General features: G+C 46.1%; 1 protein-coding gene across 1 annotated transcript; it reads left to right on the top strand.

The window, feature by feature from the left end:
• The first annotated feature begins 36,715 nt into the window (after positions 1–36,715).
• Positions 36,716–53,858, top strand: LOC121166848 (epithelial membrane protein 1-like). The gene is made up of 5 exons (XM_040996151.1): positions 36,716–36,895; positions 48,533–48,646; positions 50,519–50,615; positions 50,722–50,862; positions 51,581–53,858. Exons 2-5 carry the CDS (start codon positions 48,569–48,571, stop codon positions 51,751–51,753), a joined length of 489 nt encoding a protein of 162 aa, XP_040852085.1. The 5' UTR covers positions 36,716–36,895; positions 48,533–48,568; the 3' UTR covers positions 51,754–53,858.
• The last annotated feature ends 17,568 nt before the right edge of the window (positions 53,859–71,426 follow it).

Raw genomic sequence — 71,426 nt, 5'->3', positions numbered from 1 at the left:
GAAAGGAGACAGCATAGAGATGATGCAAAATCAGCTCCCAGGATTTTTTAGACAGAGCCCTTTATGGTAAGAGGTACAGAAATCAAATCACTGGAGTGGCCACACAAAGCTTGCTGTGGTATGCATGCTCTCAGACTCTTTGAGAATTCAAGGTTGGCCACCTACTCAAAAGTGACCATATGAAATGTGTGGCTCTGAATGAGCAAGGAGGAAACCTCGAGCAGCAGAATGAACGTCAACCAAGTACGTTCCAATAACTTAAAGCATCCTCTAGGGAGTATTTATATTTTTTTCCCTGAGAAAGAAGCCCAAGGGAACCATTTGCTCTGAAAGAAAACAATGTGGTTCTAATTACATTAGAGAAACTGATCTTGAACCATGAGAGTAGAGAAGGTTGGAAAGACGTTAACTTGGCAAGGCTAATAGTTTGCTTTGAAATGATCTCAGAAGTGGAACATTTGCCAGGTTCAGTGAAAACAATCGGAAAAATGAAAATAGTTTGTTGAAAAACCCAGAAAAGCCAATGTCCAAAATGAAATGCAGCTAGCACAGGGCATAAAAAGATGATATATTAGTGTCATTTAAATATGTTAGATGTAGAGAAACATGCCCCTTCATAAATGAAGAAAGAAAAGTAAGGGGCAGCACTGCAGCCCAGTGGATCACGCTGGCTGTCATGAGCTCATTCGAGTCCCGGCAGCTGCACTTCCCATTCAGCTCCCTGCTGGTCTACCTGGGAAAGCAACAAAAGGTGATCCAATTGTGTAGGGGCCCCTGCTCCCATGTGGGAGACGACCCCAAATAACCTCCTGGCTCTTCATGCAGGCATCTTAGGTATTAGGGTGAATGCCAGTTCGTCTTAAATCTTTAATATTTAGATCATTTCTGTGGAATAGCCTGTCTTGTCATCCTCCTTATTGATACGCTCTGATTTTTCTAACTGATCTAGTTCTCCAGCTCCTTATTTGCTGGTGGCTTTGTATATGATGTGCAGGACCCTTTACTATTATATACTTATTTTTGGTGCAGATAGATAGGCGGATATATAGTTCACTACAGGGTAAAAAGCTGTGGACATTTGAATACAAACTGCCAAAGAGTTTTCCTGAATGTTGCTAGCAACGGATACTCTTCTTAGCAGTGATGTATGTCCTAGGGAATTGTACCTTTGCCAGCACTGAATATTACAGAGAAAGGCATGTTTACTAATCTATGAAAATCCACTCATTTTCACCTTGAATTTCTTTAATGCTAGGCTAAATATTAAATACTTACACTCACTTTTTTCTGTGAATTGTTCACATTTTTTCAGTTATTTATGCTGATTTTTTTGCAGTTTTTCAAAAAGAAACTTTATACAGTAGTATTAACCCTTTATTTAGTATCTTTGTAAAAACAACAAAAAAAGTTTAGCTGTTCTTTTATTTTCTACAACACGTAAGAAAATTGTTTGAGAAGCAGAGAAACGAGGAGAGATACGTCCTGTCTGCTGGTTTACTCCCCAGCTGTCTGCAGCTGCTGAGGCTGGCAGGGGCTGGCAGGGGCTGGCAGGGGCTGGCAGGGGCTGGCTAGGGCTGCTGGGGCTGGCAGGGATGGCAGGGGCTGACTGAAAACAAGATCTGGGACTTGATCTGTGTATCCCACATGGATAGTAGGGACTCAAGCACTTGAGCCTGCTGCTTCCCAGCTGGAACTGGAAATGGATCCCATCCTTGAACTCATGCACTCTGATATGGGATGAGAGCATCCCAAGCAATGGGAAGTGCTGTGTTAGACATTTTAATTTTCTGGGATTGTGCTCACAGCTGGCCTCAGCCGTGAACTGCCCCAGCTGTGTCCCCTTCCCCCCTGAGGGCTGTGGGAAGAGGCACTTTCCTGTGTACACAGGTGGAGGAGACCACATTTCCAATCTGCAGCTCTGCTGCTGGCCCAGCCTGGCCGCTAACACCCTTCCTGTGGGCTGTGAACTCAACAACGTGGTCAGGCCCGGGGCAGCCTGAAGCCAGTGATGAAAATCCCTTCCAGTTCTTCTCGTGAGAGCTTCCAAAGGGCTTTCCCCAAAGATGATCTCATTATGTTCTGGCATCATGGCATTCTCATCCCTAATGTAAAGCTGCCAACACTGAGTGATGCCATGCCCTTGCAATGCTGTGTAGGCCTGTTGGTGTGAAAGCCCAGGCTCTTTCAGCCTTCCTACACCCTGCTGAACCACTTTGGGGGTGAGAAGTTGAGCTCTAGGATTTGGGAGGTGAGAATGGAAAGAATAAAAAGAAAAACAACCTGCCATCCAGGTTGAACTTGCCAGGAGCAGCCACTCCTTTCTGTAGGCCAGCCAACCACCCAATTTCTGCTGGGAGAAACTGATGGTGCCTGTGAGTTAAACATCTTCTCATGGAGACAGAAGCAGAGCTGGCAAAGTGTGTGGTGGTGGTAAAATCTCTATAATGATACTTTCCCATCTTAAGAAAACCTCATTGCTTGAAACACAAAGAAATGGCTTACTTCCTCCTCCTTCACTCTTGATGTGTGTGTTGGTACGCAGGTGAATGACACTGACCAAGTGTGTACCCAAGGGCCAGTTGCTCCCATTCTGTAGGCTGGGGCTTCCTTTCCTGGAAAACAATGAGGTTCTTCCCAGATGCTTATTAAGGTCTGACTAATTTGGAGAGTCTGATTCCAGGAGTTGTAGGAAAATGGAAATTGTTAGAATGGAAGAAAGTAGTTTCCTTGTGGGAACTTCCTGTTCAAGGTCTATTCTGTTTTCTTACAGGGGTAGAAAAATTATTAATAGGCCTATGAAATAGCATCTTTTTACTTTTCTATGCTTATTCAATTTACTTGAGAGAGAGGGAAAGTGAGAGCAAGAGACTCTGTAATCTGCTGGTAATGCATAGCCAGAAATGCCTGCAATAGCCAAGACAGGGTTGGGCCAAAGCCAGAAACCAGGAACTCAGTTTGCATCTCTCATATGGGTGGCAAGGACCCAATTGTGGACCATCTGCACTCCCCTCCTGGAGTGTACATCAGCAGGAAGCTGGAATTGTAGGGCTAGAACTCAAACCCAGGCATTCTGATATGTGCTAGAAGATTCCAAGTGGCAGACTTATGTCTACCCTAATATCTTTTTGTGGTTTCTGAAACTAACAATCCTACTGGCTCACTCATCAGCTAGTTAACTAATCAACCAGCCATCTAATCAACTAGCTCACAACCAACGAGGAGTCAGAGCCCAGGGACGCAGCCATCTCAGAATCCTTTTCTTCTTCATGGAAAGCAGAGGAAGGCAGTGGGGCTGGCACATGGGAGTCCCAGTGCTGTAGGATCCTGCAGACCCGAGCTATGAGTAACAGTGGCCCACATGGCCAGCTGAAATGGTCTTCAGCCAGCCCACTCACTGCCCCTTGCATAATATCGTTTCCAAGTCCGAGTTTTCTGTCCAGCGTTGACAGCTGGATGGCAGCCCCGGAATGTTTCCTGCTGTAAACTTATAGCTGCCTTGGTGCTCCTGAGTGCACAGGGCACAGTGATGTGGTTTCATGTGGTTGTGCCAAGTGTGGAGGGAGGCCCCATGTGCACTTTCAGTCATGTGACCCCATGACTCAGGCCTGTGCTGGTTCCTGCTTGTCAGAGTATGGGAACCAGGGAGGAAAGGTGAGGGATGACTCTACAGTGACACTTGGGAGGGGTCCGGGGTTGAGCAATACTTTGTTGTTATATGGACTGTGCTGAGCCTTGTTTATGTGTCTATAATAAAGTTACAGCCGCGGGATTGCCATCCTCAGGTGATGTGCTCACAGCCCCCGTGTTTCGTCTCCTGCAGTGAGCCAGCATTAGGGGAAGGGGGAGAGAAGCCGACGTGTCACCACTTCCTTTCAGGAAAGTTTGGTATTTAGCTACCTCATCATCAGAACTATTTTTTTTTTTTTTGTGCTGTCTAGCTTGACTCCATCCTGCCATGATTCCTCTTACTCTGGTAGGCAGAGGGGAAAATTCATCCTGCAGCTGTAAGAATGTCTTAGTAAGATGAGGAGAGATGCTAACTGCAGCTTTATTTTTTCTCCTCTGCCAATCTATGGCCTGCTGTTTCTTTCAAACCAGATTTTTTTTAGGAGTGACTTTCTTTAGGGTTCTTTAAGCTCTTCAACCCTTCTTCCTACAGAAGATGTGAGAACACACAGCTTGGAGGTTTTTACACATGTTTGTTTCTATTTGGTGCACTATTTAGAATACCTTGACACTACTTGAAGGTGTAAAGTTTGGTAGGAGTGTACTTTGAAAAGTTCATGGAAAATGAAGTCCAAAGATAAGATTATTTGGGAGCCAAAACATTTGAAATCTGTGCATGGGTTTTCCATAATCCGCACTTTCCATGTACTTTTTTTTTTTTTAAAGATTTATTCATTTTGATTACAAAGTCAGATATACAGAGAGGAGGGGAGACAGAGAGAAAGATCATCCGTCTGATGATTCACTCCCCAAGTGAGCCGCAATAGCTGATGCTGCACTGATCTGAAGCTGGGAACCAGGAACCGCTTCTGGGCCTCCCACACGGGTGCAGGGTCCCAAAGCTTTGGGCCGTCCTTGACTGCTTTCCCAGGGCACAAACAGGGAGCTCAATGGGAAGCGGGGCTGCCGGGATTAGAACCGGCACCCATATGGGATCCTGGCGCGTTCAAGGCGAGGACTTTAGCTGCTAGGCCATGCTGCTTGGGCCCTCCATGTACTTTTGGAAGAGCTCCACATAGGCATGGATTTCAAAAATGTCTTTGTATTAAAATAAGCTTATCATTGAATTCCACTTTCCATGAATTTCCTGAAGTACTCTCCTGTTTCTGAGTGGAATGAATTGTCTCTAATGGAAATACAACGCAAAGTGTAACGCAAAGTGCCATGGATTTGGAGTTGGAAGTCCTGGGCTTTTACTTAGATTCCTCGTTCACCTCTAAGAAGTTAGGTTTCTTCTGAAAAAGAACAAGACTGGGACCTCAACTGCTGGTGATGAAGGCCAGCCAGGGAACGTGTGTGGGAAGTGCCGAGGACAGTGGTTTGCCCTGTGGGTGACCTGTGGACACCTGTTCACACATTTGCAGGGCAGGATCTCCATGCCCACTTGATAAGGCCTCAGTGCCCAGCGTAAGCTTAATGAGTACTGCAGGCTGATGATAAGCAAGTTGGATAGGGTTTAGGGTCATTTTGTGGTCTTGATGAAGTCCCGAGACATGAAGGAGTGAGTAGGTTGAATGGGACAGGGAAGGTGGTTGGGTATGTGTCTTGGAACCAGGAAATCAGGCGAGCACAGACCCCTGCCATGGAAATCCAGGGCTGATAGCAGGATTCGGCTCTAGGAAGACAGGTCCCTGCTTAAAAAAACAAAACAAAACAAAACCTTCTGCTGTCTGTGTTCATACTTGCTCTGAGGTTTCACCTTTGCTCTCTCTGCTCTGTATTCCTGCATCACTACAACCATCCCCCGGTTTCAGGTCTTATCTGTAGGAGGTGGGGTTTTCTTATCCACTTTGATTACCTAGGAAGGTCTGATGTTCCTGCTGCTGAAATCACTTTTTTTCTCTGGAAAGCACAGTTCTTGCTCTTCCTGGCTCCTCAGCTGTGCCTCCACACCAGTGGCTGTGACAGGGTTGCACATGTTAGCAGGATCCATTAGGAATCTGGGGTGAAGTGGGCAGGGATGGAACAAGGGGTGTGGAACCAGCTCCATGGCAGTTCTGTGGAGGGAATTGATGGTGGAGTGAGAAATGGGCTCACAGCTCTGGCATATACTCAGTCTGGAGATTACTGAAGGCCAGGGAAGGGTTTATTTAGAGAGGGTGAGGCTTCCTGTTTTCCAAATGAGCCAGGTGAATGAAGAGGGGAGAGAGAGAGACTGAACAGGGCCCTCTGCTTCCTGGCTCACCTCATGGGTCAGAGCAAGTGGGGCAGAAGCTCCAGATGCCCTGACCCAGGTTGTAAACACACCCCTTGGTGTGGCAAATTTCATGTCACGGATCGTGGGATACAGAGCCAAAGAAGACACCCCAGGCTCATGACACACATCCCAGGCAGTGTGCACAGTCACATTCTGGTTTTATTTCCCTTCTTTGCTGCTTCCCTTTCCTTCCTTATCTTTGCTTCCCTTCCTTTTCTGTCTCCTTTTCCTGTTCCCCATCCTCTAGTTCTGCCATTCTGATGATGGGATGATGTATGTATGTCCTTGGCAAGAATTGCTCTGGGCATATACTCAGGATGGAGGTTGCTGGACCAAGAGGAAGGTGGGTCCCTAACCTCAGTAAGTTCTACCTGTTTGCTCTCACAATGGCTGTATCAGTATAGTATTGCTTTAGTGTTGACTGGATGGGCCAACACTTAGGAGACTGGATAAGTCTCCTAAGACATTTGGTATTATGTTTATTGTTTTAGAAATTTTTAAAGATGAATTTTCTAATTTGGGAGTGTGAGAGCATTCCCATCTAATGGCGTTCTTTCCAAAAGGCTCGCAAAAATGAAGGCTTGCCAGACTGAATTCAATTGCTGGGAACTCAGTTCACGTCTCCCACCTTGACAGCAGGTAGTTGCACAACACCTACATCAGCAGAAAGTTGGGATCAGGACTGAAGCTATGGGGTACAGGTGCCCCAACTGGTGGCTTAACTGCCACGCTAAACACCTGTTCCTGACTTTTTATCTTGCATATGGATCTTGATATGATAGCAAAGGAATAAAACCTGGTAGAAATGGGCAGTAATTTAGAGAAGGTACTGAGAGGGTATATTGTTGTATGACTTGTGGCTTGTAGGAGGAGGAGGAGCACTGGGGACTGATGGCATGGGGGGGCCCAGCAAGGGACAGGATGTGCACTGTGACAGGATGTGCACTGTGAAGGTGGCCATCAGAGCCAGTGCATTCTAAGATCCCTGGAAAGGCCTGAAACTACAAACCTCAGATTAATTTAGAGGACCCAAAAATTGTGGCTTTGATAGAGGATAAAAGTGAGAGAGGTTGAGGGAAATCTGACATGTTCCCACTCTGGGACCACTGGCATGGATTCCTGATCTCTGAGGAAACTGAGCAAACTGTTCTTTGCAAGCTGCTGCCACATCCAGGCTCATGCTGTCTGCCTCCGTGCGCCACAAGGTCTGCTCCTGTGTCTGGGTTCATGTTGGCTTTGCTCATGCTACACATCTGTGGGTGTTGGAGGAAACAGTGATATATGACAAAACAAGCTAGAGAAGTAAACTGACTTGATAGTGAAATGAGAGGGAACACAGGGTTCACAAGGAGCTTTCGACAAAGTCTCATTTGCATCCTCAGAGATATTGATGAGGATGTCATTTCAGCTGAACAAGAAGGGGTTGTTGATCTGTTGTGCATCAATTTGGTGTTGAGCCCTAGGGTTAAGCTATGAGCTATTGGTTTTGTTTATGTTTTACTCTCTTCCTGTTTTATCCTACAACTTAACATATGTATATTTATTATATATGCAATTATATGTAATATATATTTAATAAATGTCCTTTTTGCTTTTCTTGGAAACCTGTCTCCACGCTATTAAAAGTTTCTATTAGGAAGGTGAAATAGTGGCATGTTCCCTAAAGCCTGAATATTCACTTATCAGAGGTACAACACACAAGAAAGTGTCACCATCAGGAAAGAAATTCAGAAGGAGTGGAAGATAATTTGTTACAGGGAGTGGGGAGATAAGGGAGATGGGAGAAGAAAGACTGTTGATTGCCTTTCAAATCTGCCGCACTTAAATCATGTATGCATTATTGTTTTAAAAACTGTAAATTTGTATATTTAAAAGAATTTTATTTGATTTATTTGAAAGGCCAAGTCACAGAGAGTGAGAGGGAGAAAAGGAGGGGAGAGAGAATGGGAGGAAGAGATAGATAGATAGATAGATAGATAGATAGATAGATAAAGAGAGAGAGAAGAGATTGATTCATTTTCCTTCTCTTGATTTTCCCTCAAATGCTATAACAGCCAGGAATGGGCAAGTCCATAGCCAGGACACCAGAACTTCTTCCAGGTCTCTTGCATGGGTAGCAGGGACCCAAAGATTTGGACTATTACTTGCTACTTTTCCAGACGTATTAGCAGCGAACTGGATAGGAAGCAGAGCAGGTGGGCGGTGAACTGATGCTTATATGGGATGCTGGCATTGACGGCAATAGCTTAACACATTGCACCATTAATAGTGGCTCCTAAATTTTCATATTAAAAATATTTACTTATTTATTTACTTGAAAGGTAGAACAGCAGAGAGAAGGAGAGGAGCATCTTTCTGACTGCAAAAGCCAGCTGTGAATCAGATCAAAGCCACAAGTCAGCAATACCAGCCTAGTCTCCCACATTGGTGAGAGGCCCAAGTGCATGCGAGCTTTTGCAGGAGGCTGGTTTGGAAGCAGAGCAGCTAGGACTTAAATGGAAACTTTGATAAGGATGCTAGCATTGATAAGCAGTAGTTTAACCAGCAATGTCAGACTGGCCTGAAAATGCGTGTGTGCATGTATTTGTGTTAAAGATTTGTTTATTTTTACTTGAAAGAGTGACAGGGGATGAGGGGGAAGACAGGGCGAGATTTTCTGTCCGCTGGTTCTTTCCCCGAATGGCTGCAGTGGTGAGAACTGGGCTGGTCTGAAGCCAGGATCCAGGAGCTTCTTTCATGTCTCCCATGTGTGTATAGGAGCCCAAGGTTTTCCTCTAGTGCTTTCCCAGGCCATAAGCAGGCAGCTGGATCAGAACTAAAGCAACCAGGGCTAGAAACTGGTGCTCATATGGGATGTCAGGGCTGCAGGAAAATTCTGCATGACTGTGCTGCAGCAAAATTTGTATGTTTTTAGAAGGCTAATCAGGGTTAATTTAGAAGAAAAACCAAATGGGCAGTAAGGGCGATGTGCAAGGGAATGAAAGAGTTAAAATTCATGGTTTGGTGGGGTGGCTGGGTTATGGTGAGGTTGGTGGAGGGAGACATTGCTGAGAAAGCATCCTATGTGCTAAAAGTCTGGCATTTTCTTAGCTGGTAAATGGTAGATATGAGGAATTTTGGGCAGGTGGTTCCCTCCACGTTTTTTTTTTTTTTTTTTAAAGATTTATTTATTTATTGGAAAGTCAGATATACAGAGAGGAGGAGACACAGAGAGGAAGATCTTCCGTCTGATGATTCACTCCCCAAGTGAGCACAACGGCTGATGCTATGCCGATCCGAAGCCAGGAGCCAGGAACTTCTTCCAGGCCTCCCACACAGGTGCAGGGTCTCAAAGCTTTGGGCCGTCCTCAACTGCTTTCCCAGGGCCACAGGCAGGGAGCTGGAAGGGATTAAAACTGGCGCCCATATAGTAGGATCCTGGTGCGTTCAAGGCGAGGACTTTAGCTGCTAGGCCACGGCGTTGGGCCCATCCCTCCACGTTTTAGAAGGATCATCTTCATGGCTCTGTAGTATAGGGCTGACATGGAGGATGGGAACAGCAGGGAGCCGACTTACCTGATCACAGGCAATTTTGATACTCTTTGGAGAACCTTTTGGAAAAGCTTTAACAAAGACTGATGCCCTCTGTGAAGTGATTCCCGCCTTAGCTGCTACCTTAGCACCTCCACATGGCCCTGCTGTGCTGTCTGGGCCTTCCTGTTGGTTAGGATGGCCCCTGCCCAGGAGTAGGGCCGGTGGTGGCAGGCCACATGGACAGCCCACACTTCCTTATTCAGAATCCTCTGCCTGGGTTGCCTCTTAGTTCTGCTCTTTAGGCCACTTTTCAAGACACAGCTTTTAGCTCAGGATCTTTTGCCAACTTCTCCCCACCCTCTCCACACCCCATAACAACTCCCTTGGTTTTTTAAAGTCGTTTTCCTGTTTTTTCCTTCCAGCCTCTGCCAACCTATCTAAGAAGGAAGATTTTTCTCTCCTTTTATCATTAGTATTTAAAGATGATAATATGGAAAAAATGATCACTTTCATGCTTCTAGCCTCCTCCTGCTTTCTAGGTTCACACCCAGAGGCACCCTGCCTGGGAGGCTTATTACCATCCCATCCCACTGGGTGTGTAGGGGATGGCTTCAGCACAGGCTCTCCCACCACCTCCCTTGACTTCCTGCCTTCTTGATATCTCCCACTCCCAGGTTGCCAGGCAACACAGCTCAGGGGCACGGGCACCTGACTGGTGGTGCTTGGCTGAAAGTGCTTCTCCCAGCAGCCAGCCTGGGAGTTGGGAAACTTGCTGATGGTCAAAGGCAGCCAGCCATGTAGGTTAAAACTGGCTTCAGAGGGGCAATTCTGGAAGGTGGGGAAGCAGGTGAGGCAAAAACAGTTAGTGTCCCCTGCACGAGAGGCCACATGACTCCTGCCTTAAGGCAGGAAAACAAAAAGGTGGGGTTTTGGCGTTTCAGGAATGTGAATTCCATTTCATTTCATGCCTTCCCTGGTGCCTGAGAATTAGGCGTGGTCCCGCAAACTGACATGTCCACTTCCTGAGACAGTGAGTTTGGTGTTGGGGTCCATTTCCCTAGTCACAGGTTAGTCAAACAGGATCTGGCACTAGTGCTGTAGAACAGTCCAGGGGCTTGTTAGAAGTGTAGAGCTTAGCCCCATGCCAAATCACGGGGCAGAAGCTGCGTTCCTGTGCTGTGGCTGGCTAATACGCATGCAGATTGCATCTGAGAACTGCTGATTGGATAGTTTACCCTGGATTTGGTCAGAAAGAGAGCACGTGGCTGTCAGCGGGGCACATGTATTCCAGACATTTCTGCCTTACCCGGCTCAGTGGTCTGTCACTGAGCCGTAACCTTGGAGTCCCACATGGGTTTATGGGTGTGTGTGTGTGTGCGCGTGTGTGCACAAATGCAGAAGCTGTGCACCCTGACACAACCCTTCCACCTTCCTCTAAAGCGCCCTTGTGGGTACACAGGTGTGAGACAGGGTACATGAGCAATGTCACTTCACTTTATCTTTCCACACTCCTGTGGAGTCATAAAACAGGGATTGTTTGCCCAATTTTAAATAGTCTCAATTTTATTGATAAGGAAATGACTCATCATGTTCAAGGCCATGGAGCTGATCTGTGGACTCATGCTTGCCATTACTGAGCATCTCACTTTCTACCTTCCTTCTGCATGTGACCAAGGCTGGAACTTCCAGTCCTTGTAAACCAAGTTCAAGAAGGTAACATTATTTATTTATTTGAAGCTGTCAGCAGCATACTGTTGGGTTGGTTGGAGTCACGTCTTCCACCCTGGAGGGTTAAAACAAAGATTCTTTCCTGAGTCTCTGCAAATGATTCCAGTGGTTCAGACGCCCTTTTGAACAAGAGGTTGCATGGATTGAGTTTCAAAGCAAAGAATGTCGAAAGAAGGAAGCCAGATGGGAATGGCTTCCAGATGTGGACATGGTTCTTCCAGATGTGTGGACGAGTGGGGTGGGAGAGATGGGGGAGTGCGAGGCCTCACATGTCTGCACAAGGAAATGGAAAAACCTCGCTCAGCTGCAAGGGAAAGTAGGACAAGAGGAAGAAAAATGGGATCCAAACTAAACTCTTGAGTGTGGGTTGGACTAGGGAAAAGCAATCACTTCCATGCGGGCTGATACTTTAAATATGCAGTGTGCACAAAGGCCATTCCTCAAATTGTGCTGCCTGAGGGTTCATTGCTGCAGAAACTCACTCTCCTTGGCCCGTGTGCTGCGACTAGGTCCCTGAGAGGAGCCCCTCTCAGAGTGCTGTCAGGCCCTGCAGCAGGCAGGTCAGGCCACCAGACTTACTTTGGGGAGAGGCCAGCTGGGCCCAGAACAGGGAGGGACAGCAGCCAGGACTTGTGTAGTCCCTCCCTTCTTCAGCTTCTGCATCTACAATCCATTCTCTTGGGTATCACTGGGCTGTTGCTGTACAATGGCTAGAAGGGCCCATGTTTTTTAGATGAGTAAATCTGGAACTACAGGAAACTGAGTCTTCATGGCCACGTTAGCTTGTTTGGTCACATATCTGAACATGTGAGACACTCTCCAACTCTGGGCTACTTGGAATCAAACCCTTGTTTTTCTCTGCCTGCCTACTCGCTTGATTCAGGTAAAGCTGCCCGATGGAGTGTCTCAGGTGTGCATGTGCCTACCCATTGCCCTTTTGTTCCACCAGCCTTTCCTCTTCCGCTTCAAACCTACCCCAAGGTCCCACTTTCCAAGTCATTCTAAAAATATGATTTGATTCCTCCTAACCCATATATATGTATATATATTTATTGAATTTATTTTTGATGATGGTAACATAGTTGATCAAGATGGGAAGGATCAAGGGTCAGGGAAAAGTATTTGTGATCATTGCTTCCAAATTTTCTATTTTTTCTTTCTATTTTTGGGGAAAAGGAGGAGATAAGGAAAGAAGCCATACCCAGCTTCCCAACTGCCCCAGTACCTGGGGTGGGGGGTGGGGAGTGGGGAATTGCTACCTGATGTCAACCCAGGGTCTTGATGTGGTGTATGCTTCGAGGGTTCTACCCAGGTGGTTTCCATAGTTCTGAGATGCTGTCAATCTCATTGATTCAAGGATGAGGAAACCCTCCAGTGTCCATTGGCTGACACAGTTGACCTTATGTTTGCTGTCATCATTTGGCTGGGGTAGTTGTCCAATTTGTTCTGTTCTCCTTCCTCTGCTATGGTACCAGATGTCCTCTGCAGGCCCCAATGGGCTGCCATATCCTTCATGTTCATCATGGCCTGCCCTCCACTGCTCCATCTTTTCCACTGAGGAGGACCAGTTCTTGCAGGCAGGCCTAAGGATCTGGGCAAGTGACCTGGGCCCTGTTGGACTCCCTAGTGCCGGGGCTCACAGACCTGGCACCTACAGTGCAGATAGGCCCAAGGAACTAGGCTAACCCTTATATATATATATTTTTTTTAAAGATTTATTTTTATTATTTTGTATTAGAAAGGCGGATATACAGAGAGGAGAGACAGAGAGGAAGATCTTCCATTCAATGATTCACTCCCCAAGTGAGCGCAACAGGCTGATGCTATGCCAATCCGAAGCCAGGAGCCAGGAACTTCTTCCAGGCCTCCCACACAGGTGCAGGGTCCCAAAGCTTTGGGCCATCCTTGACTGCTTTCCCGGGCCACAGGCAGGGAGCTGGATGGGAAGCAGAGCTGCCGGGATAGAACTGGCACCGGGCGTGCAAGGCGAGAACCTTAACCACTGCGCCAGGCCCGCAGATATACAGAGAGGAGGAGAGACAGAGAGGAAGATCTTCGTTTGATGGTTCACTCCCCAAGTGACTGCAACAGCTGGAGCTGAGCCAGTCCGAAGCCGGGAGCCAGGAGCTCTTCCGGGTCTCCCATGCGGGTGCAGAGTCCCAAGGCTTTGGGCCATCTTCAGCTGCTTTTCCCAGGCCACAAGCAGGGAGCTGGATGGGAAGCGGGGCCACTGGGATTAGAACTGGTGACCATACGGGATCCCAATACGTTCAAGGTGAGGACTTTAGCCGTTACGCTATTGCACTGAGCCCTAACCCTTATGTTTTTAAGCAACACAAATAAATCATTCTGCACCATTGGTCCAAATGATGGAGGTTCACATTTTTGTTTTCCTCTGAGATTTCAAGATCTAGGGAAAGCATTCCAACAAAATACGTTTAAGTTGCAAATGATTTATATGATTAAAACACGTGCAAATGTAATAGCACTTAGACACTGAAAACACACACACACAGACTAGCCTCATCCTTGGATAATTTGCTGATAATACAAGGAATAATTGCTAAGTTGTAAATGTGGTTAGTTATCTCTGTTCTTCTATGAGGGGAGCTAATTCTCCCCTGTGAGTTGTAACCCAGTGTAGTTCTCAAAGGCCCCACCCGTGTGCAGGTGGATTCTGCAGGATTAGGTATGGAGACCCTTGTAGAGAGGAGCCAGAGCCAGTTCATCCTGGGTAGAGAAATGTTTGTCCTGACTCTGGGGATCCAGTGCCAGGAAGTATAGTCTCTTCATTACCATCACCGCCACCTGCCATGTGTGTCCCTTATTTTCTGTTGTTGTTCATCTAATTGGGGTTGAATTCCCAATCTGTAATTTAGGTGTGATTTTCTGTGTATTTTAAAATCCTGATTAGCACTTAATTCTCAGTTTTATAAAATTGATTCTCTTCTGGCTTACGAGGTGGGTACGTCTTTAAGTATTTTTATACTTAAATCTACTTTGAATTGATTTAAGACTTAGGAAAGGAAATGCGGCTCAGTTCAGTATGTGATTTAGAGAGTACACTTTATCCTAGCTTTCAGCTGCAGTCTGGCTGCATTCCACACCTCTGAATGGCATAGCTATCTTTGCTTGGCAGGTGTCACGGCAAAAGTATCTTACTTGTTTTTGTAAGTTGATGTAGTTCATCTTTATTATTATTTTCTTTCAAATATTTATTTATTTACTTGAAATACAGAGTGTGAGTGAGAGAGATCTGTCAGCTGCTTATTCACTCCCCCGATAGCCATAGTGGCTAGGGTTGGGCCAGGTAGAAATGCAATCCCAATCTCCCACATGAGTGACAGGATCTCAAGTACTTGGACCACAATAGCAGGGAGCTGGGTTGGAAATGGAGCAACTAGGACTTGAATCAGAGCTCCAATGTGAGGTGTAGGCATTACAAGCAGCAGCTTAACCCACTGTGCTGTAACACCAACCCCTGGTTCACTGTCATCTTGAAAAGGTTTCAGAAAACCTAGTGCTGCAGTCAGCCTGCCTTGTCCCCAAGTGCTCAAGTGCTACACTCCAGGTTGTGTTTTGTTCAAGCATTAAGGGTCATGAATGTTCTGTGTCTCTAAGTCTAGGCTTTGGCTCTCAGTCTGCAATCAGGGGTGGAGTGGTGTCCTGGTTCACCTGATCCTGGCAGGAACAGGAATGTCCAAGCAGAAAGGAAACACTCCTCCCTTCCATGCCACATCTGCCTAGGACCCTAAGGGACACAGTTGCTGCCTTAGAGGGGAGCCCAGCTCATTCTTTCTCTGCAGCGACTCTTGCTCAAAGCCTCAGTCCTTGTGTGTGGATCCCAAAGCTGCAGTTTCATGTGGAATGCTTCCTTCTGTTGACTTGTTCACTACCTTGCCTTACACCTATTATGCTTACTCCTATTATCCTCCTGTACACGTTCCTTCCAATCAGTGGGTGATTCAAGCTAAAGAAAAGGCTTCAGAAATATGCTGTTTTTCTTGTTAGCTTGCCCCTTACTTCTCTAACAATATTAATAGATTAAATTTACCATTTCTTTGTTGTCTGTGTGCCAAGGAACTGACTTAACTGCATCATATTTATTAAGAACTCAACAGATTAGATGATGTTTCTATTTTTTTTCAGATGGAAAAACGGAGGCTGAAAGCTTTACTCAAAAGGCCTGTATCTTGGAGCTGGTATTGTGGCCAGGCAGGTTAAGCTGCTGTATGCATCCAATATAGGATCTCTGCTTCAAGTCCCAGCTGCTCTGCTTCCAGCCTGGCTTCCTGCTGATGTGCCTAGGAAGGTAATAGAAAATGGCTGAGTCCTCACACCCTCATGGGAAATCCGGGTGGAGTTTCTGGCTCCTTGCTTCTGCCTGGCCCATCCCTGGCCATTGTGGGCCTTTGGAGGATAAACCAGCAGAAGAAAAATCTCTCTGTCACTCTTCCTGATAGATATATAGATGAATCTATCTCTTTTAAAAGCTCTGTGCCTGGAAATCCAATTAAACCTGGTCTGCCTGGTTGCAAAGCCTCTGCTCTGAGGACTTTCTGCTCCGGTTCATGTTACCCTAGGAGGATTCCTGGAGTTTCAGCAAATTCTCAAATCCTCAGGCCAGTCTGTTTTAATTCATTTTGCTATCACGTGTCCACAGCTGTCTCACAGGTGGCGCATTGAGAGGGAAGAAAGAAGAGTGCCAGAGCTGAACAATTGGAAGGCATACACTCTGTGCCGGGGTACCTTAGGTACAGAGGTGAGTTTTCCTTCACAAGGAAACTGTTTAACTGTAGATGGATGAACCTGCCACCTCTCCTTTAATTTGGTGGATTTTGTTTAACCCTGCAGCTTAATCTGATGAGGAGATCCCTTCCTGGTTCATGACCCTGCTCTTGGAGGTACAGGATTTTTATCTGATTCGTAAGACCCAGAGTAGCAGAGTAAAGAGCTGGAGGCATCAGAGTGAGACACAGCAGGGTGGAGGACCTGGTGTTTTATGAGACAATTGAAAGTGTAGGTCTTCCTTCTACAACTATAACCAGAGAGTATTGTTGTTCAAAGACCGTACAAGCTATGTCCCTCCAAATTTGTGGCATAATGCTGTGTTCCTGACACCTCGAAGGACAATCTTGGCTGCCAGAAGACAAACCTGGGAGTTCCTGGAGAATGGAAGCAGGCTGGAGACTGTTCATACCCCCTCTTGACCTCCTCCTGCAAAGCACTTGAAGCAGTGCTGTTTGTTCCAGTGATCTTGCCCCATCCTTTTGCTGTGGTCCTGCAGCCCTGCAGAAGTGTCTCTGAAAGTAACCCTAATGTCCAAAGTCACAAATGCAGCTCTGTACATTGAGCAGAGAAATGGCACATAGCCCAGAAAAAACTGAGTCCTGGAAGAAGGTAGAGGAAGGGATTTAAATTCTTAGCCTGCAAAACAAAATTTGAGGAAAAGGCCTTCTCATTTGTTATTCCCTACAAATAAGGGAGGTAAGGCTGCACCCTTCCTGGAATTCTTAGGCTGTACTTCCTCCCTTTCTCCCTCCTTCTCTCTTTCCTCTCTTCCTTCCTCGCTCCCTCCTTCGCTTCCTCTTTTTCTCCTTCCTCCTTCTCTGCCTCCCTCCCTCTTTCTCTCTTTCCTCTCTTGCTCCCTCGTTCGATTCTTCTTTTTTCCTTCCTCCCTCTCTGCCTCCCTCCCTCCTTTCCTTCCTTTGGTTTGGTTTTGCTTGACTTACCTATGCGGGAGGTGTGCGAAGAGGGAGAGCAAAGCTGCTGCTTCTTTTGTGGTGTGTAATGCTTACTCAGGCAATATGAGCAAGCATCTCAGAATCTTTATCGTTATTTAGGAATGACCTTACTGGTGGACTCCACCTAGAGTATCATATTTACAAAACTAAAATGGCACCTCTGCAGAGAGAGTCTTTCATCATAGGATTACTGGACCATGTCATCTCACCCCTAATTTGCAGAGATGAGAATAAAAACCAAGAAAGGTCAGTAGTTGAAGAATAAGTCATCAGCAAGACAAGCTGAGTGCTTGGCCTCCTTCTTCCTGGCTTTTAGCCAAGCCATGGACTCAAGCCTGGTCTTTATTCCTAACCTTCAGTACCCACCTTCCTGCAATGGGCATATGTCATATGCGATAGAATGCGATGCAGCAAGTCCAGTCATTGTTGAATTTGTTGCAAATTGAAGGTCAGTTAGATCACTTCATTGTTAATGATCATGCTTTCAGTATCTGTATGCCACCGACTGCACATGAGGGCTATGCCATTTCAAGCTCTAACAGCTACAGAGAAAGAACAGGCAAAATCTTGTATTTTGCCCTAGAGGAGTCAATAAACAAGCATGAAGCCACTAAATGATGACATGTAGAATGTTGTCAAAATAAAAAATACTGTGAAAAGCGTTAAAGGGAATGAGTAGCCAGGTTGTATTTTAAAGGAGAAACATGCAGACAAGGGGAAGCCATATAGAGAGGTTATTGTAAAGGCCAGAGGGCAAACTAGAGTCCTAGGACCCTGTTGTATGATAACAGGGGACAGTGGGGTTGAAGGAGGGTGTGGGGTGGGAAAGGAAGCTGCCACATACAGGTTCTGAACCAGATAGGAAATGGCCATGAAGCTAACTGTTTTGAGCGGCTGCCAGTGGGATCACTTAGCATTTAAAAAAAAAAAAAGGAAAACAAAGAAATCCATAGGAAAACAACTCTAATAATGTAGCATTAGAAGCTTAAAAGTTGAACTACTATGGATACCTTTGGAAAACTGGAAGTGAGACCGATGAACAGTTAGTAGGGACCAGCAAATAAAAGCTTGGGGACTCTGAGAAGCTGTTTAGGAAATGTATTTTTTGGCATGTTCTGTGGAAAGTCAAGACCCAGTGAGAACAATGAGAAAGTTTTACTGGTAACATTCACATAGTTAATGAAGTTCAGTTAGGCCCACATTTTGTTTAGAAAACAAAAATATATACTCTAGGTTTCAGACACTTGACAGTATAGTGAGGAAAAATCAGAGGAAAGAGGAAACAATGGGCTTTGTTTATAAGCCAGAATGTCTGAGAGAGAGAGGTATATGTAGAGAAAGAGATCTTCCATCCACTAATTCACTCCCCAAATGGTTGTAATGGTGAAGGCGGGCCAGGCCGATGCCAGAAGCCTGGAACTCTATCTCCCTTCTTGGACCATCTTCCTTTGTCTTTTTAGGCACACTGGCAGGGACCTAGATTGGAAAAAGAATAGCCAGGACTCTTAACTAGTGCTCCAGTAAGGGATACTGGAGTTGCGGACAGTGGCTTAATGTACTGCACCAACCCTGGGCTTGGGCCTATGACCTCTGCATTCTGATTGGAGACAACTTGACCTCTGATAAGCCCTGGTCCTTGAAGAGCTTTTAGCAGAGAGTGAAAATCAGGCCATCCAAAAGCCAGTGGCAAACATTTTGAGCAGTGGGCTGATAGGATCTGAGGACTGCACTCTGCTGCCAGGGCTCCCAGATCTGGGCCAGTCAGGCTAGTGAGAGGGCCTGGCTCTTCTCAAGGCTGTCCCATTCCTGTCCAGGTCATCTGACTCCCACCCAGACATGCATCCACTTTGTACACTGTGATTATCCAGTGTACACTGGCATCTCTTCTCTATACCACATTATGTCAAAAAAAATTAAAAAATTAAGGCACTTTTCCCATGGACTGGAAATACATTTCACTTAGCTTCATTTAAAATACATTGTTAAAGTTGTGCTCTGCCAATCTGCCAAGCACTATAAATACGTATGAAAAGTCTCGCTGGCCTCCTACACCCATGAAGAGGCCAGTTTTTGGCTGGTTAATGGGCAGGGAAAATTTTAAGTATATCCTGTTCTCTCGCTTGCTCCTTTTGCTCACTCCTGGTTACCCCCTTCTCCCTCCTGTCCCAGCAGAAAAAATAATTGCTGAGAAAGCTAAGACTGGTCAAAGCTGAAGCTTTCTTCTCTCTTGAAGTATTGCAAAACCCTAAAACTCTGTGGGAAAAAGAGCCCTCCTGCAACACACTCATCTCTCTCTCTCTCTCTCTCTCTCTCTCTCTCTCTCTCTCTCTCTCTCTCTCTCTCCCTCTCCTCCTTTGGCAAACAGGAAGCTATCCCAGCGCTGTGGGCTCCTGAGCCAGGAAATTGGTCTTTGCTGCTTCTGGCTACCTTCCCCACAGGTTCTTCCTGGACATTCAACATAGTTAAAAATAGCAAGCACCAAAAACCAGAAGAGATGATTTCATTGTCTAACCACTGCAATGCGTGGCCTGACTTGGGAGAGGGCAGCTGGAATTCACTAATCCCCTGACTTGGCACCTAGAGTCCAGGCAGGCCCCTCCCACAGGATTTCGACACCCCTGCCCCTGTGAAGCCAGCCCATCTCAGGGGAGTGGTAAATCAGGCAGAGCCAGCTTGCTGCACATGTGTGTGCACTCCGATGTGTGCACATGTGCGTACCCGTTTGGACTCTGGGTGAGACAGCCATGGAGTCCCAGATGCCCCCGCAGCACACCTGTGTGCAGTGCAGGCACTGCACAGTTACCCTAGTTTGAACAGGCAAAGCTGCTGTGCCCTTCGAGCAGTTGCTCTTGCTGTAGTCTAGGGAATTCATATCCTCATGTGGTCCTGACAGGAACAATAATGTGTAGAACATACTCAAGTCCACTGAGTGTAGTGATCCGTCAAACAGAGTGACAGATGCAGAAGGGACCCAGTGAGCTCCCAAGGCTAGGGGAAGAGGAAAGTAACTGGACAAGGAATGTGGATGTCACAGACAGTTAATCTAGCAGAGTAACGGGAACCCTGTTTCTACCTGTGTACCCTCCACCCCCCAGTGCACTCCCTGCCATGCAGGGTGACATCCTCCAAAGCACAGAGACATTCACAGTGATGAAAAGATCCACACTCCTTAACATATGGCACCCAGTCTCAGTTTTGCTTCATTTGCTATGCAGCCAGGCACATGGGTTTTAAAATATCTTCTATATGCCTGGCACTCCCTATAGTATTGTGGACACACAGGAGATGCACTTGCCTAAGATTTCTTTACTGCCTCTGAGGACTTGCAATTTTAGAAGGACTGACTTGGAAACAAAGCACTTTGAGCATTCAACCAAGACTACCTCACACCAACCTTCCCTTGCTTTAGGGAATGTGGCAATGAAAACAAATCATAAATGCATGCCCATGGCCCAGGGTGCATACTCAACTGGGGGAGGCAGGTGACAGTCGCAGCGAGCACATGGGGGCAGACAGTGAATTGGAGGGTGTCAGAGTTAAGGAGAGGAATAAAGTAGTAAATAGGGAGATGGAGGTGTAGAAGTGCTGCAGTTTTAGAATTGGCTACCTATGAAGTTTGTAGTTGACATGAAGGAAAAAATGTGAGAGACATAATTCAGTTGTCTGAGAGTACCCCAGATGTTGGAGTCCTTTACATAAAACAACAAAACATGTGCATGGGACCCAGGTGCTTTAGGCCATCTCCAGATCACATGTAATTCTTAATGCAACATAAGTGTTGTGGACAGAGCTATTAGACTATGTTGTCTGGGGGAATGATGGCCGTGCCCACATCTGGACATGTTCAGTACAGACACAGTGTATTTTCCTCAGTAGTTTTGAGCTACAGTTGGTTGAATCCCTGAGTGCTGAACTCATGGATGTTGAGGGTTGACTGTGAAGTGGGAAGCACTTTATCTAGTTGGAAGAAGGAACTAGAGGGACAGTGGTGACGCCATCCCCCACGGAGTTCTGTGCACTGTAGTAGCTGTTCTCTGCAAATCATGTGTTACACATTTTTTTAAAGATTTATTTTTATTATTATTTTTTTTTATTGGAAAGGCGGATATACAGAGAGGAGAGACAGAGAGGAAGATCCTCCGTCCAATGATTCACTCCCCAAGTGAGCGCAATAGGCCGATACTATGCCGATCCGAAGCCAGGAGCCTCTTCCAGGCCTCCCACGCGGGTGCAGGTTCCCAAAGCTTTGGGCTGTCCCCGACTGCTTTCCTGGGCCACAGGCAAGGAGCTGGAAGGGAAGCGGGGCTGCCGGGATTAGAACCGGCGCCCATATGGGATCCCGGGCGTGCAAGGGGAGGACCTTTAACCACTTGCGCCACCGCGCCGGGCCCGTGTTACACATTTTAAAGTAACATGTTAGAATTGCTATTGGAGTGGTGAACATAGACACCAGAAACTTCCCAGGAGTGTCAAGCAGGTGGTCCCCATCACTGCATCTGGAACTAGTGGGCGGTACAGGTGTGGAGTGTTTCTCTGGAGGGATGTCCACTGTGGGGGTGGGGGTTGGCTAGAGAGCAGTGGCTCTGCCTCTGGCCATGGAGACCCAGATTCAAGTCCTGTTGCCACTTCCTAACCTTGTGACCTGATACTTACTTTTTGAGCCTTAATTTTCTCATCTCTAACTTGAGAGTATTCCCTTAAAAAAAAAAAGAGCTATAGTAACAGCACATATTAAGCACCCAGCAAGTCATACCCTTCATTATCATTATCATGATATCGTCTAACTACTTGTAAAAAGTGATGGATATTTCAAGGTTGGGAAATCCCGTCATGGGCTTGAGGGACTAGCATCAGTGAAATTCCTATTTCATGGTAGAACTCTCAGCCTGGGGCAAGTGACTAAATGGGGGATAAAGAGAGGTCAGATGATGCACCCTGTCCACTGACCCTGGAGATGTAGTTGGATCATACCTTCACACCTGGTGCCGCCAAGGCACAAAGCTTTGATGGCCTGGGGGTGATTTCTGGAGAGTGCCATCTGAAAGAGGTGGAAGAAGGTCAGGGAGGCTGGGTATCTGTCAGGCAGCCATGAGCCCTGCTACAGACCTTCCTACCTGAATGTGCTGCTCCAAAAGCATCACCAAATCTGTAGTTCATCCTTCCCCAGGCAGTGTGGCTCAGGGGCTCCCAGGAGTGATGGCATCGGGAGTTCCACCCTCCACATGAGCTGTCTCTACTCTTGTCTCATTAATCTCAGTGGTTCATTCATGTGGACGCTCAAAAGCCATACGATAAAAAAAATCTGATAAACCCAGCTGTGGAAGCTGTGGGAGGTTGCAGGCACTTAAAACTGGCCTGAATGAGGCCCGAGGGAGAACTATAGGTGTGAGTCAGAAGGGCCAGAAAGCACTTGGGAGGCGGGGAATTGAGGCATGGGCTGCAAGCAATGAATGTTCCAGAGTCTATTAAAAGTCCACTGAGTGTGAAAGATGCCAGCACTAAGGGTAGTGGGAAGACCAGCACCTGCAGCACGAACACCTTTGGTTTCCTGAGGGTTTACAGCCTCTTATTGGTGGGCTGCTCACCCGTGAGCCCTGCTCTCCCGCTTCTGCAGAGGGAGCATGCCCTAGCTGCCCAGGCCCAGACTAGAGTCTGGATAATCATGGTGATATTTGCCTTCCCACGGGCTTCATAGACGTTCAGTCACTGATTCATCGATCCACTAGGTGGTAATGAGGACTTTTTACCCCTTCATCTATTTGTAATGTTTATTAAATACTTGCTGCATGTCAGGCACTGTGCTGTGTGCGCATTATCTCTTCTCATAAAATTGTGTGCCTACCTTCATTATGTTTCACAGAAACATATGTAGTATGCCTGAATCCTGCAGATAGTAAGTGGTGGGGGCAAAATCCAACTCAGACTCTGCTAAGCACGAATGCGTGCTTCAAACAATGCTAACTGGCTTCACTGTCCACATTGTTTATTTTTTGATTTCTGTCTGTGAAAGTGGAATTCCCATAAGGAAGGAGATGAGTGATAGAATGGATTAATGTACTTACAGTATATTCACATTATAACCAACCCATCTTCACACATTCCTTTATAAATATATTTCTTTTAATAATAAAGTACTGGGGTGGGTGTTATGGTGCAGCCAGTTAAAGTGCCCCTTGGGATGCCCACATCCTGTTAGGAGTGCTTGGTTTAAGTCCCAGCTACTCTACTTTCAATCCAGCTTCCAGCTAATGCACACCCTGGGAGCAGCAAAAATCGGTTCAAGTACTTAAGTTCCTGCAACTCAGAGGAGAGATTTGGTGAAGCTCCTGGCTTCTGTGTAACACAGCCCTGGCTGTTGTGGATCTTTGGGGATATTTGGATTATCTCTCTTCTCTCCCCATCACTCTGCCTCTGTTTCAAATGTGAAAAATAAGCATTAAAAATAATAAAGCACTATGTTTAGACGTGGATGGTTATCGATGGAGGTTTGGGGAGACAGACCAAGCTTCCCCCTCTCGTCTCAGGGTCTTCCTATATAATAGAAATAGGGGACAGACAGGACATGCATCTTCTATGAATGGAAGGACAGGTTGTTCAGAGGATGCAGAAGTTCCCAGGGGGAATACCCAGGCCACACTGGGGCAGGCCGTGTCTTTCTAGGGAAGCTGATGTCCAAGCTGAGTCTTCAAGATCAGGACTGGCAAAGACAACTAGGCCAGGGCGAAGAGGGTTGAATCAGAGCCAGACATGGAGGTGTGCGGGTTTGAGCTCAGGCACAGAGTGTTCTCTGTGGTTAGGTGTGGACCAGGGCTTGAAGGGCTGGTGAGAGGAGAGGATGGAGAGGCAGGGAAGGTCAGACCAGAAAAGCCCTTGTATGTCGGCTGAGTAGTGGTTCATATCCTACAAACAATAAGGTATCATGGGGCAGCTTTCCACAGAAGGGAGCTGTGGTAGTTTTAGAACATCTGAAGGTGGTAGAGAAGAATCAGAACAGGAAGTTGGTGTAGGATGACCAGGCAAGAAAGGACCATGGAGATGCAAGGACAGCTGAGGAGAAGGGCTGTGGAGGGCTTTCATTGGTAGAAGACTTTATGACTTGCTGCCTCAAACCAAGGAATACATAACCCATCTTTATCCCCATATTCTTTTTTTATTTAAAGATTTATTTATTTTTATTGGAAAGTCAAATATGCAGAGGAAAAGAGACAGAGAGAAAGATCTTCCATTCACTGGTTTACTCCCCAAGTGGCTGCAACGGCCAGAGCTGAATCAATCTGAAGCTAGGAGCCAGAAGCTTCATCCGGGTCTCCCATGTGGCTGCAGGGTCCCAAGGCTTTGGGCCGTCCTCTACTGCTTTCCCAGGCCACAAGCAGAGAGCTGGATGGGAAGCAGGGCTGCCACCACCGGCGCCTATATGGGATCCTGGCTCATGCAAGGAATGGACTTAAGTCACTAGGCTACTGTGCTGGGCCCTGTTCCAATTTTCTTAATGCCAAATTAAGACTCACATTGCTGTTTCTGCCTTTCTAGTATCCAGTGTGTACTGATTGTAACTAATGGAGTTTACACAAATTGCAGACAGGCGAGAGACAGACTCAGGTTTTATATGTGTGTTGTGTCGTTTCATCTTTCAGTCAGCCTTTGGGGATAGGTTTTATTGTCATTATTTTATAGATGAAGAGGTTGAGACTAAGAAAGATTAAGAACTTGCCCAGAGTCCTTCCAATGACAACACTGTTGTTCAAACCCAGGCCAGCCTTGTCGGAGATATCTCATCGTGGGTTGTCGGTATTTGTCGGGAGGCAGTCCCTGTTCATCCACACCCGTACTTTATAACTATATGTCACCAATCCAGGTCCTTGAAGAAATTCATTTTTATACCATCCAATTCTCATAATTAAATAGGTATCAAAGGTTGTGTCAGAAACTTGTGATAGAATGAAAGGTTTGTAGTTTACAAAATGTTTCCACATGGGTTACCCTTGTTGGATTCTCCTGTATTCCAGTTAGGTGGAGGCAGTGCTGGCCACCCAAAGCCAATGAGAAAACAGGCTCAGAGAAGCAGAAGTTAGATAATAAGTAGCGTAACATGGTCCCTTGCTGTTTTATTGACTGCTCTCAGCTGGACAATGGTGTTCTCTGATAGTCTCTGGGTCAAGGAACTCTGGGAAAAAAATCGTTCAACTCTGTTTCTGCCTGCAAGCTTGGTCTTGCAATTCAGGAAACACTGAGTCCCTAGATGTGCGAAGATGCATGATGGGGCCTTTGTGGGGAAAGGGTGCCCGGAATATGGACGTGGTAGAGCTGGGAGTGAGGCGAGGGGTGGCACATGAAGGGAACACCCTGGCTCATGGCAGGGATTACTCACTCTGCTTAGGGCTGGGCAGAGGCATGGGGAAGGCTTCACACAGAAGGCGGCGTTTGAACTGGCTGTGGAAGTAGAACAGCATTTCTTCGGAGAGAGAAAGGCAGGAATGACAGTGACCCTGGTATTACTTGTTAAATCCTTCCTCTGCCTCAGGCCCTGAGCAAAGAACTTGACAGGTTAGTATTTATTTGCCTCTCGTAATAACCCATGAGCTATCAATGAGTATTACTCTCATGTTATAGATGAGGATATGAAGATTTAGAGAGGATTTGCATCTAAGCAGACTGACCCCAGCTCATGCTCTGGAGCAGTGCAGTATAGGACCAGGCACCGGAGTCAGAGGTCAGGACAGGATGATGCCTTCCTGCTTCGTGTTCTGGGTCACTTCAGGGCTGGAGGAAGACAGAGCTTGGAAAAGAGGCGAATATGTGCTGGGCCTTACATGATTTTGTTTGTTCCAACCAAGTTTGACAGCAGTCATGTGGCCGGTTCGAGATTCATGTGTCTCTTGTCAATCCCTTTTATTTTAAAGAAACTTAAAAAAAACAAAGTCTAAATTGAAATTTTCCAATTTTCAAATGTAGAAACCTAACTCTGATTTTAAATTATTTTTGGAACACTTTCAGGACCAAAATGCATTTTGGTTGGGGGCCACTAGGTTACCACCTCTGGTCTAGAGGGTGGATTGAAATAGAGTTCAGAGGCCAGGAGACCAATGTCAGGAGGCTGGTATAATAGTTCATGCCAAGGAAGAAGGCATGAGCAAAAGCCTTCATGTAGGGGCTGAAGAGGACGGTCGGGCCTAAGTTATATTTTACATGCATTAAATAGTAGCTTGACTGGGCCCGGCGCAGTAGCGTAGTGGTTAAAGTCCTCACCTTGAACAAGCCTGAATCCCATATGGGTGCCGGTTCTAATCCCGGCAGTCCTGCTTCCCATCCAGCTCCCTGTCTGTGGCCTGAGAAAGCAGTCAAGGATAGCCCAAAACTTTGGAACCCTGCACCCATGTGGGAGACCTAAAGGAAGCTCCTGGCTCCTGGTTTCGGATTAGTTCAGCTCCAGCTGTTGCGGCCGTTTGGGGAGTGAATCATTGAATGGAAGATCTTCCTCTCTGTCTCTTTTCTTCTGTATATCTGATTTTCCAATAAATTAAGTAAATCTTTAAGAAATAATAATGATAACTTGACTATTTGGGTATGAAAGTTTAGGTTGATCAGGGAGGTGATGATGTCTTAATTGATTTAATTTTTGGACATTTGTATATTGAGGACTTAGTGTGGCTAGTATGCGATGGCGGGCACTGAAGCATAGCACGAACACAGCACCTCGCTGTGAGGGAGTCGGGGACGTAGGAGGGACAAGCACAGAGATTTGGGAGCACAGAGGAAGAACACGCGCCCTGGGCTCAGGAAGCTGGTCTTGGACTGTCAGGGAGGCTGTGCTCGGGAGAGATTTGGGAGAAGTGCAGGTGTGAGAGAAAAGGAACAGGTTTTGGATTTGTTGAATTGGTCCCTCTGCAGTGAGGTGACATTTAAACATGAGACATCTTGCTTGTGCCTGTGAGATGACAAAAACTTCATGAGAAAAAGTGGAAATAAAAGATAAGTTTATTTTTGTACAAAAAAATATGAGACTCATGCATCGTTGTTGCATCATACACATTCCCATGAACATTTTGAAGATTCCTTGTGGCATGCATTCTTTTTTGTTGTTGTTGTTCCAAAATTAGCTCATTTTTAAATTCTGTTATTCATGCACCATTTAAAAATCTTTTATTTATTGGCTTGAAAGGCAGAGTTAGAGAGAGAGAGAGAGAAGGTTAGGGGAGAGGTGTCTTCTGTCCAAAGGTTTAATCCCCAAATGGCAGCAAAAGCCAGGGCTGGCCAAGGCCAAAGGCAGGAGCCAGAATGTTCTGGGTCACCCACATGGTAGCAGGGGTCCAGGCACTTGGCCCATTCTCAGAAGCTGCATCAGCCAAAGCCTAGATTTAAAACAGTGCCTAGTGCCATGCTGAACTCACTGCCCCATGGTCCTGTCCCTCCACGGACCTTTAGAAGTACTGTTGAATAACTGATTCCTTTCTTGAAGCTGTATTTTCCCTTTGTTCTCATTTGAAATGCTCAGCGTAAGAGTATGCGTGGCTAAGACTACAGCAGGTGCTGACACTGCCATCGGTTACCCGATTCCCAGGTCTCACTTGCCATGTACCGTGAGTGTTGCAATATTTGTAAGGTGAACCTAGGCTTGTGTTGTTTTTAGTTTACTCATTGCTGTTGTGGTGAATGGTATGTTTTCTTTCAGGTATTACTGTTCATGGTAGATTAACTGTTGTGGAAATACTTGGTGCTGTTATTCACTGTACTTCCTGAGAATGCCATGCATTCTTTTATCAAACCTAGACAAGATCTGCTTCGTTCACTCAACAGATACTAATGGGCATCTGTCTTTTACCAGCCACCATTTTAGGTACTTGTTTTAGCCCCAGTGGATACAGAGGGACTCCTGTTCTCATGCAGCCTTGCTTTCCTGCGTGATTTTGTTCTCCAAATGAGTGCAGACAGGCAGCCTCCTCTCAGCAAGGGCAGAGTCCTCTCCTGTGTGAGCCTGGTGTATCTCCATCATCTGAGACTCCATCCCACCCTCTTCATTTGGATTGTTCAAAGCATGCTGGCTTCTTACCCTGGAAATCAAAGCTCCACTGTCCAAAATAGAACCCTGTTTGCCAAAATTTTGAATGTCATTGTTCCTCTATGCACTCTGAAAACAGTTTATGGTTTGAGAAGACCATTTAATTGTAACCTGAAATTCCTCCTGATGACCTATTCTGCCATTCTGCCGTGAAACGTTTCTTGCTTTTTTCTTAAAAAATATATTTTTGGATTATTTGTTTGTTTTTTTATGAGAGGTAGAGAGAGAGAGAGATTTTTTGTCTTTTTCATTTGTGGATTCACTCTGCAGATGGCCACAATAGCCAGGGCTAAGCCAGGCCAAAGCCAGGAGCCAGGAGCCAGGAATTCCATCCTGCTCCTTTTTGTGGGTAGCTGGGGCCAAAACACTTGTGACATCTTTTGCTGCCTTCTCAGGTTCATTAGCAGGAAGCTGGATCAGAAGCAGAGTAGCCAGCACTTAAATTGATGCTCTTGATAGAGGGTGTAGGTGTCACAAGGAGCAGCATTGCTTGTTGTACCACAAGGCTAGCCCTAACTTTCTAGTCTTCAGTTCTTTGTCTTTACTTAAGAGTCCATTCTAGGGAAAATTTCCAGACATACCCTAAAGGGGCTTCGATCCCAGGCTTAAGATGGTCCACTGATAGGAATTTGGGAGGGCAGAAAACTCAGGAATCCTCCCTGAGGGAGGTTATTTCTCACCAGCTCACCCTGGCATTCAACGAGCCAGGAAGGGGGAGCTACGAGGCCATGGCGTGGTGGGGGTAGGAGGCTTGTGTTGGGTGATTTCCTACTCTGAAAACAAGGGTGCAGGGACTGCTGGCATCCTACACTGCTCATGAGGGTCTTTGGAAACTCTAGATTGGGGACTGTCCAACTGGAAAAGTTCCAAATCACTTCACAGATGTGGAGTCCTGCCACCTGTTTGGACCACCCTGGCTTGTGGCAAACACTTGATGGCTTCTGTGAGACATGAAAAGGCAAGCAGTATAGGGGAAAGGTTAAAGGTACAGTATGCAAGGAGTTCAAAACATTAAGAAATCTATATGCTATTCCATGGTGATTCTGTGACCCTGATTAAACAGTCTGGTTTCTGTAAATCCCAGTTTTTTACTCTCTCAGTAATGTTTTAATAAGGTTGAAATCCAAGGAATATGTGTGTGTCAGGTGCTTGGAAGGTAAAAGTTGCTTCTGTTGTTGTTATTGTTTAGGGTACACTATCTTTCTATAGTCCACATCTATGCAGACCTGAATCCTAAAGGCTGCCCCAAGGGCTGCCCTCTTGCAGGCCAAGAACAGTCCATAGGTCACTGTCCAGAGAACCACTCCTTGCCCCACCCATCAATCAGTCAGCTCTGAGCTGAGGAATCAGTGCAGCTATCACCTTGCCACCAGTTAGCATGCACCTTGCATTTTATTACTTCTGAGCTAAGGCTGGAAGTTCCTTGGCAGGGACCCATGAGCATAGTATTCTTTCGCTACACCCAGTTTGCTGTGGAGACTTCATGGCATCAGGCTGTTGGGAACCATGTGCTCACTGGGGACCCATACCAGCATGCCTCCTGCTGCCACCCTGAGTTCTGTGTGAGTTCCCACCTCTCAAACTGACTCGGGCTATGAATGGAGCCATGAGGACTTAAGGCATAAAGTACAAACAGAATGATATCAGGAGCCTGGAATTTGGGGAAATGAGTGTGCTTGAGCTCCCAACCCTAATAGTAGAGTCTTTGAAGATGTGACCAGAACTGAAGGTTGTTTTTTATGTCACATTCTTAGCAGTCACCCAGCACTCTATTTGTCGATTTAGGCAGACCCATTAGGCTCCATGCTCTCAGATGAAAGGCCAAAAGGCTAACAGATTGAACTGCCCATCACTGTTCTTGAGATAAAAAGAGAAGCAGAAAGGCCAGGGATTGCTGGTTGTTCTGTGTGTACACTTATTTCATACTTGTTTGTAGATTTAGGAAAGGTTCTGTACATCTTAATACTGGAAGTATTAAGGAGTGTTCCTTAAGGTCTTGAGGAACAACCATTATGGAATAAACTAAGAAACAGCATGGTGCTGTTTCTTGATGAAATCCATATCATAGGCCACACTGCTGAGTGGGGGACAAAATGATGATGTTACATGTTCAGATATGTACCAAGAAGTTTGCTGTGGTATTGTGTGTGGTAACAAATAAATGGAAGCATCATAAATATTCATTATCTGTCAGTAGAAATTGTTTAAATACTTCATGGCATGTGCACTTAATGTAATATTATAACGGCATTACAAATAATGATGTAGGTCTACATTTATTTGACAAGGGATGTTGAAGGACTTAGAGGGCCTTTAGTGACCTTCTATTGTATGTTAATTTTTAGTTATTTAGCTTATATGGAATACAGATAAAAAAGGGACAGACATATAGATCTTCCATTCTCTGGTCCATTCCCCAAGTGCCCACTACAGTTGGAGCTGGGGCAGACTGAAGCTGGGAGTTACAAACACAATCTGAATATTCCAGAAAGATGGCAAGGACTCAACTACTTGAGACATGACCTGCTGCCTCTCAGGGTACACATTAGTAGCAGGAAGCTGAGATTGGGGCTTAAAGCTTGACACCCTGGTGTGGGATGTGGGCATCCTTCACCGTTACACTAAATGCTTGTAATAATAATTAATGTCAGTGCAGCACGTACACCCTCGTGGATATGTTAAAAGACCTTTTTTTAAAAAAATTTCACAATGTTTACATATGAAAGCACCACATTGTATATTACACACATGTACATATGTATGTGTATACACACATATGTGATTTTAATTTGTTGGACATACCCTAACAAAAGGAAATAATGAGCATCTACCACATTATATATGGTGTACTTTCTTACCAATTATTATTTGCTGTAGTTACCATTACGTACAGTGGATCTGAACTTACTCATCACTCTAACTGAAACTTTGTACTCTTGACCAGTATCTCCCCACCTCCATCCCAAGCCCTTGGAAACTACCATTGTACTCATTCTGTGAGACTGATATTTTACGACTCCACATATGAGGCTGTACACTGTTTATCTTTCTGTACCTGGTATATTTCATTTACTATAAAATCCTCCAGGTTCATCCATGTTATCACAGATGGCAGGATTTCCTCCTTAGTAAGGCTGAAAAGTATTCCACTATAATATAATGTTTTCTTTACCCATTTGTCTGCCAAAAGACACTTAGGTTGATTCCCATAGCCTTACACATAACTTCTGAATATAATGTGTCCAATGGATAGGAAGATCTCTCTGTCATTCTCTCTCTCTCTCTTTAACTCTGCCTTTCAAATAAATAAATCTTGAAACACAAACACTTGCATACAAAATAGAAGTAGGCAGTAAAAGAAATTCAGCAATCGCTAGTTTTAATTAAGAAGATCCAGTATTGTCATGGGTAAGCGTGACTAGACTGTGATTGTCTAACAGGAAAAATGAAACTGGAACTTATGAAAGAGGGAGTATATCAGCCGAAGGAGGTAGCTATGAGTCCAAAAAAGGGGAAGCTTTGTATGTTCTCACTTTTTCAAACTCTGTCCAGGGAAGAAAAACAGTCCTATGACCCTGTCATTTTTCTGAGCACTGAGACCCCTTCCTACATATCTTTCTACTAAGGGTAGCCTGGATCTGATGTCCTTGTATTTGGAATGGTAGATGCCAGCTTGTACATGTTGTAAGACTTGGAGAAAAAAAGGTTTGATTCACTTTGTAATTACTGAAACCCGTTTTGACCAGTTTTGACCAACCCTAAAATCAAAGAAATCACTTCTTAACATTTGTTCGTTTGTTTTCATCATGTCTTCGAAATGTTCTCTTGGTCTTAAAGATCAGTTCTAGCACATGCAATGCCAGTGTGGAATGTTTTCAGACCTCAAGGCTGGGCACCCTTCTGTGGTGATTGTCCTTGGGCAAATGGAAAGACATGCACAGACAGCTTTTCCCACAGCTGTAGGCTCCTAGCTAGAGGGCTGGTATGTTCAGCGTCTGAGTTTGAGGGGGAAAATCTTGAAGGAGAACATGAGATTGTTTTATGTGGGCATTAGACATTTCACTGAATAAATGTACTGGATTCTAACGGAACACCTGCTACATAGCAGCATCTACTCTTTGGTCCTGTGCCCACTGTGTGTACAGAGAGGGCTTGTCCCTCTTTATATCCAGAGCTATACCTGACGTGATCCATTAAGCAGTAGGAAGAACGCTCTCAATAACAGGGAGCTTGGAGTGCAAGAAAAAACTTGTTTATTTGATAACACCTTTACCATCCAGTATCAGATTACATTAGGGTGGAGGAACAACAGTCTTTTCCCCTTTTGCTCTGGTCACAGTGCTTCTTAGTTGTTTTTAGTATTCTCTGAGAGGCCACATCCACAGTGAACATAGCTCCTAGATCTTTTCTTTCAACCATGTTGATTATTCATCCATATCCCAGTTGCCTTAAATAAACTGATTACAGCAATTAATCTCAGTCTGGTAGCTGAACCACATGGCAGGGTTATCGCTACTGCCAAGTTCAATGTCATTGTCATCTTGGCTGCTTCTCTTCTGGAAACACATGTGCCTTCTCGCTAGTATACTCTCTGCTCAACTACCAGTGTTAATTCCATGGCCTGTATTCTTGGAATGCTTTTAGAAACTGATCAGTTTTTCTTTGTTGTTTCAAAAGCCATTTCAGGTTAGGCTAGCTAAGAGGCAAGAAACTAGCAGACTAGAGCCTGGTGGAGTAGCCTAGCGGTTAAAAGTCTTGCCTTGCATGCACCAGGATCCCATATGGGCAGCAGTTCTAATCCTGGTGGTCCTGCTTCCCATCGAGCTCCCTGCTTGTGGCCTGACTGGGAAAGCAGTCGAGAATGTCCCAAAGCTTTGGGACTCTGCACCCTCATGGGTGACCTAGAGAAGGTTCTGGCCTTCTGGCTTCAGATCAGCACAGCTCCGGCCATTGCGGCTGCTTGGGGAGTGAATCAATGGATAAAAGATCCTCCTCTTCTCTGTATATTTGACATTACAGTAAAAATAAATAAATTTTTAAAAATTAGCTGACTAGAGGATTTTAGAGACTTTATTTTGTGTAACTGTATTAAAATTGAAGTTTATTGAGAAAATTTGAGAAATTAAGCAGTAAAAGCAGAAAGGAAACAGCCAGTGGGAGAAATGCAGATAGGAAGATCGTACAAAGAAGTGAAAGAGAGGAAAGGGGAGGAATGCGGTATTTCTGGTAAATTTTCAAAATCTGAATAGGGGTGATAAGGAAAAAAAATACTCATTTGACTTTGGAAGATACTGCATGATTTTCATTCTGTTCACTTTTAGAACAGTGTTTGCTCATATTGAAACGATCTCCTCCACACATACAGCTCAGGGAGCACACTGCATGGATTGCCAGCCTTTTTGACTGAGTTTGAGCTATTATTAGTTTTCTGTGGGATGCAGGGGCCCCAGTCTACCTTAGAGACTTCTCCTGTATCAACCCTTGGCTATATGTGTATTTAAAGTGTTTGTTCCAGTTGGGACTTGAAAATCTGTCCCAAATTGCATCATGCCAGGAGCTAATTCTTATTGCTTCAGAAGGGGGGAAGAAGATGCCTGCGTCACAGCCAAGCTGCTGCACTGGGCAAGAGGGGACATTCCTTCCTGAGAATGTGTGACCTGACGGAGGGCACATGAACCTGTGCACACATCAGAAATGAGTGTGGATAATCCACCTGTCAGCTAGGGGAAGTGGACTCAGAAAGGTAGCTTACCCCAGGCTCATCGGGAAGACCAGCAGAAGTGCCCAGGAGAGCTCTATTTCTTAGTCCCATGGGATATGCAACCTATGAAAACCTTTCACTGTTCACAGTTTCACAACTGCCCACTTTGAGCCATGGAAAGAACCAGGTCTCATGGTCTAATCCTACCAGGGACACAATGAGCTGGGACTTCAGGCAGAGCCCAAACAGGATCTTCCTGAGCTTGCTGACTTTGCTTTTAAACATGAACATGAAGACATTTCAAGGGTTAATTATGAGCCTTTAGAAATCCTAAACTTTTATCTTTTAAGAATGTTTATGTAACTTTTTGTATGGCACTAGTGTGTGTGTGTGTGTGTGTGTGTGTGTGTGCGTTTTAGGAGGTCAAAGCAGTTAGCATATTTTCTGCAAACCAAATACCATACACACATGCACACACGTACACAAAGGAAGGTTGTATTTATTGAGCCCATTGGAGGCTCTGCCATCCACTCCCTCTGATGTCACAATGCAGAAGTGCAGACACTGTTCCCTACCACTGCCAGCCAGCCCACTACTTTTCTGTTTTCAATCTAACACTCTACTTGAACATTTTAAGAAAAGTTTCTCCTTTTTTTTTAAAAAATTTTATGAAGAACTATACCATTGTAATGATATAGGGGAAATTAGAGAGAGGGTGGGACCTGGGGAAGGGGTAAGGAAAATCCCAGAATCTATGGAACTGTATCATAAAATAATAAAATCAATAAATTTAATATTTTAAAGATTTATTTTTGTTGGAAAGGCAGATTTTGTAGAGAAAAACAGAGAGAAAAAAATCTTCTATCCAATGGTTCACTCCCCAAGTGACTGCAGCAGTTGGAGCTGAGTCGATCTTAAGCCAGGAGCCAGGATCTTCTTCTGGGTCTCATATATGCATGCAGAGTCCCAAGGCTTTGGGTCATCCTCCACTGCTTTCCCAGGTCACAAGCAGGGAGCTGGATGAGAATTAGAGCAGCGGGGACACGAGCCAGTGCCCATATGGGCATCCCAGTGCATGCAAGGTGAGGTTCAGCCACACTAGCAGTGTGGTGGCTGGGTGAATTCCATCATCTCCCTAATATTCTGTGGCTCCAGGTCTCTCTTTACAAAAATGAAGCCAGAAAACACACACTTTAGCACCCGAGGGCTCACTGCTTGGTGCCTAGCACTCCCTTATCTGCTGCTGGAGAAAGAGAGTTGCAAACTGGCGGGAAACCTTGCAAGATGAAAAGCGACCCTAAGAGTTGGTCATGGCCAGGCAGATTGCAGCAGGACAGAACGTGCCTTCTGACAGCCTGAAGGGGTCCCTGCTCACCCTGCTCTTAGCTCATTACTGCTGGTGCTTCATTATCAGATGAGTGATGGGACAGGAGGAGGTGAAGAACCGATGGGATCGTTGGCCCCACAGTCAGTTTTTGATGAAAAGTCCATTTTCTTATCATTGCAGGGATAGAATGCAGTTTGCAGGGACTTGGGAAGACCTACTGTCTCATCATTGTGAGAGTGTGTGTTATATGTATATTTGTGTGACCTTTTGGTGTTTCCTCCAATAACTCCAGAAAACATGTTTATTTCCAGTTGAAATATCTCTTCTCCTAAAAAATCAAACTAATGTAGATTTGTTGGAGAAAATTTGGAGAATACAGAAATAGGGCCCAAAGAAACTAATTTCATCACCTGTTCTGATAATTTTGGTGAAGAGCTACCAGACCATTTGCTATTTTGACATATGTTCATTTCTATGACCTAAAGCTCTGAGTAGGACCCTGGGAAGGCTTGCTTGCAGTAAATATTTGCTGAATGAATGTATAATTATAAAGCACACTATGAAGGGAACTGGGTGGTCCAGATGTAGCAGAGAGCCACAAATATACAGTGCTTGGGTCTGGCTATCCTGTATCTAACCTTCTGCTGTTCGTGACTTTCTCTCTTTGGTTAAGTCTCTGCTTCTCTGGGCTGTTTCTTTTTCAGAAAAGTCATCACTGAAGCTAAGGTTGAGTGCTCTGTGCATTGGTGAAGGCAAGGTATGTGGACATTTATTTCTCTTTTATGGCTCCATGACGTATGTTCCTGCTGTCTCATTTTATACACAAGGAAATGGGTATGGAGAGGTTAAGGGGTTGGCATAGAGGCACACAGCCAACAAGTCGAAAGCTGGCCATGAACTTAGGCCTGGGCTCCTCCCCTGCTGGACTGTGGAATTAAGTGACTCTGAAGGCCCTTCCCTGCATAGGGATCTGAGTGACAGCAGAATGGTTTGGGGAGGCAGGGGCTAAACTCAAGAAAGTCAATCTTGGAACAAGGTCCATCTAATTGTGGAGCTCCTGGAGCAAAGCTCTCAACTGAAAGTCTTCCTCCTGGAGCATGGATGGTCTATAGGGCACCAATGGAGCATAATTAGAGACCAGGCATTGTCTGCCCTTCCATCAGTGCCCTGTCACTCAGACGTGGGGCCACAAGGCTCTTGGTGGGTGTTCTTTTGCTTCCAGGGCCTCACTAGACTGCCACCCACAGGACAGTGCCCAAGGGTCAGGCAGTGATGCCAATAAGAGATCCATCAGATGACTGCTGACCATGAGCAGTCACTGATGCATTTGATGAGGGAGGAAGAAGGGGAATACAGGCTGATGATTAGCTAGAGTTGCAATTAGCAGAGGACTGTCCTTGCTCCCTGCCATCCACCGACCCCCTGAGGCTTGTGTTTTAGCTTCATGTCCATGGTAACCAAGTCTCCTTTCTGGGCAGGAGGAATGGGCTTCAGTAAACAGACCTATTTGTGTGACTTCTATTACTCATTTGAAGCAGTGTCACTCCCTTTTCCACTGTGGTCTGAGTCTCTGAGTCAGACGGAGCCTACAACAGGGTTCTCTGAACTGATGGCTCACTCCCAGCCACTCTTGAATGACTGCCAACTTAGCAGGGCGTAGCTTACCAACAAATCTTTTTTTTCTTTTTTTTTTTTTTTAAGCCAGACTGATTCATAGAAACTCCTTTAAAACACCAGTGAGAAGAAGCCGCCCAGGACACACCCCAGCTCACCAGCCGAGGAAACTTATAACCTCAGGAGGCAGGGCCCTCCCCTCACTGCAGTCGCACACCTCCAGTGGAGCAGACCGGGCAGCCACCAGCTCCTGCACACTCCGGCCACCTCCGTTGCTGGGTCCCCCAAGGTAGGACAGCTCCTAATGCTGTGGCTACACTTCTTCTTCTAACCTTACATCTTCTTTTTTCTCTATTTTTTTCTATGATCTTTAAGAGTCAAATTCTTGTGACTTGCAACTAACAGTAGAGACTGGGGTCCCTTTTCCATAAAGATCAGAAAATTATGTTGAGAGGAGTCAGTGGGACATTGCCAGGATTGAGCTCTACTCGCATGATACAGTGGTTAGGTGCCTGCTCTGAACATGTGGACGGAGTGGGGACTTTGGAACGAGCTGGGGAATGATATTCTTTACAGAGAAAACACTGCATACCTGGGGAGTGACACTGTAAACTTGCCACATGCTGTCTCCAGCGGACTCACATAGCTTCGGGACTTGAATTGTTCCTTTGCTTATTGCTTGGTTGTCCTGTGGGTAGATGGTTTTGGATGCTGGTGGGCACATACCTGATTGTGGTATACCCTTGTCATCGGCTTATACTGCTCTTTCACTTACCCCTTCAGTTCTGTGTCAATGGAAGTATTGTATTAGTTTCTTTTTCTCCTTGGGGATTGGGTTGTTTAAGAAAACCGTTAGAGAAAGAGAGGGAAAGAGGAAAGTGGAATTTCAAATAAAATGTGGGAGGAGTTCAGCTGAAGGAAGCTGGTGTGGTGGCAGGCTCCCTTCTCAGCCAGATGTGGAGGCTATGGGAGGGCAGAGGGGCGGCAGGGGGCGGCTGGATCCACAGCAGAGGGTGGGGCGGGAAAAGGCAGTCTGTTCCTGTAAAAAAATGTTGAATGGCTTCTCTTGCTTTCAACCCAGAGAAAGCCTCATTTTAGGGCTGAGCGAAAAAAGGGCAGATTCAAAGGGAGGCAAAGATTTTTTTTTAAGTGTCAGCGTGGAAGGGAATGGCTCTTGGGATCCAGCTCTTTCTCATTCCACTCTCCTTCCGAAACACGCCAGTGCCAACGCCAGCACGCGCAACAATCTCCGAAGGAAATCTGGAGGGGCAGGGTAGTTTTCCTCTTCGCTTGTGTTTTGCTTTAAGGTTGGCATTTTGGTTGAATGTCTTAACAGAGGTGTGGCCCATTTCAACATAGATATGGGTGTATTTTTCCCCCCACGTCAACAAGATGAGGAGCACAGCAGGACTCAGCTTGTCTGATGAAGCGAGGTATTTCCCTCAGAAATGTGGGACGTTGGCAAGCAGTTTTTAAATGCAATGAGCCTGCGTGTTGAGCAGGCAGCACGCCTTTAAAACAGGCCCTGGAGGGATGGTTAAGTAGGAGCAAGGGCGAACTGCAAGATCCAGGAACTCCTACATGTTGACGATGTCCAGATCAGTGGGATGTGAGTTAGGGAAACCATTATTAGATGAATACTTATGGTTCTTATGAGGATAATACAGATCTTAGTTCTGCACAGGTTAAAACTAACAAGCAATGTTTTTTTTTTACTAACACTGATGACTCTTGGAGCATAATCCATCATGACTTGAGTCCTTTGTGGTGTCTGGTACAATAGTGCAGCTTCATGTAGGGGAAAAGAGGCTGTATTCTCCTAGAGTTCAGAGGGCACTTCACAAAATGCTATTCTGATTCCTGTGTTCTACTCCTCCTTTCAAAGGTAGCAGCAAGTGCCTTCGTGGTGTGAGTTTCACTGGCTCTCAGCCTCTCTTTGACGACACTGAGCTGGGAGGTTATTTTTTTCCACTCTCAGAAGCAGATCAGATTCCAGCCAGAATCTGAAGAATGGGGCGGGAGCAGAATGCTGTCCACAGCTGCAGGACATCCACTCTGGTGCCCTGGCCGGGATGGTGAGAGGTGGGGAGAAGGAGATCCAGATTGCAAAACGTGTGGGGGTGCTGCGCTGCCCTAGGAGTTGCCCCGAGGCCATGAAAGACCAAACTAGCCCAGATCACATCCTTAGACCAGCAGAGAACCTGGGGGGACAGACAAATCCTCTGCAGAGCTCAGGAGCCCTGTACTGAGGCTTTCTCAGCCTTTCCCACTTTTAGCTCCTAGCCTTGAGAGAGGGAACATGGACCCACTTGGCTTGCTGCGGGTGGCCCCAGGAATTTTGGCTGAATTGTGCAGAATTGTGGCTTGGCTGGGATGCTGGAGGGCTTGTGGAGGAGGGTACCCTTGGGACAGATGGCTGCAAGATGGCCACAGAGAGAAACACAAGACCCTTCCAGGCTTCCTTTTGTTGTATTAGAACTCTAAATTCAGGAGGGATCTTGGCAGGGGTAGGTGGACTCATTCATTCTCCTTTTGTATACAGAGGTCTAATTTTCCTTCCCTATTGGACAGCTGGAACCTTATAGCTTTTTAACACTTTTGTACAGGGAAGGACAGTGCCTTCTCAGAGGTGCCTTTGTGGCAGCCTACCCCTTGCTGGATAACTCTAAGTTTTGGCATTCCTTAGGCTGAGCAAAATTCACTTTCTTTAGACTTCCTGGTCTAGAGGCCTCAAGTGACCCAGCAAGTATCTATTCTGGTTTTCTCATTGCTCAACCCCAATCTCTATATCCTGTAAATATCTAAGCCTTTTTTTTTAAAAAACAATTAACAAACTCAATAGGTCTTCATTACATTGTTTTGTTTTATTCTTGACCTTTGGTTCAGAAAGAAGACTTTTTGAAGCTCCACAATCATGCAGTGGTTGACCACACCCCTATGAACTGATCCTAAACACGCACACACAGTCCCTTCTTGAACCTAGCATGTACACCTCAGCAGCTGTGACCAAGGCTAAGCCAGCTGATTCCTTCTTCATGCTTCTTCATGGCAGTTGCTCTTGGTGGTCTCCAAGGCATCTGTCATTCTGAAAGTCTAAGATCACGCCATTCCTATTTGGAAAAATCTGTCAGATGCGTGCCTATTCCTATTTAATCCAAAAGTATTGGAAAAGTGAGAGGAAGCTGCCTGTGGGAAAATCCAAGTGGGATTTTCATAGAAGATGGCTGGCTGGCAGGTGCCTTGTGGGATCAGGCAGCCTCCCCATCCCATCCCTTTGGCATGGCATTCTCACAACTCACCTTCAGATGGAGTGGGCACTCCCCTGTCCCTGGGAGATAGAGATCTGACTAACAAAACATGCCAGGTGCCGACCTGGGTAAGAAGGGGCAGGCTCTTCATGCCTGTTAGGATGGCGCCTGCAGGAAAGACTTCACAGGAAATGAAATCAGACCCAGGGAGACACTGCACGGATCCGGGGAAAGAAGCTTCTGTCTGTTCTCAAGGAAGGAGATCCTGAAGGATGAAAATGTGTCTGTGCAGGTGTGGATGGAAACCAGTGAGGGATAAATCCAGAGAAGGCGAGAGAGGGTGTGAGGAAGATAGGAAGGGCCTCAGGGAGAGCAGGTGGGAGGTGAGGAGACAAGCCAATGCCTGAAGACAGGAGGAGGGTGTTTCCATCACTAGCTCTTTTCCCTCCTGTTGGGGAACCACCCACCCTCCACGTCTCGGGACAGTCCTGAGGTCAGAATTCAGTTTCTTGTGCCCAGGAAGAATCTTGGGCTTCTCCAGCCACATGGGATGTTTTCATTGTGCCCATTAAACCGTTGGAGTTTCCACTGAGTGTTTGTGCCAACAGGGCAGCGACCTACCTCCCCGCTCCCCACCACCCCGGTGTCTCCTCACTCTGAAGGTCAGAGGTGCACTAAGAGCATGAGGGGGCCTCATTAGAAGACCCCATGTGCCCTGCCATCAAGAGCCACAGCCAGGGTGGTGGGAGGGTTGCAGGAAAAGGGGAATTGGAACACTAGAATTTGGGGTAGGTGGTGGCATACAAAGCTGAAACCTGCAGAACAGGTTCTCAGGGCTTTGGTGCCGAGGGCACCCTTGGGCCAGGGTGGGGTCTGGGACTGAATGGGAAGCTGGTTGCTCCTGGTTTTTGGCAACCATACAAAGATGATTGTGCAGAGTAGGCTCCTTGGGGACATGACAGGAGTCCTTTGCTTTAAATGGTGGCACTGTGTGGAGGGGCTGCATGCTCTGACTATCCTGGAAGGCAGAATAGTTTTGGCAGAAGTTCTGGAACTTTCAGCAACAGACAGGAGAGACAGAAACCGTGCCAGACCGGAGGAGCCTGTCTAGAAGATGAGAGACAGTGGCTTCCCTGCTGACCAGGCTTCACCTTGGACGCAGGCATTTCCTTCTTTGTCAAGGGTCTGAGCTGAATGACTTCTGAACCCTGAAACAGTCATTGTCTTAAACCCAGAAACTGAGCCACAGCCCGCCCAGGGCCTGGGGGGGTGCCTCCCAGCCGTCAAGGGGCTCAGCTCTACCGCCATCTACTGTTGGGCCCGCCTAAGTGCCTCAGGGCCCTGCCACACCTTGAGTTTCTTCCCAAGCCCTGGTTATGATCTTGGCAGTCTTTCCCTGAAAGGCATTCTGGTTGCCAGAGCCTCCTCCTTCGTCAGTAGCAGAGGGTAACTGGGCTTCCGGCTTTGCCCAAGGGACACTTAGGGAACGATGGCTGGAGCAGCTGCAGTCTGGGGGCAGGGGTTGGGTTTAGCCTCTCAGCCCCCATGTCTGGCCCAAGCCTTTGTAGATGTGGCCAGATCCGCCCCCTCGCCTGGACACAAGGGAGGACTTGCGGAAATAAGGGAGGGGAGCTGCTTCCTGTGCGAAAACAATATTTGCAAAAACAATATTCCTGCTGCTTTTTTGCCTGTAGTGTCGTGGTTGGATCTCAGATTCAGCTAGAGCAGTTGAAAGCCCATGTCACCAGCCTAGGCTTTTCATTTGACACAAAGGACAGAGGCCCTGGTTCAGTGTCCAGCACGGCCCTTCACTCCTCATGCTCACCCCCCAGGGCTGGCAAGTCACGTAGGAAGCGATGGAGTCAAGGACTGGAACCTGGAACCTGAGCTCCTCATCACTTGGTCTTGAGGAGTCTCCAGCTAGAGCAGCTCATTGACTTTTTCCAAGTCAGCAGTTAGAGGCAGGATTTTCATAACATTCTTGTTCTTCTTCCTTCGCTCTCTCCATCTTTCTTCCTCGCTCCTTCTCCAGCCCCACCCCTGGCTCCTCATCCCTAACTATGTAAGAGTTCAGCTAGTCTACACCAGCCCCAGATAAACACTGCTATTTCTGCAATGCTCCCTGCCACACCCCTCACACCACACCTCCCAGTACCGGGTGGGTGTAGTCCCCTTTCCTCTTGAGTGACCATGGCAAATGTCTGTATTTTCCCTGGAATGTGACAGTCTCTGCTTTCTCTTGACTGCATGACTGTGAATGTTTGTTCAAATCATGGAAGCTACAGTGTTCCTAAAAACATCATGCCTTACACACTTAGAGTGGGGAGCTGTGTGAAGTGCTTGCTATCCCTAAGGCAGGAGGAAATGGTTCCTCAGGATCCTTTTCCTCCTCTGTTTCCATGGAGAAATAAATACCCGTCCTCCTAACTCCTGCTGAGCATGGAGAAGTACACTAGCACAGGACAGCAGTAAGACTGGTCAGTGCTCGTCCATCTGAGAGAAGCACATCCAAGGCCCTTGCCCTTAGCCTGCCTTTCAGCCCAGCCTTTGCCTTCTTCAGGCATGTTCTCTGTGGCTCTCCCACAAGGAAGTGTTTCCTTCTCTTTTTGCTTTTTGTGTTTTGTTACCCCAAATGATCCTCCATGATAAACCAACACACAAAGAGCCTCCCAACAAAAACATATGATGGCCCCAACACATAGAGGACTATAGGGCTTCCATGCCACCCTGCAGAGGCCCCAGGAAGAGGCAGCGTGAGTTTTGGGTGTCACCCCTGTTGCAGAGACAGGGGCTGACTCATGGAGCTCACATGACCCAGAGCGGCGCCTTTCTCTCTTCTGCTTGCCTGGGAGGAAGCCCGATGTCTTTGATCAGATGGTGTGAGAAAGCCTTTTTCTAAGTTTGCAGCTGTCCAGAGACGGCAGAATGTCACTGTTGGAAAATCACGAGCCGATGAAAAGACAGGGGCGTGTCTAGCAGTAGAGCAATCTCAGGGCTGTGTTATGACTTGATTGAGGTTTAGGGGTTGAAGGTGAGGGCCACCAGAGGGAATTTCCTGGGCTAGGGAGTTTTTCCCTAACCAACCTTTCTAGAAAAAGAGGAGTCAGGAGTCTGGTTGGGATCCTGTTGATCAGAGGCAGGATTTTGAATGGCCGTCAATGGCGTACATGCAGGTGGGCTGTCAGGAGGATTTTCCTAGTTGAATGTCTTGCAGGCAGTGAGCAGCTATAATAGGAGGCATTTACCCACAGCTCCATGATGTGCGCTTCCTAGTTCATGAGTTTCATATGCTGGGGAGAATTTTACAAGTCCCTCTTCAGTTCACATGTCTTCTGAAGCACAGAGGTAGTTAGAAATCTAAGATCTTTCAATTGCATTCATATAGTTCCTCTTGAAAAAAGGACAGCATATGCATGTCTGTGCCCTTGTATATTCAGACATCCAAGACACTGAGCAAACGGCTCTGTTTTTATAGATATTAATATGGAAACATAGCAAGTTTTCTTACTCAATACATACTCACACTTAATACATAGTGGTAGTAATATATTAAATAACTTAATGATGTGGGAGTAAAGCTTATTTGCAAAAATAAATCATTTTGAATTTTGTGTTTATAAACACTTTAGTCAATTTGGACATTGATACTTTTTCCATACAAAAGAAATGTTACCTTCTTTCATTGATTTGTTCATTGACATTATATGTTTACTGCGCATCATGGACAAACACTTGAATCATTATCTCCTGTTTCCAATTAGCAGGAATTTGGTTTGAAATAGAGGCAGGATTCAATCCCAAGCCCTGCCCTGATATGGAATGCTTAACCCATCATGTCTTCTCCCATCATTGGTTTTAATAAAGAGCAACATGAAGGGAGGAGCTTAGTAGGGAAACGGGTGGAGGCCAAACTATGCATCTGGGAAGACTCAGAGAAGATAGGAGTTTTACTTGACAGAAAAGAACTTAATAGACATTACTGTAGGAAGAAGCCCCAAACAAGGTGTTTATTATATGGAAATGAAGGTCTTTACATTCCAAGAGCCAATGTGAGGGGTTTGGGGCCTCTTTTCTGGTCTGCATTGTGGTGGGTGGGGGCTGTTTGGAAGTTTTGAGTGGAGGAGTGATATGGTCAGGTAACTCAGGTGTGGTATAGAGGCTAGATCAAAGGGGGATGCATCAGGGAGAGGAGTGCACAGTGGGAGCTAGTACTCAGGACCAGGCTGAGTTGGACAGTCAGACTTGGAGGGGGGAAGTGATGGCGTTCAAACCTGTGACTTAACTATGGGATGACGGAAAAGGAGAGAATTGGGCAGCTGGCCAGCATGGCTCTTTTCTCTCCAGAGAAGCCTGGGTTGTCTCCTAGGGATTGATGAGCCTGGCTGTAGCAGTGCAGCCGTGTACTTCTTGAAGAGCCCTCTGTGTCGTCTCCCTCTTCTGTCTGGGAGGATATCACCCCCCTCACCTGAGGCTAGGGAATCTGAACTCTATGAGACTCCTGAACTATTCATAGAATCCGCAGCCCTGGCTCTTGCTAATTCAGTGACTTAAGTCCTGCAGGTCCTGCCACTTGCTTTGCTGCAAGTGCATTTTCCTCGTGTGTTGTTCCCAGTGATGGTGCCGGAGACCACTTTTATAGACCACTCCCTGAAGGAGTTCAGTAAACACATGCAGGCTCCAGGGAAGGAAGGGAAGTCACCTGGTCCCTCTCCTGGCAAGCAGGGAGCCAAGCATGCGAATCTGAACATGCCACTGTGGTGATTCGCAACATCTCTCGCGAAGTAGTTACCCTCCAGCAACAGAAGGGCTTCCCACAGCAGCCTGGCTGCTTTCCTCAGCGCTCAGAGTCCTCTAACCCCGAATAGGTGTCAGGAAGTCAATGAAGATTCAGGAGGATAACAGCACCTAGAGAAGATGGTCATCTCCTACCATGTTTCTCCTGCCCCTTCCCTGTTCACTAGTCACATGGAGCTGCAATCATCAGTAGTTTGAGTCCTCAAGGTCATTTTTACTAACTGTAATAAAACTCCTGTGAATAAAGAACTTCAGATACAGGATCGCCTGTGGTGGTGAGGCCCTCATTAGAGATAGGAACATATAGAAACCATGGCTGTTGCGTGGCCTAGGCATTGTGGGAAGGAAAGAAGAAACATGGCCAGAAGCCAGAGATGACAGGTGTGGGAAAGGAACTGGCAGGCTTATCCATCAGGTTGGAAAAGAGAGCACCGATAATGCTGCTGCTTGGGGACATTCCCAACAAGTGTCAGCTTGCTTTGGGACTGCCCAGCACACCAGATTCTCTGCAAAACAAGTGTTGCACTGAAGTGGTCGGCATCACAGCACCATCATTTGCTGCCTCCTTGTTTGAGCTACCCAGTTAGGACTGAAGGCATGCTTTCCATCGCAGAGAGGCACTTATTTATAGAGGTATGAGGGAGATGTCTATTACTATTTTAGTGAAGTAAATACACTGTTAAGAAAGTTGAAACAGCCAATACTTCCAGTGATAGAAATGCCAGAGAATCTTTTCTCAGCGCTTTTGAATGAGACCAGATGCCCACAGGGGCAGGGATGGAGACTGTTTGCAAGCTGTATCACCATGGATGGGTAGATCACCACGTCTGTAGAGTGTGGGACCTTCTGTTGTCTATATCCTTTCTACTCTGCTATTTGATAGGATCCCACACACTCATCCAGTAGGTACCAGGGGTCTCTCTCTCCTACAGATGGGGTAACTAGGAATGATTCAGCAGCAACATTTAAGAAAAATTAGATCATTCTTTTTCCAAATGTGTTGAGGGACAGCCAAGGAAAATCATGGTGGATGACAGTGATAATACCTGACAAATTTGGGACAGTGGAAATATGAAGTTAAAGTATTATGCAATAGCTCCAGCTAAACAACTTCTACTTCTGACTGCAGCCAAAGCAGAGAGAATTGTGTACAGTAAAAGCACTAACTAATCCAAAACATGTTGCTTCTTTTCATGGTAGAAAGACACAGTACAATCACAAAACTCCAAGGTGAAAGGGTTGCTTTTACGCTTTATTTCTCCACCCACTCCTCCAGCCTGCAATGGGTGGGGAATAACAACCAGGTGGGACTTGGCTTGGATCAGAGGTGAGATGGGGCCAGCAGCTCACATGCCCTGGGGGATTGTGGTAGGGGGTTCCAATGGAGAGGCCTTAGTGGAGATGCAGTGGGAGAGGTCGTCCAAGTGGAGACTGAATGCCAGTGGTAGGAAGTCAGGCTGTACGAGAGGGGTTTTCAGAGCAGTACAAGGAGACAGGAAAAGCTGCCAAATCCCTCAGAGCCTGTTGGGAAGGGAACTCGCAGTGTTTCCTGGTACTTATGTAAGTAGCCTCCCGAGGTGTATTCTATCTGGCTCTTTGCCCCCTTAATGAATTCCCACTCTTAGAAGCAGTAGGTTTGTAAACTTGAAGCCCAAGCAATAAGACAGTCAGTTGAAGTGCCCAAAGAGGATTCCACCTAGATACTGGTTACATAATATTCAAAGGCCTTTTGTCAGCTTCTTCCTTTGCCTAGGCAGAGCAAGAAGATGGTGATGGAGTGATGTGGAGGTATGGGGTCTCAGGAGGATGAGCTGAGAAGAGTGTCCTTTCTCCTGGTCGCTCCTGGGGTGTGTTCCTAGGCCTTTCTATGCTCATGAGAGAAGGTTTAGATTGATCATTTCTGAGGGGACGAAGATGAGTTTATGTGCACCGTCTGGTGAGATGCACAGCAGGTGGCTTCCTCCTTGTGCTTCACAGAGCAAAGCCTGGTGACTGAGTACCTGAGTGGTATTGGGAGCAGCTACCTGGGCTCATGGATGAAAAATAGTGATAATAACTGTGACCAGAAAAGCCCCACTGTTAGTCATGGGCCAGGTACTGAGCTGGGTGTTCTCCATATGTGATCCAGTTCATTTCCCCTCTGATTCTTAGAGAAGATGAAAACAGAGGTGAAATAACAATTCTAACTCAATCTGGTTCTGATTCACAGACCTTTTCTCACTGTGTATTAAATTCAAGCAGAAAATTGGGGAGGTATGCAGACACATGAGAAAAGCAAAAATGAACTTGAATGTGCCAGGGTGGTCACTAATAGCAGCCATGAAAGCTCCAAGCTCTCCCCGTCTGCCAGGGCTATAGGATCAACTTTATCACCTTTGTCTTTTACGGTTACACTGGACACATTCTTTAAAAATAGCCTGTGTTGGAGGGGTGTTCTCAGATGGGGAAGGGCTTGTTGGTGAGCATCACGGTGTACAATGGAAGCCAGAGCCTTGCTGGAAGAACAAGGCATGCTGGTGTATGTTACATCATTCTAGATTTTGAGTGCCTGGTAGGGAAAGCAAGAGGAGATAAAAGGCACCTGAAGTGTTGGAATGATGCTATCAGTATGCTGTAATAATACCTACGTGGCATGAAAGTGGTGCAAATGTACTCCAAAGCATCAATTAAATGAGGTGGCGTGAGAGAGAAGAAGGGGACCTGCAGGATGATTCCAGCTGCCTCCTCCCCACAAGGGTGAGGTCATCCACTCATCCACCTGGCTAGGGCCAAGTCACCTCCAGCCCTGCCATTTTCATGTGCCTTTCAGCTGCCCTGCATTGTAGCTGTGTGGGTCATGACCAAGTGCTCCTTCTGTGGCCCACATCAATCCTAAGAACCTCCCAATGTGCATCTCTCATCCTGCCTTCACATCCTGCAGTTCTGATCAGTGAGTTACCAAACTGCTAAAACGATGGCTAGCATGCCTTGTTGTTCCGTGCACATCTTAGTCTGTACTAGTTCCCAGTCTCCCAGCCACACGCCCCACCTTTACCTGCCTTCTGTATCAGGTCCTGAGGGACTGGCATCTGTGTAGCTGTCATGCACAAGTAGAAAGTGACAATTGATGGTACTCAAGCTGTACACCCCTGGTGATCCAGAACTGTCGCACTGGGCTGTGGTGTGCGTGACACTTGTCCCAGATGGAGAGCGGCTTCCCTGCCCCAAGGCACCCACAGCCCAAAGGCTCGGGTGTAATAACAGTAGTCTGCAGTGTTCAATCAGGAGTGATCGGACCATTAAACTGTAATTAGGTTGTTGTAATTATTGAATACCAAACAGCATTATAATAATAAAAGTTGTGTATCACATTTTATATCACACCTGGGATCAAATTAGTAGCCTGTTCAGTGTATGGGCATTGAGTAATAGCTGCTATTCTGAAAAAGCCTTCACTGCTATTAAAACTGCTGGCTGAGCAGTTGGATGGAAGGAGCCTGGGCACTTCCCTAGTGGAAAATGGAAGTTCATCTGACACCGTTTCACAGAAACCTGGAAATTACACACTATTAAAACAAAACTGAAACACAAAAAACCAAAGTCCTGTTTTTGGATTCTAAAACACTAACACATAGCATGGTAATAATTGATATAAAAGCAATAGGTTATATTAGAGAAATGAACATATAATTCCCTGAGAATAAGCAGAATTACATTTAGGTATATGTAAGTAGACGAATATGGATGTGGACATATTAGAAGTGAGGTGGACCAAGGTGGTTTTTATGGGTTTATAATGGAATTGTGATGGCTTTTATTGTAACGTTAAGTTCACCTCTGTGGAAGAGAGAATCATCTTATGGCATGTCAGTAAACTTTTGTGTTCCTGTTTGTCTTCTTTGCAGAACTTTCCTCACTCACAAGTGACCAAGCAAGGCACGATGTTGGTGTTACTGGCTGCCATCTTTGTGGTCCACATCGCCACCTGTGTTATGCTCTTTGTTTCGACCATCGCCAATGTGAGTTGTGTCCTTCTGCTGAGGAATTTGCTGAATATTTACAGAAGGAGCCGCCAGAGATGTTTAAGCCACACCCCTTACCCCGTGAGGACATCTGGCTTAGCTCTGGGAAAACATACACTCACACACGCTCTCACTTCTGACTACCAAATAATGAGGTGACGAAAGCAAATGTTCATGGAGGGATCACGCCAGGGGCTGTGGCTGTTCAGAGGCCACAGGATGTTAGTATCCAGAAAAGGATGGTAGATAGATGGGTCTTCTTAGTGAAGAGTGGGTGGTGGGAGGGAGCATTCCAGGTAGGAGAGCAAGCTCTGTTGAGAGACAAGGACAGCCTCGTGGCTGATACGGTGTGTCCCTTCCTTTAGGAACCAGTAAGTAGGGTGGAAGAGAAAGGAAAGAGCCTTTGATTGCCAGACCTGTGAATTCAGTAGCCTGGGTCTACTGAATTCATTCATTGCCAGATTAACCTTGTGCTACTGAACTCAAATACCAAAAATACTCTACAGAGGTAGCCACATGTGCTTCTGTCTGAACCTTGGGCTGCTCTGACCTCTAGTGGTAGTTAATAATGCCCAATTTGCTTTTCTTTTCCTGGCTGGTGGGGCAGGTGGAATGGGATTGGGGGGGTTGGAGGGAAAAAAATCACCTTGGACTTAAAAAATATAGGTCCCCAATTACTAAGGGGATAAATTATGGTTCCCAAGTTTGTTTAGATCCCTGCCAGAGTTAAACCATCAATGGTTTTCGAATTCAGAGAGGAGCAGAGCTTAGCAAAGGATGGGTGGGATCCTAAGCAAGGCTAATTTAAGCCTAACTGAGATAAGATACCACCCTGCCCATGAGGCCTCCCAGGGATTTTGTAATTTCGCCATTCTGTTTGCCAACATTATGTGTCTCTGGATAAGAGGCTGGATAAACTTCTTCAAAGTCTGTGAGTGGATGCCAGCACACCTCCTATCTGTGAATTATCAGCCGCTAATACAGGGCCTGGCACGCAGTTGTGTGTTGAGTGAAGAACGGGTAATTGCATGTCGATGGCTCTGCTCTGTGTGTGAGCATGCACGTGCGTGCATGTGGACAGCACCTGCCTGGCTGTGCTCTCCCAGAGGACTTGCTTCCCTCAGGTTGGGCAGGAAGGGGTGCTGGCTCAGGGCTGCGGGAATACCTTTGGTCACTCTTCCTCATTCAGGTGTTCTTGCTGCACTGTTTCACTCTGAAATGACTGTGCTGCAGTGACGGTCAAAGTCCGACCCTTCCATTCAGAGGGAAATCTGACCACTCAGACTCTACTATTTTCCCAGCAGCTCTTGTGGTTCCATTTTGCTCTTTGGACATTTTCCCTCGACTTTTTTTTGTTGTTGTTGTTAGCCATGACCTTAACTGAAGCAGTCATGGCAGAGTGCACAGGGCTCTTCAACATGCTGTCGAAAATGTTCATTATGACAACACTGTGCATATATTTCCAAACTTTGTTTTTGGTTCCCAAATAAACTTAGGTCTCAATTCCAGTTTCCATAAATATTTTGAAGTACCCTTTCATGGATTTCACCCTTAAAAGCAATTTCCTCAGAGTTTCTGTTTCTTAGAACTTTAGAATTTTGAGCCATTATGTGTGAATTACTTCCTGTTTTAATTGTGCGTGTGTGTGTGTGTGTGTGTGTGTGTGTGTGTGTGTGTGTGTGTGTAGTCAGCTTATGAGAAATGGGAAGCCCAAATAAGTTTGAGAATTTTATTTCTTCTGACTCTCAGCCTTGTATTTATTGGGATATAAGTGATGAAGATTTAGTAAACCAGTTTTCTATTTTCTCTGTTTCCCTTTACAACGGCGAGTCCATTTCTAATCAATGTTTTGTGTCCTTCTGGTTTTAGGTCTGGATGGTTGCAAATTCAACCATCAGCTCATCCGTAGGTCTCTGGAAAGACTGTACCAATGGTAACTGCGTAGGCCTGCTATATGGCGGTGAAGGTACATGTAACAACAGCATGTGAGGCTGACACGTGGGTGGTCATGGTGGGGACTCATGACTCCTGGTGTGTCTAACACCCTTGCTCTCCCTGTTCTGTGTTCATAGGAGCTATCAAGGCGGTACAGGCCTTCATGATCCTCTCCATCATCTTCTCTGTCATCTCCCTCCTTGTCTTCGTGTTCCAGCTCTTCACCTTGGAGAAGGGAAATCGCTTCTTCCTGACAGGGGCCACCATGCTGGTGTGCTGTGAGTATTTCTGGGGCAGGCTTGGTACACAGAGCAGATGCTGTTGAGGGACTCTACCTTGGCAGTGCCTAGTAACACATGCAGGTTAGCACATGGCTTAGTGGTCCTGCCTTGTGCACTTTTCTCCTCTGGTTATTTGTTCCCTTGTGGAGAACCATGGATGGTTGCTTGGATAAAGACCCCTCATCTGCTTCACTGTCTAAAACAAGTGTTCTTGGGCAGCTACCAAGCAGCTGGGACCCATTGCTAGCCATTATCTACACAAAGGTTGAAAAAAGCAGCAAGATGGGAGTCCTCATACAGACAGGAGCATTGCCCCAGTGCCCACGAATGTCTCCCTTTGTATCCTGTGCCATTCCTCCCTTTGTATACCCCATGTGGTGGGAACCCATATTCCTTTATAACCCTGAGTAACCTGCCTAGATAGGTTGGGGTTCAGGCAAGCGACCTGGTATCAAGGAGGACCTGTGTTTTACTCTGACCAGATCAATTATGAGCACCCAGCCATCTTGAATTCATTGGTATAACCCCAAGCTCAATCGAGGGCAAATCAGCCAGACTCCTATTCAGGGCCAATTTGCAGAGTTTATTTCCCAGTTGCCAATGAGGGAGGTGGGATATTTTAACACTTGTAAAAGCCTTTTCTTGATGTTGAAGTCAAACAAGCAAAAATGTTTAAAATAATGAAAGCCTAACAATGTGTTTTCCCCTTCTGCAGGGCTGTGTATTTTGATCGGAGCCTCCATCTACACTAACCGTTACGTCTCTAAGCAAAACAGGTTCTTTGACGGTAGCAACGGTCATCATGGCTATTCCTTTATCCTGACCTGGATCTGCTTCTGTTTTTCCTTTGTTGTTGGTATTCTCTACTTGGTCCTGAGAAAGAAATAAGGCTGAAAAAGTGTATGGGCACCTGGGGGGTGGGGAGGAGGAAGCAGTCAAATCTGGGAGGGAAGTGGAAGTTGTTGTGCAGGAAAAACAAGAGTGGGGAGGGGGGAGGGAAAGGATTGGGGGAGGAAAGGCCCACACCCAAACTCTGGTTGGGATATTGTCTGCTGTCAAGCCCCAGCTCGTGGGAGCACGTGGTTGGTTAGGACATCGTGCAGGCCAGAGAGCCTCCCTCCGGTCACCAGACTTGGCCTCTGTAGTTCTTAGCTAAACACACCACCTGGGGCCCGTCAGCTGCTGCAACACTGGCTCTACTTCCAAGGGTGCATTCTGGGTCACGCACTGAGGTCCTGCAAACCTACTACACCAAGTTCAAATAGCGGTACAAGTTTTGGTAAGAGCACCTCTCGTCTTTGTGCTGAATGCGTGAAGCCTGGAAGCCATTCCGCACTCTGATCCCAAGTCAAGCATCACATTCCAGTCTGCAGCGATGGAAAGGCCAAAAAACGCCTTTGGCCAGAGAGCCATTGGCTTATTATTTTTTAAGAACAGGACTTTATTTAGTTTTGTAAAATTCAGAGGCATTTTTGACAAAACAGGGGGAAGAGAGGTGATTTATAAGGCCAAATTATGGATTAGCTGAACCAAGAACTTTTCACCATGGAAGGCCGGCCTGGGTGATGATCAGAACCCAGACCAGACTTCACACATAGCTGTCCTTTGTGGATATCTCTTGCCGTGAGCTTTTCTAGACCCCTTGCTTCAAAGCAAAGCCAGCTCTTCTAGAGTTCCTCGAGCCAATTGCAGCCAATTCCGTGGTGAAGGCACTGCACAAACTAAGCGCCAAGGGGCAGTCTTGCCAGTGCTCTATTAGGATTATGTTTTTAGGATTCCCCTCAGTGCCGTTGATGTCTCTTGTAAGTCTGTAATGGGAGAGAGGTGGACACATCCCCTTGTTACAGGATTCTGTTACCCTTCCTCTATATGGTAAACTCCTGAGGTCGCTTGTCTAGTTATCCATATTGGGAATCAAAGCTTCTAGGCTCAGGGACAGCTAGCTGTGCCACATGACAGTGTTCACCTCTCAGAGATCTTTCCTACCCTGTTTTAACAGGGGAGGCATCGCAATTCGGGAAGTTGATTAAAAACAAACAAACCAAAACCAAACAACAGATCCTTGGGTGAAAGGTGCTATGTAATTGCGACGTATTAATCATAATGTTTCAGTCACAAGAAGAACAGAGTGCCTGCCCCAGGAAAATGAGAAAATCCCATGAGATCAGTTAAAAAAATGTAGGTGATGGGCGGATATTTCCTTTTTCTTCTTACAGTAAAAAGTCTGAGGTACCCAGTGGGATGGTAGTTGAACCATCTGGGCCTACAGAAGCATGTCTAAACGGGGCTTGGAAGTAGTAAGTCATTCTTGGTTAGGCAGGCCTTGTCCTGCCCTGGGGCAGCTGTTTGAAATCATCTCAGATTCTGCATAGAGGGTGTTTTGAGGAAGATGTTTCCTTGGTCACCCTGAGAAGATCTGCCCCTGGGGAGAATCTGAAGCATCTTGCCTATTTGCCTCTAGCTTTCTCCTTGTATGCTTCTTACAGACCTTTGTTTCTTTGGGAAGTTATTATACCATAATTACTGGTATTTATGTAAAGGGACTATTACTAAGTACATTTTCTTTATGTTTATTCTGGTTAAGGGAATGTTGAGGAAAGGCCACTAAATTACTTGGGCTGTGGTAGAGAGAGTGGCCAGCAAAAACTGTGGGAGACTGAACTTTATAACTTTGATGTCATTATCACATGACTGTAGTGCAGTCACATTCTGTTTAGTGCAGAAGCATATTTACGTATTAAAAGTATTGAAAAATTAGTTTTGTTTTGTTAAAAAGTTGAACCATGACCGAACTAACCATACATTCCCTTGTCTTTTACTTTTTTCTTCTGTGACATTTATGTTTCATGTAATTTGCATTACATTGGTGGGGTGTTCTAGTACTGTATTTGGCTTCTTCATCAATAGATTGTTTCTTATACTATAATTGTAAATATTTTGATACAAATGTTTATAACTCAAGGGATATTAAAAACAGATTCTGATTCCCTTCACAGTGTGTGGGTGTTTTCTTTTCTTTAGAAAAATATGGATAATAGCAATGTGCCCCTAATGAGTTGTCTTTCAGTTTTCTTTGGATAATTTGACACTGATTTGAGTCATTAAGCTACTATCTTATGATAACTTAAGCTTTTCTACAATAATTCATAAAGCTGAAAGTTATTCAACATAGTTTTATCTTGCAGTAATGAAACAATTCTGAAAAAAACATGAGACTTCATCATCTAATCTGTTAGAGATTATGATCTTAAGTCAGTATGGTTTATGCTATTAAGAAAAGGGATTCTTATAAAGTTTCCTTGAAATACCAAGTTCTGCTAAAGTGTCTTCAAAATAGAAACTGATTCATAAAGCTGTGCAACACGCACATTGCAGTTCGTTTATTCATGCACCAAGGCCTCCCTGCATGGGCTTTATGAGTGAAAGAAGTGTCAGTGCTTTTGGTGGGCAGTAAGGTCTGGCAACAGCAGTCGGAGAGCAGGAGAGAGACTGTGCAACCCAGGGTCAAGTCAGCATGATATGAATGGTCTCAATGGAAGCAGGTAATCTTCTGGTCCTGGAAGACCTTGAATAAGACAGCTCTGCAGAGTAAAGCACCAAATGAAAATGAGATTTCAGCATATTTTATTATTTTTTAAAAATATTTATTTTTATTGTAAAGTCAGATATACAGAGAGGAGGAGAGACAGAGAGGAAGATCTTCTGTCTGATGGTTCACTCCCCAAGCGGCTGCAATGGCTGGAGCTAAGCCAGTCCAAAGCCAGGGGCCAGGAGCTTCTTCCAGGCCTCCCACCTGAGTGCAGGATCTCAAGGGTTTGGGCTGTCCTCAACTGCTTTCCCAGGCCACAAGCAGGGAGCTTCATGGGAAGTGGGGCCACCAGGATTAGAACCGGCTCCCATATGGGATCCTGGTGCATGCAAGGCGAGGACTTTAACCATTATGCTATCGTGCTGGGCCCTCAGCATATTTTAAATCAATGCATGTAACTGCACTGATTTCTGATAGCTTCTAGAGGCCTCAATCATATCTTGCATTGTATATGAGATACCAGCATGAAAATTCTTGTACCTTCCCTTTGCTCTCCTGGAGCACTTTACCTCCTGTTAAACACTCAGTCATGGATCAAACCTCCTGACTCTCCCTCTGTGCCTTCCCCAGGGAGTTGGCAGTTGCTTAGTCAGGATCTCCAGTGAACTCCCAGTACTAGCCATGGTATATCCTCTTGAAACCCTGGCCAGCATTGTGCCCTGTCTGAGATGCTGGCATCCCATCTGGGTGATGGATTATATCCTGCTGCTCCACTTCTGATCAAGCTGCCTGCCGGATGCCTGGGGAAAATAGTGCAACATGCCTCAAGTACCTGGAACTCTGCCATCCATGTTGAGTCTGTGTATGTCTCTCTCTGTCTTGCTGTGACTTGTAACTCTTTCAAATAAATAAATTTTTTTTAAAAAAAACCTGGCGACTAAGGATGAAATTTCTTCAGAACCAATGTGCTGTGTGCATACTGAAAGACATTTGATTAAGGAATTGGTTCAGGTGATGATTCAGGAGGCCGGTCTCACATCTGTGGCTGGAGGGCTCAGCATTGTGACGTAGACTCAGGAGAGGAGTGACTCATTCACAGTGCACTACTCCCAGGGTGCGTGGAGGTCAGGAAGGATGGGTACTGATCAAGGAGATTGAGGGAAAGGGGTTCTGAAGTCCTTCTTAGTGCTATTGCTCTAAGAGGAATTGTGGGGCTCACTTCTGGCCATTAAGACATGTGTTGATAAGTTTGCAGGATGCTGGCTGCCACACCTAGATACAAGTGGAATAGGAGATGACCCAAACTTGTATTCCATCTTCCTGCAGCTTAGACTGTATCTTGGAGAGGCTCTGCAGGGGAATAAAGGACATGAGAGCACCCAGCCTAGGGGAGCTGGGGAGGGGAAAACAGATTTTGAGGTCTTCAACCCTTCCACATGCCCCTATTCCACCCCATGGGCCCTCTGGATTCAACCTCTACTGCACCTGTTACTAGCCAACCTTGCCCCAAATTCCTCTCCTTTTTTTCCCCAAACCTTCATTATCTTCCATTTGGGAAACTGCAGGTAAGACCCATTCCAACAGTCTCTCTGCTTTCAAGTGCAGTTTCCCCAATTGGCCCGTTAGTGTGGATGTCAGGGAGAGCAAGGAGGGATGGTTGTGTCGAGGTGCAGGCTATGAAACAACCAGAAAGCAAAAGATGTCCTCGTATGGTTTCTTAGGATAGGCTCAAACTCAATCTTCTGGTGGCCTGCTGATTTCTGAGAGCCTGTAAAGTGAGCCCTCACTGTTCAGTGACTGCCTACACAGGGCAAGAGAGGGATTCTATCACACCTTGAACAAAGCAGGAGAGGAGATGAAGAGCAGCATCCCGAGCTCCCCCAACTTAGCAATGAATTGTTTCCAAAAGCGGGTTGTTTGGAACTTGGAATGCATCTTTCCACAGGGAGAGTTCAGACTTATTTTACTTATGCTATCCATGAGGGAGACTTCTGCAATCTAATGTAGGGGTGTAATAATCATGAAACATGTTTTCTATAAGAAATGAGTTAGTCTGAATTCTGAAACCTAGTGCTCCCTGCTGTCCCTGAAGACCCTTTTCAGGAAGAAGAGGAAATGGGACTGACTGAATTTGGGGTGAAATCTGTGGGTCCCATTCTAAAGACAGAGCTACCTCCAAGCATGGAAATGGTTTTCCCCTGTTCACATTCATAATTTACCCCTTTGTGTGGGACCACGTGATGTCCAGCATGTCTGTGGATATACCTGTATATGGAAATCGAATTTTGTAAATTGAGCATTCTTAAAATGGGGTTTTCTTTTTAAATCTTGAAGTCCAAAATCAATCTTAATTCTTTCACTTATATTAGCAGGTCAATGGCTCCATTTCCATTTACCAAAGAGCCTTGAATGACTCAGTTCCTTACCGATTTTCAGGCTTTGGGAAATTATGAAATGTTACTCTTAAATTTGATCTGAATATTTTAAATTTGATCTTATAAAGTGTATATACAGAATAATGTGTTTATAATCTTGAAGGAATAGAATGGACATTGGTTTGGGTGGTTAGAACTTTGCAGGGGTTCTTGAGTAGTGAGTGAGGGGTTGTAAAAGTTTGAGAATTCTAGTACTGGGTTTCTTGAGTGAATTAGTTTACACGCATTGATCTGACATTTAGTCACTTTTTTTCCCAGTGAAACAGTAAAACCATTCTTGCAGTAATACTTAAATTCAGATTTCTTAAGGCAAGGCACGAAATTTGTTTCAACGGAGTCTACTGGAACTGACTACTAATTTTCTCCCCCAAGTAATTAAAATTCTTTACTTCTCATTTTAGTTAATAATTGGCAGAGCCCCTGGAAAGATGGAGAGTCACATGCCGACAATTATTAAGTGTTCAGCTCTCCCCCTCCCGGTTCCCTGGCCCTTAGTCTGCCCCTCATTCCTCAGATCGGCTCTCCTATACAGGAGGATGAGCGCCACCTTGCCCTCCTGAGCTAACACCTGCCACCACTCGTTCTTAAAATCACAAGCTCTCATGCCTCTTTGGGGGAGCTCCACAGAATTTCTTGTCTCCCTGGATCTTTAACTTCCCTCTTGTTTTCCTGGAAAATTTCTCTTGTGGATAACATGCTTCATGTGGATGGCAGCTTCATAAAAAAAAAAAAAAGCAAAAACCTCTTCCCCTACTTCCCTTTCTCCTCTGATACCTTCCCTCTTGCCACCTCCTTGTAGGCAGATGTCTCGAGCCTTTGTCTCTGCCAGGTTCCATCCTGCTGTTTGTGGAGCCCAAGGGAGGAGCACAGAGGCCTCCACCCTACCCGTCTGCATGATTATAGGATTAGATGGATGAGCTGGTCAGTAAAATGTATCCTGTGCTTCCACTGTGATAAATATGCCTAGAAGGACGTGATCCAGTTTAAAACATAGAGTTCTGGGGTAAAGGTGGCTTTACTGGGGTACTGGGCCTCTAGATTACAGCCTGTCCGCCTCATGGTTCACTTCTCCGCTCCACCCAAAATCTGCATCTTGACTCAGCCCAGCTTCCTGGATCCAAATCCACTTGAACCCACTGGGTTTCTCCCCTGTCTCCTTCCTTTTGTCCTCCATCTTGGGAAATAATTACCTCCACCCTCCGCAGCCAGCTTGGAGTTGGGGGCCAGAAACTCAGGTGTCATGCATGCTTCCCACTTTTTCCTTATTTTTCACAATTAGCAAAGGCATCTTGTTGACCTCTCCCCAGAGTTTCTATGCTCTTTCCCTCTCTTTCCACTCCCTTTGCTAGGATTTCAGTCGAGAGTTTATTAATGTTTACTTAGTCACATAGGTTCCTAAGAATTTACTGCTGTAAGTCATTTTCCACTCTTGCCAAGAAATTGTCTCCCTAAAATGCAAATGAGGTCATAGCATTTCCCTCCTTTTAACCCTTTCTTGGGCCCTTCTGCGTTGTTGAGGATAAAATTCAGAGTGCTGAACTGGTCTGCTGCAAGCTTTGTTGCTTATGCGCTCTCTATCCTGGACCCAGAACCTAAAAGGTACTTAAAAAACTTTGTGGAAAATGGAATCAAAAGATAAAGTTCATTTTGGGGCAAAAGCAATTGAAATTCATGCACAGTGTTTTCATCACATGCATTTTCCACCAACTTTCTGAAGACCCTGTACTGCTGACACTATGTCTGTTGAGTGCTTGTCCACATGCTGTGAATTTTTCCCGAGAGTCCTGGAGTCTGGTTTCTGCCTCCTAGGAAGACAGCACATTCATCGGCTCTGAAAGGAGACTCTGACTGCCCCATGCTCTGGCAGGAGGGCCATTGCCAAGGCAGACACCACACCTGCTGCCTATTCTAGCAGTGCACTCCTCAAACTGCTTTAATTAGAGCTCACCTGGGGCTTCTGTAGCTAGACTTTGAGTTCCCAAGGGCAGGGAGCTCACAGCTCACTCCCAGACCCTCAGCGTTCAGCACCATGCCTGGCACCTGGCAGATGTTTAGCCCAACACTATGGGACATCCCAGGGAAGGTGTTGGGGTAGAATGTGATGGGTGGCAGTGCTGCTCTGCTGTGCTGCGTCCCACCCAGGGGCGGCGGCCACGGGGCTGTGGGTCCGTGGGGCTGTGGCGCCATGGGGGCGAGGCGTTGGAGTAGACAGGTGATTCGAATGTAGATGAAGACCCTGGATGCGGAGAGAGGGAGGAGCGATACCATTAAGGGAGTGGTCTGGAAGGACAGGTGGTTCCAGTGTAGTCGGAGAGCCAGGGAGCTGGGACCGAGAGAAAGATCTCTCTAGGTAAGTGACTTTTTGCTTTTTAAAGCTTATTTTTCAAGGTTAATTAATTTATTTGAAAGTAGAATTATAGTTTATTTGGAAGTCAGAATCACAGAGAAGTGGAAGAGACAAAGGAAAAGAAAGGTGTGAGCTTCCTTCTGTTGCTTGACTCCCCTGGTAACTGCAATGGCCGGCGCTGAGCCAGCTCAAAGCCAGGGGGCCAGGAGCTTCATTTGGATCTTCCATGTGAGTGGCAGGGACCCAAGAACCTGGGTCATCTGCTGCTCGCTTCCTAGGCCATTAAATGGACCAGAAATAGAGCAGCTAGAACTTGAACCCGTGTCCATATGAGATGCCAGCATCTGATTCTTATGAACTCAGCCACAACACCAACCCTCAGTGATTCTTAATGTTGCTGGAGTTGTTAAATTTAACGAAAGCCCTCCATGTTAAAGCAATGTACATGTGACTTTATTTTTATTTTTTCCCCCTTAAGGTTAGGACAGTCACAAATTCTCTGGGAACTCTCAAGGCTTTCCTAAAGTCATATCTCACCTAGATCTGGGTAAGAACGGCCTCCGCTTTGGAGCAGTCTGCTTTCATCCTCATCCAGGTATGCTGCGCGAACACATGTATTCAAAGAAACTTGATGTGGAATGTTTTGGAAGTTGAAAAAAGCAAGGAGCTGAAAAATAGGCCAACCCAAGTACAGAGGTGACAAGGTTGACTGGAGCTAGTGACCCGTCGAAGGGGGGGTGGGGACTCTGCTGTGGAAGGGCTGAGCCACATGAGGAATTTCACTTTGATTTGGGGGTGGGGGGTGGGGGGTATCATGGGAGCCCATGAGGTGCTTTTGAGTAAGAAAAGCTACAATTGGAGTGTAGGCTGAGAGGATGAATTTGGCAGATTTTAGAGTGGGTTTCAGGAGCAGAAAAGAGCAGAAAATGGTTAGGAGGCTGTTGCAGCAGCCAAGCAAAGATGTGAAAAAGTAGGAACTGGGTGTAGTGGACGAATCTAAGAGGCATGTCTTGGCTGCCATGTGAGTTTGCCAAGGAAGCACAACGATGTCCCAAGCCTGGGCATTGGAAGATTGGCTAGGTCATAAATGAGACAGGGAAAGTGAAGGAAGAATTCATTTAAGGGAGAAGATGACAAGCTCAGATCTGGGTAGCTTAAGCATAGAGAGCCAACTGGAGCATTTTAAGTATGTCTCTTAAGTCAAAAGATGTTCTAGAATAATCTGGAATGGTCCCTTTTCCGAGTGGTCCTGTAGGTTCCTGAAGCACCCCAAAATGAGAATCTGCAGGGGGTCTAAGCATCCCTTGTGTGTTTAACTTCTAGCTTTTCTGGGTGCACCCATCATCTTGGGTCAGCTTACTTTTGGGCTATCCTTCCTTCTGGGTTGCTCTTGTTTTAAAATATCCCCTTAAGTTGTCACCTTGCCAAATTTAGCTCCTGCAAGTTGGCATGACTTTTCTCTTTGCTAGTTACAACTCAGATGCTTCAGGGGTGGGCGTGACAGGGTAGCGGAAGGACACGGCATGGATCTGGGACACACTTGGACTTTTAATTTGGAATCTCAAGGGACTTCTTGTTTTAAAGTTTCTGATTTGCTGACATTCACTTTAAAAAAAAAATGTTGCCTTTTACTAAATTTCCCTTTTCAACATTTTGAACATCTGCTTTTGTTCTAAAAAAACTTTTTTTTTTCCTCTTTGGAAAACATCTGTTAATTTTGCTCAAACTTTCCTGCCATCAAATGAAAGCTTCTTCTGGGCGAATTGTTGTGATGATAACCCTCTGAATAGCAGTGTTCTCTGTCAAAGATGTGAGATGAGGTCGTCCTCTCGGGGGCAATGACCGGGCAGGGAGACGCGTCACATGATGGATGAGAAAGCCCAGGTGATACAGGGTGTATGGAGACATGAGAGGCTGCGAGGCAGTCATCCCTTTATATTCTGAATTAGTCAGATTATAGTCAGAATTAGACTCCTCTGTTCTGTGTGGGTCACCGCTGTTCAAAGAGATGTGAAGAAATCTGAGTGTCTGTAGCAACAAACCCAAGGGGATGATTAAAGGGCTGGCAACTCCATCCCAGGATGAAAGATGGAGAGAGAGGGAGAGGATGGCAGGGCGTCTGAAGAGCTCTTGAAGGCCTGGTTAACAGAAAAGAACTTTATCATGTGTGATGTAGTGTGACTATGAACAGACCTAAGGGGGAAACTCTGGGATAATTTAGGCCCGAGCTCACTTGGACATTTCTCTATATCCATTACTATGAAACGCAGCTTGCTTTCCATGGGAACTGAAGCCAGGCCCACTGCATCCGCCCATTCTGTTTGTGGGACGTCAGGCCTCCTCTGTCACTTCTCCAAAACTTCGATTTAGGGAGAAACCCATGTTCTACTCAAGCTGTAGATGCTCAACTTTGGGAAAGCTGGAGGTGATGCCAGGTGCTTCTGGAAGTGCTTTCAGCCCTGTGGTTCTGCTAAATCATTAGCTAAATGAATTTCACAAGGAATGAGTGTTAAGTGGTGGATGATGCTGGGCTATGTCCTGTGCGTTAAAGTGGGCCCTCTCTGGAGTGATCCGTTGGAGCTTAATCTGTAGAGTTTAGCTGACTTCTCACACAAGTTCTTTACAGGCATTCTCCCGACCTGAAGGAGAAATATTTGCGCGGGAGCCAGTTACAAAGGGAAAGTTTCTGCCGGCTGCTGCCTCCTTACAGGGCGCGATCCCGCCCCAGGGAGACGAAAGCTGGGCTGTGGGCGGGTCCTGCATGGCTCGTTGGCTGAGGGAGGCAGCAGGAGGCCCTGGGGAAGCTGAGATCGGGGCTTTTTCTGTGACTTGTTCTGGAGTGTTGTGAAGAAACTTGGCGAACACTGGTTTCCACACGCAGTCTCTGGAAGCTGAACAGTGACAAATGGCAGCGCTAGAGGCTGAAGGGCAGAAATCAATACTCTGCGTTCCTCTGTCGTGAATTATGGGGAACCTTCCGTGAGAGCGGCAGGTGTTGCCTTTTCCGGTCCCACTCTTTGAACTTGAGCAGTTTGTAAATCTCTCTCCCTGTGGGGCTGAGGGCTTCTGTCTTTTCCATACACATTCTGCATGTATGGGGAACTGCCATAAAGCAAGGGGACACGCCACTTGTCTGGCTACAATCTGAATTTTCCTCTGGACTCTCAAATTTGTTTCTTAAGATGACTTGCATAGTTTTTTTTTTTCCACTCAATATCCTTTTGCTTCAAAAAATACATAAAAATAAAAGGGTTGGACCCTATTTTAAGACACTCCAAGAAATTTTAGAAACATTTTCAGTGCTGTGGCTCACGAAGATACATTCCCTGAGCCACCCAATTTGCAATACAAAAATAAAAGGCGATTTTTCAAAAAGCTATTTCTTCCAATGAGATCAGCACTTTTCACAATTCCAAAAGGCAATGTGACCATGTTCCATGAGTCTAATACTTACATAGGCTACCTTGAACTCTCACTTCTGAAAATCAAGTTTTAAAAAAAACTTCCAAAAATATTTTTGCTGGTTTTGTGGCAGCTGCTACTCTTTAGTGTTTATTGATTTTGCCTCTGTTCCCGCTCTCAAAAAAAGGATGGAATGTCTCTGAAATTCAAGTTTTAAGGCTGCTATTAAAAAGTCCCTGTTTTGTACTCACTGGTGTGGACAACAATCAAGAAAAATGTCCACAGTGGAGGACAGTTTCAGCAGCTTGTGCCTCTCGCGCACACGGCGCTTCTGCTGTTGGTTGTGGGGAAAAGCCTGGCGGTTCCTTCAAGCTCAGGTGAGGGTCTCTAGGGCCAAAGATGCAGTGCCCCCATCAGGTAGGGCATTGCAGTTACAGATAGGAGAGTTGGCTCTTCTGGCCCCACCTTGCCTGCCTCTGTCTCCAGGTTCATGTGGTCAACCTGGAGGCTGATGGATGGCAGGGGGAAGGAGAGACATTACATAGGCAGGTTACTAAAGGGCTCAGGAGAGCCTACCAAACTCCGGGGCTCTGAGAAGCCAAAGAAATGATGGCTTGAGGGTGAGAGCGGCTACGGTTTAAGGCCAGACCTTGGAGACAGGCTCTAAGCACCTGTTGCCTTCCCCTTGTCTGTGTAAGTCCCTCCAGGGATTGTTCTATGATTTTTGGCCTTCTTTGTTTCCCCAGAATCAGCTGGCTTGTCACAATAAATACGAAGTATATTATTCATTGAACAAATCAAATGAATAAAAGGAGAAGAGAATTGTGGCTTGACATGAAGGCAAAACAGGCTTACCTTGATTGGATATGCCTTTAGGGGGAGATTCTCGATGGGGAGTGTGGTGATTATATTCGGGGTCTGTTGTGATGTAGTGAGGACCTTCTGTGTAAGCTAAGGAGAGGCATGGTCACAACAGAATCTCAAACATCATGGAATGATTTCAGCAGCTGCCTGAAAAGGGCTATTGTAGTCTCTCCTTCCCTCAACATTGCTGGTTTTTATTTCTCAGAAAGGTGCCCATTTTGTCCTTACCCTCCCCAAAAACTGCCTTGTTTTTTCCTGGGGTGAACCTAGCTTCTGTACAGTTCTCCCATCCAGGAGCCATTGGTCCTGGACTATTGTTGGCAAGATGGTAGTGGGGTGGTGTTGGCAAGTGCTTTCTCAGAGCAGAGTGGCACCCTCTGCTGATGAATCTAAGGGGCTACAATGTGAGAGGGACCTGGTGACCACTCTGACAAAAAATCGTATGTGCAACATTGTGTCTTGGTAGGAGGCAAGGGTCCACAAACTTTGTCAGAAGCCACTTCCGTTCTTTTTTTGTTTTCAGTTCTATTATTTGACTTACATTATGCATTTCTGTTTGAAGTCCAAAATTGAGGGGAAAAAGTCAAGAATAAAAGGGCCAGGTAAAGACAGACTTTATTAAGAGAGAAGCAGGGATTTCCAACATTCTCCAGCCAGCCAGTACAGAGACACAGAGGACGGTCTGTCAGTCTTGTGTCTGTAATTCTCACAAAACAATGACCATGTTGTACTGTTTTTGCTGCAGCAAATTCAGCCACTCCTTGTGACCCTGGCATTCCATATCCAAGTGCTGGTTTCCGTCCCAGTTACACTGCTCCCAGTCCAGCCTTCTGCTACTGGGCCTGGGACAGCAGGCAGGTGATGGTACAAGTACCCAGGCCCCTGCCTGCCATGCGAGAGACTTGGTTGTTGTTCCTAGCTCCCACTTCCAGCCTGGCCCAGGTTTGTTCATGGTGGCCCATTTAGGGAGTGAGTCACCTGGTGGAAGAGCATTCTCCCTCCCTCTTTCTGTACCTCTGTCTCTATTTTTTTTCTTTGTGGCTCTGCCTTTCAAATAAATATGGAAATCCTGAAAACAAGCAAACAAGAAAGGGAAAGTAGTGCGTGTCTGTCCTCTAGGTGCCTCTCTGTGCCTGCTGTGTGGGTTTACTGTGAGGTGGGGATGCTGCAAGTGGCCTACTGACCCCTTCCAGGTTACTGGACCAAGAGGCAGTCTTGAGGGATCCTGCCTGCCACCTTGCTTAACAAATGAGGTGGACACACTTGTCCTAGCGAGCTTCTGGTACCCATTTTGTCATTTCACATGTTGACACCAGATATTGGGGAAAGACATTGCAGGTCTCGCTCCCAGAGCAGCCACAAGGGTTGTCCGAGAAGCATAGGCACTGAAAGTGAACAAATTTCCTCCTGTGAACCACAGGCGATGCCAGGATGCTTGTGCCAAAGCTCCACTGCCTTGCTCGTGCCCCATTAGACTCTTGATGTTGTCAGAACCTATTCAGTGAATGGGTTAGAGCAGGGTCATTTCATAAAAACAGATTATTGTTTTTTGGAGGGGAGGAATCAAGCTCTTTATCTTTTCCATTTGATTATAAATGATATCCAATTTTACTTGGAAAAGGCTGAAGAAATTAAGCATGACCATTTTTTTTTGTAATTCTTTTTATTAGTCAATTAGGAAATAGCCAGAGCATCTGGAAATCCTGTGAAAATCTCGTAAGATGATTGCAATTCTCTTTTGGGTTGCAAGCATGGCATTTTGTTTGAAATGCTATTGAACTGTGGTTTTATGGTAAAATAACTTCATCTTGGCCTGCCCCAAGCGTGTTGCTAAATTCCCCTTGGCCCTCAGCAAGCACTGGAATGTACTAGAAACCCTAGTCACTTATTGTCACTAGGGTTGGTGCCTTCAAACCTCTCTCTTTTCTTTTTTCCTTTATTGACCTGACAGTAGGTGAGGTGAATAAACTGGAATCTGACATCAAAGGACACATCTTGAAATGGGGACAGGATTTTCTTCCTATTTCCTCCCTGCAATTCCCGAGGGCCATGGTCACCATGTTCTCAGTTACCTTTTGGAAATAGTGAGTCCCCTGCACACCCGTCTGGTAGGAGTCTATAGTGGGAGGAACAACCACCCAGACTGAATGGAGCAGCCCAGCTTGGGCAGGCAAACTCTAAGAGCCCTCCTGACGACTCTGGGAGCCATTATCTCATCACCTAAAACAACCTTATTACAACTGCATGGGTGTGCCCTTTGGTTATTTGTGAGCTGGCGTTGTGCAGGGCCCTGGGGGCTTGAAGAGATGTCTTCCCTGAAGGCTCACAGCAGAGGTGGGAGAGAAAGAAGCTAGGACAGCATTTCAGCAGCCACTATGGACATGTGCTATGACTGCTGCTTGCCGCCAAAGCCATCCAGACAAACCCACCCTCTAGGGGCTGGATGCTCATAAATGCAGGTGTTTGGGAGGCAGAACTCAGACGAGAGGGATACTGGAGCAGGTGTAAAACTAGGGAGAGTTCTGTTGCTGGCTCACTTGATTGCCTGGGTGATTTTGTGATTTTTTTTTTTTTAAAGACATTCATATAGTACATACTTTGTGTCAGGCACCAGGCAGTGAATTTTGTCATCAATCTATGTGATCCTTAAAACCACTCAACACAGTAGGTACCAGGAGAGTCCCATGTCATTCCTCAGTGAGCAGAGGTCTGGAGAGGGGAAGCTGGGAGCCTGGGGCAAAGGGGGGGCTCCACTCACCTTTCTCTCAGTCTGAACTCTCTCCTTTTCCCCTTTAGGGCCAGGAAGAGAGTATCATGTAATAGAACAGCCTGGGATCAGGGAGTCCATCAGACCTGTACTTGACAATGAACTCTGCTGTGTAACAGCTGTGAGTATAGGCGAGCTTCTGTTAGCGTCTCTTGAACTGGTCTTAGGAGGAAACAGGGTGAGAAAATGTTGCTGTTAGGAGAATCACTCACTGTGAGAGTCCAGGCTCTCCTGCAAGTGCTCACTTCACAGGGAGCCCTCTGCAAGGTGAGCCCCTGTGAGTCTCACCTCCTGGCTCCTGATGAGGGGCGCTGACTGATGTAACCTGTGCGATCCTGCTGTTGTGTCAGAGTATGACTTCCAAGTTAGGCCACAGAATCCACCACCTCTGCCTTGTCCCTCCCTCATGAGTTACCCTGCCTGGGAAAAGGCAGGCCTGTCTCCTGAGGGCTCCCAGGCAGTGCAGGCTGAGCTGTGGTCATGGTCAGCCAGCCAGTCATGTGTGTGAGTGGATAAGAACATGTGGAGCACCTGCATTCCATATAGGGATGCCTGGTGTTTGAGTCCCAGCTCGGCTGTCTATTCCAGCTTGCAGATAATGCCACACCAAGAGGCAGTGGGTTATGGGTCCAGTGTATGAGTTTCTATGACTCATGTGGGAGACCTGGATTGAGTTCCTGGTTCCCAGGTTGAGCCTGGCTCAGCCCTGGCTGTTGTGGAAATTTGGAGAGTGAACTAGAGAATGGGAAATCTCTCTCTCTCTGCTTTCCAAATAAATGACGTGATAGGACTTTAAAAGTAGCTAGTGCAGCCCCAGTGAGACCTTTAGATAGCAGTAGCCCTGTCCTAGATTGCAGCTTACATCATTGGAGACCCTAAGCCAGGTCCGCCCAGCCGAGCCACTTCACAGAGCCTGAGAGATAAGTATTGAAGATTGCTTTATGCCACTGTATTTGGGGATAGTTTATTGCATAGCAATAAGGAACTGACAGGCATTCCCTCATCTGCTCTTTCTCCAGTAGATCTAGTCAAATTCTTCCTGGTCCTCGCCTTCTCACAGCACTCTGCCCTACGGGTTGGGGGTGTTGGGGTAGCGGGTGAAGTTTGTCCTCTGCTGTCAACTGAACGGATCCTGGCCTGAACATGTGTGGAAGCAGGTTCAGTGCCATCGAGCTACCTGTCAGGCCTTGGCTGGTGGCAGCTCCTCTGTCGGCATTAGAACCATGGCTGTGGCCGACAATGACCCTACACAGCACAGCTGGTGGCTTCCCCTTGAGCTCTTGCTCTGGGCCTGACCAAAGTGGGTATTGGGCTAGTGCTAGGTTGCAATAATTTCCTATGAATAAGTTGAAACTAAAAGCCAAATCCCTTGTGGTTGGCCCCCTGGCCTTTTGGTACCTGGGCCATCCCTACGTCTCCCCACATTCACCTTTACATAAATGACATGTGAGCAATTGGCTCTCATTCTCTGACATGCCTTTATTTTCTGAATGCTTTGTGGGAGCAGGTCAGCTCCCTCCCTCACAACCTTGGTCTCTAGAAGATGCTCAATGAGTACCCCAGTGATGGAGCTATCCAGACCTGGTTTTCTTGGCCATAAAAAGAGACTCTTGGGGCTAGAGCTGTGGCGTATCCGCTTAACCCACAGCCTGTGAAGCTGGCTGCTTTCTGTCCAACCCATCTCCTTGCTAATGTGCCTGGGAAAGCAGTGGGAGATGGCTCACGTCCTTGGATTCCTGGACCCATGTGGGAGACTTGGGTGGGGTTCTAGGTTCCTGGCTTCATCCTGGCCCAGGTTTAGCTGTGTGGTCACTGAGGAGTAAAACAGTAGTTGGGAGAAGAAAATATACAAACAAACAACAACAACAACAAAAAACCCAGTAGATGGGAGATAATATCTCTCTTCCTCTTTCCCTGTACCTCTTCCTTTCAAATAATTAAATAAATCATAAAAGAGGAGGGCCTGAACAGTCACCATATACAGTTTATGTTTATTTAGGAACAGCAACAAACTTCCCAGGGCGTTTCCCTGATTATATTAGCAACTTAATGTGATTTTCCATTCTTTCTTAACCCAATTTGCAAATGCATCTCACTTCCTAAAACTGTCAGAATTCCATGCCTCTAGCCTCAGTCTCCCTCCTGTGCTCCCCCATTGAGGCCCTCGCCCCTTCCCATGTGTATTCTGTTCTAATTTCCAGCGTCCACACCCTTTGGCTCCAGCGTCCACACCCTTTGGCAGCTTGCTTCTTTTACGACCTCCACTACAGTTGTTAGTGTAATTTTGCCCCCTGGTGGCCATTTCAGATATATGGAGGGTGGGAGGATACTGGGAAGACCCCTTTAAAAAGGTCATTTTTTTCTAGTAATGTCAACAGAGGAGACATCAGCCTCAAGGTCAAACAAAAGACTTGGGCCAAAGAAACCGTGCTTCCCACATGCCCTGGGCTCTGAGATGTACGTGCCCTCTGTGCCCCTCACTGGCTGGATTTGAGTCAGGCCCCAGCACCCTTCTGGATGATGGTTACCTCTTGACTCAAAATTCTACCTACAGTTGATGGGCCTTCCACACATTCCCTGCCTTCAGGTAGACCGTCATTTCGTTCCTGTCCCAGTTTCTCAGGTCCATGCTCTGCCCAAAGGCATCCGATGACTCTTTTTTATTTGAAGACCCCCAGGGTACCAATCCGGACTCTACAGAGCCTGTGCGCAGCCTGACTCTCCAGTTTCGTTCTCTTCATCCCTTGCCTCCCCCACCTTCAAATGCTTGTGCAGAAGGCATCTTGACTGGTCCTCAAAAATATGCTGCTACATCCTCAAGGCTGCACCTGCCTGCTTGCCTTTCCTGGTCCCGAAATGCTCTTCCTGTCTTCCTGCTCTTAGCCCTGCTTTCTCTTATGCACACAGACCATGGTGCATGTTCACATGCCATACAATGCAGTGCCTTGGATACTGTACAGTGTGGTGTTGTGTGAGTTTTAGGTTGTCGGCATTTGCTAAATCTGTGGATCAGGGGGCGGGGGGCACGGAGGGAGGCTGTAGACCATGTTTGCTGCACTCCATTTAGGTTAGCTTGAGGAGTGACAGAGCTCTTCTATAGTGACTTTGTTACGGAATCTTGGAAACTGGAATTACTTCGGGCAATATGAGATTCTTGGTTATTCTAAACTAGAAATAGTATCCACTGTAATCCTATGAATCTTAGCCTTTTTAAGGGCTAAAAAAGATGCAACTTCTTCATATCAAGAGGATGAAGGTGAGGATTTGGGATGGTAGCTTCTGTGGTCTGTGCCAAGATTAAAGGCAAAGTGTAAATGCTGATATTATTAGAATCTCAGCATATGTGTAGGAAGCTGTATTCTTGAAACATTTTCCAACATTTAGATGAATTTTATGATTCTTTGGTTCAGGACTGAAATGAGAAGGATTGGTGCAGTGATAGGAAATTTCAAGACCAAGGACTCAATAACCTGTAATGACCACAACACAGTGTTGGCGGTTCAGTCACCAATAAGGCGACAAAACTCATCTTTCTCCCTGGGTACTTCGTTGGGTTGTGGGTGGTCTTTTGCTTCACTTTTCTGACCTTTCACTTAGAAATATGATTTATGATATTGCCTGCCAGTTAGGTGTTCAATGAGCATGATTCAAGCCACAACCATATAGCTAAAGATTTTCCAGAAAAAGACTCAGGCTTTCCCAGCCCTACACTTCAGGTCTGTCTTTCCAAGTTGTAGACTTATTCCACAAGGCCAGTATTGGAAGACACATGGCTTACTCTTCTTGGCTACCGCAGAGGGTGGCTGCTTGAGTGAGAGAGCCTATTTTCGCACCATCTTTGATTTGGTTGGACACCTAATTCCTATACAGCAGAGTCCCTTCACTGGCAGAAACATAGTGAAGTTTGAAATATCTCCTATACTGTTTAGAGGGCTACACTGGGCCAGATCCCAAGAACCCAACTTCACTTGGAGATCTGAACTACCACAGAGATCGGTAGGACTTGTGTGAGGGGCATGAAACCATTGAGTATGCCTCTGCTCTGTTTCATGGTGGAGAGGGGAAGAATGGATAATTTCTGTCCCATGAGCATGTCCCGCTCAGCCACCCTTGCAAAATACACCTGTTCCTTGTACCATGTGGTTTAATATGAATGACTTGCCTTAGAAATTTCATTTAGGGCCCTGTGCAAAGCAAACTTAATACATGCATGTAATTTTTAGAGTATTCGCAGTCTAGTGTATATGGGGGCAGGTTGCCACATTCTCTGCAGTATCTTTTCTTTTCAGATAATATTGTCTGTTTGAAAGGTAGAGTGAGAGAGAGACAGAGAAGGAGAGAAAGAAATAGAAAGAGATGATCACTCTGCTGGTTCACTCCCCAAAGGGCCACAATGGCTGTGATTGGGCCACGTTGAAGTCAGGAGCCTGGAACTCCATCAGGGCCTCCCATGTGCGTAGCATGGGCCCAGGCACACGAGCTCTGTATAGTTGCTTTCCCGGGTGCGTTAGTATGGAGCTGAATTAGAAGTAGAGCAGCCAAGACTCAACCAACATTCTGACATGGAATGCTAATGTGGCAGGTAGCAATTTAACTTGCTGTGCAGCAAGGCAGCACCTCCTCTGGGATTTCTGAATCATCCTAGGCCAGTCTGGGGTCTTGACCCTCTGATGATCTATGATCTGGTGTTTCTCCTTGTTTGTCCAAGACAATTTCATTTGCGCTGATCAGCAGGGAACCAGAAGGCCATTCCTTGGGCCAAGTCCCAGAAGTCTCTTGAGGTTACCAAGCCGAACCTGGCATTATGAAGGCTGTTCAGGAGCCTTTCTAGCACTCCTGGAGACCTACCCTCCTCCCCTGCTCCCAGGAACTTGTAGAAACATTATTCCAACAGTCCCCACCACCTCCCAGAAGACAGTGTATAATAATGTCATGCTCCTGGCAAATATTAATCTCTTTTCATGGCTCTGCAGTGGAGATGATCGGCTCCTTGGAGATAAAGCTGAAGCCTGTATCAGAGAACTGACTTCATACTCTGGCAAACACTTGACATTTCCATATGCTCATCTCCCGACCAGATCTGTGAACAGCCATTCCTATGGTTACTTGGTTTCATTTGAAATTCTCTTTCCATCATACCACCTACTGGCACCACTACCAATCCTGACGTAATTGGGGTACCTATTCCTAGGCTATGTGAGCCAAGGTCAATAGCAT

The sequence above is a fragment of the Ochotona curzoniae genome, unplaced genomic scaffold (assembly GCF_017591425.1).
Source record: "Ochotona curzoniae isolate NIBS_2020 unplaced genomic scaffold, NIBS_Ocur_1.0 patch253, whole genome shotgun sequence".
NCBI lineage: Eukaryota > Metazoa > Chordata > Mammalia > Lagomorpha > Ochotonidae > Ochotona > Ochotona curzoniae.
Note: the sequence above shows the minus strand (reverse complement) of the source record. Positions and strands in the feature narration are given on the sequence as shown.

Coding starts and splice junctions, on each gene's coding strand:
- LOC121166848 (XM_040996151.1), top strand. CDS start 48,569: ATGTTGGTGTTACTGGCTGCCATCTTTGTGGTCCACATCGCCACCTGT. Junction 50,616..50,721: donor CCTGCTATATGGCGGTGAAG/GTACATGTAACA, acceptor CTGTGTTCATAG/GAGCTATCAAGGCGGTACAG. Junction 50,863..51,580: donor GGCCACCATGCTGGTGTGCT/GTGAGTATTTCT, acceptor CCCCTTCTGCAG/GGCTGTGTATTTTGATCGGA.